At 46.5% G+C, this 69950-nt stretch overlaps 3 protein-coding genes and 1 non-coding gene across 17 annotated transcripts in view; 1 reads left to right on the forward strand and 3 right to left on the reverse strand.

Annotated features, from left to right (window-relative positions):
* Positions 1-14366: 14366 nt before the first annotated feature.
* On the reverse strand, positions 14367-35105 carry RBM23 (RNA binding motif protein 23). Of its 7 annotated transcripts, XM_074393219.1 has the most exons (15): positions 34345-35103; positions 28638-28713; positions 26886-26998; positions 26604-26714; positions 25951-25998; positions 22716-22886; positions 22135-22188; positions 21872-21989; positions 21626-21778; positions 21097-21234; positions 19202-19267; positions 16193-16388; positions 15680-15799; positions 15515-15584; positions 14367-15434 (listed from the first exon to the last, which is right to left on the reverse strand). In XM_074393219.1, the coding sequence occupies exons 2-15, from the start codon at positions 28701-28703 to the stop codon at positions 15431-15433; spliced, it is 1428 nt and encodes a 475-aa protein (XP_074249320.1). In that variant the 5' UTR covers positions 28704-28713; positions 34345-35103; the 3' UTR covers positions 14367-15430. The 7 variants fall into 7 exon arrangements, with proteins under 7 accessions (XP_074249320.1, XP_039324950.1, XP_039324952.1 ...); XM_039469016.2 differs by lacking the exon at positions 26604-26714 and having other exon boundaries at positions 34345-34711; XM_074393220.1 differs by lacking the exon at positions 14367-15434 and having other exon boundaries at positions 15511-15584; positions 34345-35105.
* A 344-nt stretch (positions 35106-35449) lies between these two features.
* Positions 35450-45678, reverse strand: PRMT5 (protein arginine methyltransferase 5). 6 transcript variants are annotated; one of them, XM_010335059.3, is made up of 18 exons: positions 45529-45678; positions 44781-44899; positions 44403-44488; positions 43474-43608; positions 42668-42780; positions 42470-42519; positions 41773-41936; positions 40222-40383; positions 39983-40060; positions 39830-39888; positions 39621-39743; positions 39359-39534; positions 38411-38520; positions 37782-37875; positions 37489-37605; positions 37222-37286; positions 36340-36408; positions 35450-36084 (listed from the first exon to the last, which is right to left on the reverse strand). In XM_010335059.3, exons 1-18 carry the CDS (start codon positions 45636-45638, stop codon positions 35842-35844), a joined length of 2073 nt encoding a protein of 690 aa, XP_010333361.1. In that variant the 5' UTR covers positions 45639-45678; the 3' UTR covers positions 35450-35841. The 6 variants fall into 6 exon arrangements, 5 of the variants coding, with proteins under 5 accessions (XP_010333361.1, XP_010333362.1, XP_074249319.1 ...); XM_010335060.3 differs by having other exon boundaries at positions 45444-45615; XR_744375.3 differs by having other exon boundaries at positions 36001-36084; positions 36193-36408; positions 45529-45675.
* Positions 45679-45998: 320 nt separating this feature from the next.
* Positions 45999-46071, forward strand: TRNAR-ACG (transfer RNA arginine (anticodon ACG)). The gene has a single exon. It is a non-coding gene; the product is annotated as a tRNA-Arg (tRNA).
* A 17608-nt stretch (positions 46072-63679) lies between these two features.
* HAUS4 (HAUS augmin like complex subunit 4) overlaps positions 63680-69950 on the reverse strand; it is an 11705-nt gene continuing 5434 nt past the window's right edge. For all 3 annotated transcript variants that reach the window (XM_039469369.2, XM_010335058.3, XM_003924328.4), the window contains exons 6-10: positions 68859-68955; positions 65599-65744; positions 65332-65462; positions 64927-64995; positions 63680-64154 (exon numbers count right to left, since the gene is read on the reverse strand). In XM_039469369.2, coding sequence (XP_039325303.1) covers positions 63971-64154; positions 64927-64995; positions 65332-65462; positions 65599-65744; positions 68859-68955 — 627 coding nt within the window. In that variant the 3' untranslated portion in view covers positions 63680-63970. The remainder of the gene's footprint in view (positions 64155-64926; positions 64996-65331; positions 65463-65598; positions 65745-68858; positions 68956-69950) is intronic.

The raw sequence follows: 69950 nt of genomic DNA on the forward strand, positions 1-69950 counted from the left end.
CCTATCCACCATGGAGGCCCATCAGCTCGGGCGTGATGGGGTCCGCCTGCACCTCCTCTGGCAGGGCCCCACAGCCCCAGCTGTCACCTGCAAAGCCCGTGTGAGTACTGAAGCTGTCACTGCCTCCCCTGGGGACGCCCACGCCTGCTGCTGCCTGAGCCATAAGTTTGAACAAAGGGAGCAGAGACAGCAGCTCCTCTCACCACCCCTAGACATATAATAGAGCTACCTGAGCACCTGAGGGCCAGCCTCTGCTCCACCCCACACAGCCTCCCAGAACTTGATGGATAGAGGGTTGCAATACCTCCTGAGTCCTTGCAGCTGGGGAGGAGCCAAGGGGACCAGCCCAGCATGGGTAGTTATAATAAGATGAATAATGGCACTATCCTTAGGACTTTATTCACTTTATCTGTTAATTCCTTAAAGACTATATAAGGTCCAGTCTGGGAAACATGGTGAGAGCCAGTTTCTACAAAAAATATAAACATTGGCCAGGCATGATGGCTCACATCTGTAATCCCAGCACTGCTGAGGCAGCAGGACCATTTGAGCTCAGGAGTTTGAAACCAGCCCAGGCAACATGGTGAGACCTTGTCTTTACAAAAAATTAGCCGGGCGTGGTGTCATTCGGGTAATCCCAGCTACCTGGGAGGCTGGGCTGGGAAGATCACTTGAGCCAGGAGGTTAAGGCTGCAGTAAGCTGTGACTGCACCACTGCACCGCAGCATGGGCAACAGAGCAAGACCTTGTCTCAAAAAAACAAAAACAAAAACAAAAACCCAGCACACTTGTAGTTCTAACTACTTGGGAAGTGGGAGAATTGCTTAAGCCTAGGAGTTCAAGGCTGAAGTGAGCTGGAATCACTGCATTGCAGGCTTGGTGACAGAACAAGAACTTGTCTAAAAAAAAAAAAAAAAAAAAAAATATATATATATATATATATATATATATATATATATATATATATATCCGGGTGCAGTGGCTCATGCCTGTAATCCCAGCACTTTGGGAGGCCAAGGCGGGTGGATCACCTGAGGTCAGGAGTTCGAGACCAGCCTGGCCAACATGGTGAAACCCCATCTCTACTAAAAATACAAAAAAATTAGCTGGGCATGGTGGTGTGTGTCTGTAGTCCCAGCAACTCAGGAGGCTGAGGCAGGAGAATTGCTTGAATCCAAGAGGTGAAGGTTGCAGTGAACCAAGATCACACCTTTGCACTCCAGCCTGGGTGACAGAGTGAGACTCCATCTCAAAAAGAAAAAGGCTATCTAAGGTATTACTACCTATTTAACAGTAGAAGAGGAAATAAGAGTGTAAGTAACTTGCCTGAGGTTACCCAGTAAGCAACAGAGTTGGGATTCCATGTCTGCTTGATATATTTTTTTTTTCTCGAGACGGAGTCTTGCTCTCGTCGCCCAGGCTGGAGTGCAATGGCGCGATCTTGGCTCACTGTAACTTCTGCCTCCTGGGTTCATGTGATTCTCCTGCCTAAGCCTCCCAAGTAGCTGGGATTACAGGCACCCGCCACCACTCCAGGCTGATTTTTTGTATTTTTAGTAGAGATGGGGTTTCACCATGTTAACCAGGCTGGTCTTGAACTGCTGACTTCAGGTGATCCATCCGCCTTGGCCTCCCAAAGTGCTGGGGTTACAGTCGTGTGCCACAGCACCTGGCTCTGCTTGATACTTAATGGTGATTTTATTTTATTTATTTTTGAGACAGAGTCTCGTACTGTCAACCAGGTTGTAGTGCAGTGGCATGATCTTGGCTCACTGCAATCTCCACCTCCTGGGTTCAAGCAATTCTCCTGCCTCAGCCTCCCGAGTGGCTGGGACTACAGGCATGCGCCACCACGCCCAGTTAATTTTTTTGTATTTTTGGTAGAGATGGTCTCCATCTCCTGACCTTGTGATCCGCCTGCCTCGGCCTCCCAAAGTGCTGGGATTACAGGACTGAGCCACCGCACCTGGCCCCTTAATGGTGATTTTATCCGGCTTTGCATCTAAGGCTCCCTTTCCAATAAGGATGGGGAGAAGAGAAAGAGGGGTCAGCAGACAAGAGGCAGGGACACAATGGGCAGGGCCATGTGCAGTGGCTATGGTGAAAGGTCCAGAGAAATTACATGCCTGTAGTGGAGTAAGCAACTTCTAAATTCTGAGGAACATGAACAGAGGCAACTCAAATTTTAAAATGCAGGAAAACACACTGGGCCCATGAAGGGACCAGATGGCTGTACAGTTGGGTTGAAACCTCAGGGACATGAAGAGGAGGGGTAAGAGATGAGCATGGAAAAGAAGGTTTGGAGTCCCACTATAAAGGACCTTAAATGCCAGGAAAAAGAGTTTGTGGCCAGCTCTGTAGACAGCGAGTCACTGCAGGTCTCTGAATGTGGAAATGACATGATTAGGATTGTCCTTTCGTAAGAGGAGGCTAGGAGAGGTGTGTGTAGACTGGAGCTGCAGAGGCAAGTCCTGAGGAGCTGAGTTTAGGGACTAGTAACAGTAATACATAATAGAATATAATGAAAGACCATCCTGAGGGGGATGGCAGTGTGAAAGAAAAGGAGGCATGGGTTTGAGGGTCAGAATCAATGGGACTTGGCAACTCAGTGGATGGGTATAAAGAGAGGAAAAAGTTGTAGGTGGTTGGAGGATGGTGAGGAACTTGGAGTAGGGGGCAGAGGAGGTAATGGGAGAAAGGCGCTCCATTTTGGAGACACAGAATTTGAGATGCTAGAAGAACATCTATATAGAGTTTCAGCAGCTCTGTGGACAGCTGAATCTGAAATTCAGAACAAGTTGGGGCAAGAGAAACAGATAATGAGAATAATCACCATAGAGATAGTAGAAGAACAAGGGGAAAAGGTTGTGGCCTGTGCATATGCTTAGTTTAATGCAATTGGCTCACCCCCATCTCCACCTCCCAGGTTCAAGTGATTCTCCTGCCTCAGCCTCCGGAGTAGCTGGGATTACAGGCATGTGCCACCATGCCTGGCCAATTCTGTATTTTTAGTAGAGATGGGGTTTCTCCACATTGGCCAGGGCAGTCTTGAACTCCCAGCCTCAGGTGATCCACTCGCCTTGGCCTCCCAGAATGTTGGGATTACAAACATGAGCAATACACCTGGCCTTGGAACTTTTAACTATGTCATATAGCACCTGTTCAAAAATGAAACAAAATCATTTAAAACAAAGCCTAGGGCTGGGTGGAGTGGCTCACGCTTGTAATCCCAGCACTTTGGGAGGCCGAGGCGGGTGGATCACAAGGTCAAGAGATCGAGACCATCCTGGTCAACATGGTGAAACCCCATCTCTACTAAAAATACAAAAAATTAGCTGGGCATGGTGGCGCGTGCCTGTAATCCCAGGTACGCAGGAGGCTGAGGCAGGAGAATTGCCAGAACCCAGGAGGCGGAGGTTGCGGTGAGCCGAGATTGCGCCATTGCACTCCAGCCTGGGTAACAAGAGCGAAACTCCGTCTCAAAAAAAAAAAAAAAAGAAGCCTCAGAGGTCCAGAGAAAAAAGAGGGAACAAGGAGATCCTCGGGATATATAGATGGAGAAGGTGGAGAAGCAGCTGCCAAAAAGGTAGTGGGAGAACGAGGATTGAGCCTGTTGTGACTACTGTCAGAGGTGGGAGTTTCTAGAAGGAGAGGATCACTAATGGTCAGATGTAGCCTGAGAAAAAGATGAGGAGCAAGAAAGGCCCAGTGCCTTTCATGTGGCAGAAGCTTAAAACATGTACTTCGTGTATGGAAGACAATGACAGCAAGACTCCCCCATGAGGGGAGCCACACACAACGAACCTCCCTCCCCCAACTCAGCCAGTCCCATCAGCCCGACCCATCTGTGTTCCCTCCAGACGCCTACAGGGAATAGCTCAGAACAGACGGAAGCTGAAGCCCGGCTCCCGCCAAACTTGGGAGAAGTGAGGCCTTCTCTGAGATCCAGGCCATTCTCTTTCTCTGATCAAGGGAAAGTAGAGCCACTGATCTGGGCTGAGTGAGAGGTCAGCAGAGGGGCACTGGGACCTAAGCTGCTATGCCAGGTAAGGTCCCTTCTGCCCTCATGCATCTCTTAACCACTGCTATTTTGTCTTGGAGCCCGTGTTCCCTTACCAGCCCCTGCCCAGCCCCTACTACTTCCACTCCCCTTTGCCCACAAGACCCCCTCATTGGCCCAGAGCATAGACTGTGTGTGCTTTCCCTTGAGGGCCAGAGGAGCAGATAGTCCTGCATCTGGAAATCTCTCCACTCTGGGCCTCTGCCTACAGATGAGCCTTTAGGCCGTGCTGTATCTGACCCCCTTCTAGGGAGAGACTGGAGCAGGGGCCCCCGAAAGGCGGCCAAGTCATGCACAGAAGTCCTCTGGGTTAAACTCTTACTCCCAGGAAGTTCACACACACACATCTTTTTATTAAAATCTAACATAGTTTCAATCCGTATCAGTCTAAGTAAATTTTTCCTGGACACTTTAATCTTTCATCCACAAATGCAAGAAGATATTTTGTTCCTCTCAAGGACTCAACATCTGCAATTTGCCAATCACTGGGCTGGTCCCAATGGGAAAAACAAATACATATAAGATACAATCTCTGCCCCTCGAATAGCTTACAATTAAGCTGGGGAGATGGACCAGGTAGTACAGCACAAAACAGGTAAAACAGTAGCAAACAGTATCATATTCTATGTAACTGGGGGCTACCTCACGTGCTCCAGGAACTCTGAATGGAAGAAACAGTAAATTTGGAAGACATATTTTAGAAACTGGGCCTTGCAGGATATGTAGGCTATAGATAGAGGAGAGAAAGAAGGAAAAGCATTCTTTGTGGTCAGATTAAATGAGCAACTGCACAGAGGAGAAACAGCAGGCAGCCCACCACATGAGGAAAAGGCACTTTCTATAAAGAAGGCAGCAAAATTTGGGTGGCTGGTGCAGTCGTCAAGGGACACAAACATGACAAAAGCATACTGCTTCTCAGGCCTTTATCATCTTGGTGACTCTCTGATGGAAATGCTCAAGGTCCCTTTTCGTGTATTTGAATATTGAAATCAAGTTTCCACAGCTTAATGGCCTTGAAAACTCCAGATGTGAATGCAAATTCAGTAAGCCCTTGAATGTTTTTCAGTTAGCGCTCAGGATGTTTCCTGGATGGGGGTCTGTGGATGAAGTCACTCTTAACCTCTGGGGTTTTCTGAACTTCAGCTATGCTATCCCAACTCAAAAATGAAGAATACCTACCTTGTAGGGAAGTCATTACAACTAAATAAAAGAGCAAAGATCTTTGTAATTTCTCAAGCATTATACAGAGGAGCAGTGGAGGTAGTAGTGCCTTTTGCATCCTATGTCCTGGCCCCTTATTTAGGCATCAAAGCAGCTTGCTAAACTCTCAGGGCACACCACCATTTGGAGATACAAATTTAAGTTACAGTCTACAGGGTCCAACATGCCTCCCATAAGGACTCACCCCTTTGTTGGGTTTTGTTGTTTGGTGGAGAGTTGGGGGAAAAGATTGGCAACTGAAGCTCCATGATGGTATTTTAGTGCACGATTTTCCATTTTTGTGTTCAAATTATAACTTGACTTTAAGCACAGGACCTGTGCTGATTTGAAATACTTACTCAGGTCGGGTACAGTGGCTCACGCCTGTAATCCCAGCACTTTGGGAGGCCAGGTGGGTGGACTGAGGTCAGGACTTCGAGATCAACCTGACCAACATGGTGAAACCCTATCTTAACTAAAACAATTACAAAAATTCGCCAGGTGTGATGGTGGTTACCTGTAATTCCAGCTACTCAGGAGGCTGAGGTGGGAGAATTGCCTGAACCCAGGAGGCAGAGGTTGCAGTGAGTGGAGATCACACCTTTGCATTCCAGCCTAGGCGACAGCGGGAAACTCTATCTTAAAAAAATAAATAAATAAGGCAGGGCACAGTGGCGCACACCTGTAATCCCAGCATTTTGGAAGGCTGAGGCAGGTGGATCACCTGAGGTTGGGAGTTCAAGACCAGCCTGGCCAACATGGAGAAACCCCATTTCTACTAAAAATACAAAATTAGCCATGTGGTGGCGCATGCCTGTAATTCAAGCTACTTGGGAGGCTGAGGCAGGAGAATGGCTTGAACCCGGGAGGCAGAGATTGTGGTGAACTGAGATCGCGCCATTGCACTCCAGCCTGGGCAACAAGAGTGAGACTGTCTAAATATTCAGAAAGTGCCAGTGTAGGGCTAGGCTCTGGATACCGACAAAGGACGGGTGCTACGGGAATGCTTGGGGGATGCTACGAGGGATGCTACAGAAAGGGTGGTAACAGAGGGTGCTCTCAGCTAGTTGTGGCTCACACCTATAATCCTAGCACTTTGGGAGGCCAAGGTGGGAGGATCACCTGAGGTCAGGAGTTTGAGAACAGCCGGGCAACATAGCAAGACCCCATCTCTACAAAAAATACAAAAGTTAGCTGGGTGTAGTGGCACATGCCTCTAGTGCCAGCTAATCAAGAGGATCATTTGAACTCAGGAGGTTGAGGTTGCAGTGAGCTGTGATGGCACCACTGCACTCCAGCATGGGCAACAGAGCCAGACCCTGTCTTAAAACAAAACAAAACAGAGTGCCCTGGTATTTTTCCCCTGCCAGACAAAGTTAAGGGTGCTAGGTACCTTGAAGGTACCAGTGAGGGGGGCTCATTTTGATTTTTCAAAACCATCTGGTTTAAATCTAACTATATGGACAGAGCCTCAAGCATAAACAGATTGGGCTAGTGGGATTTGTTTACCTGAAAACTAGGCAGGTTCTATGTGACCCAATACCTTGTGAGCTTGGGACTTTAGCCCAGGAACAATTTACTTATTTAAAAATGAAGATTTATTTTCACCATTACACCACCCTTGGTTCTTCCCATAAACCTTGAGCATTCTCTGAAATTGGGGAGAATGAGGTCAGCTAGAAAATCGAGTGAGTAGGCATCCAAAGGAAGGGGAATACTAGGGACAGTAATAAGCCAAGTTCTACACCTTTCTCAATGAATCTCACATTCCTATGAGATGGGTACTATCATTTTCTTTTTACAGACGAAGAATGAGTTAGAGAAGTGAAGTAACTTACCCCAGCTTATTCAGCTAGTTTGTGAGGGAAGAGGAATCTGAACCACGCTGTATGGTTCCAGTGTGACATCTGGCTACAGGGTGGAGGTCTCCTAGCTTGCTTGTGCTCAGGAGTTGAAAGGAGGTGAATTCTCAGCACCACTAATTCTTTTTTTTTTTTTTTTTTTTGAGACGGAGTTTCGCTCTTGTTACCCAGGCTGGAGTGCAATGGCGCGATCTCGGCTCGGTGCGATCTCGGCTCACCGCAACCTCCGCCTCCTGGGTTCAGGCAATTCTCCTGCCTCAGCCTCCTGAGTAGCTGGGATTACAGGCACGCGCCACCATGCCCAGCTAATTTTTTGTATTTTTAGTAGAGACGGGGTTTCACCATGTTGACCAGGATGGTCTCGATCTCTCGACCTCGTGATCCACCCGCCTTGGCCTCCCAAAGTGCTGGGATTACAGGCTTGAGCCACCGCGCCCGGCTAGCACCACTAATTCTAAACAAGCAGGCTTCCTGGTGCCTGAAGGCTGACTGAAACTCTCATCCTTTCTGGAACATTGGCAAGTCTGACAAGCCTCCGATTTCCAAGGTCACTGTTTCCCCTTTCTGCAATCTGGCAATGACTGGCTCCTTTCCAGTCTTCAGGCACCTCACCCATCTACCCATTGCTCTCAAAAATAACTGCTTAATGGCTTTCCAGCAACTCCAGCCAACTCCTTAAGGGCTCTCGAGATCAGATCATCTGAACAACTAAGAGACTTCATCCAACTTTTTGAAGTGATATTTGATCAGCTCTTTCCTTGCCTCCACCTTCCCACATGATCTAAGTTGGCCGGTCTGCCTCACCTCACTTTCAGAGTGGTCTCAACCAAGAGCACACTGGAGAGCAAACCGGTCCTGGATATAAAGTGTAAAAGTTAGGAGAGAGGGGAAAGGAAGTCTGAAGCTAGAAGATTCAGATATGCAGCTTCTCAGACTAGAATTCCTTTTCTGCATCCAGCTCGTGACTATTCCCTTTACCTGGTTGCCATGGAAACATCAGTCTGGTGGATGGCAAGCAGTACTTTAGAAAGAAAGTATCACAGGCTACCATGGTAACATAAAGAGTAAAGCTGCAACTTCTCTCTTGGTGGAGTGAGGAAGGAATGGATGAGGCTACTGGGAAAAGCAGCCTAGAAGGGACAGCCTTTGGAAAGCCTGGTGCTGACATTTAACACAGAGAGCATTAATTCAATTCCACAGACATTTAATATGTGCAAAACAAAGCAATCATGAGAAAGACATCTAAGGCTGGCCTCATCAGGCTATAACCATCCAGTAACATAGTTTTCAATAAAATAAATTTCATTGTAATTATTTATTTACTAAATAAAAGCAGAGTAAGATGACCCACAAGAGGACAAAGAATACTGAAAAGAATTAACTCCAACTAGAAAAGCTTCAGGGTTTTTTTTTTTTTTTTTTTTTTGAGATGGGGTCTCGTACTGTCACCTAGGCTGGAGTGCAGTGGCACAATCTCAGCTCACTGCAACCTCCACCTCCTAGGTTCAAGTGATTTGCCTGCCTCGGCCTCCTGAGTAGCTGGGATTACAGGCACCTGCCACCACACCCAGCTAATTTTTTGTATTTTTTAGTAGAGACAGGGTTTCACCATGTTGGCCAGGCTGGTCTTTTAACTCCTAACCTTGTGATTTGCCCACCTCAGCCTCCCAAAGTGCTTGGATTACAGGCCTGAGCCACCACACCAGGCCTAAATTGCTTTTTTTTTTTTTTTGAGACGGAGTTTCACTCTTGTTACCCAGGCTGGAGTGCAATGGCGCAATCTTGGCTCACCGCAACCTCCACCTCCTGGGTTCAAGCAATTCTCCTGCCTCAGCCTCCCAAGTAGCTGGGATTACAAGCACGCGCCACCATGCCCAGCTAATTTTTTTTTTTTTTGTATTTTTAGCAGAGATGGGGTTTCACCATGTTGACCAGGATGGTCTCGATCTCTTGACCTCGTGATCGACCTGCCTCAGCCTCCCAAAGTGCTGGGATTACAGGCTTGAGCCACCGCGCCCGGCCTGCTTTTTCTTTTTTTGAGATGAAGTCTCAGTCTGTTGCCTGGGCTGGAGTGCAGTGGCATGATCTCAGCTCACTGCAACCTCCACCTCTCAGGTTCAAGTGATTCTTCCGCCTCAGCCTCCTCAGTAGCTAGGAGTACAAGTGCAAGCCACCATGCCTGGTTAGTTAGGGTCTTAAAGGACAGGACTTTGATCAGGAGGAGGAGGAAGGGAAGAGAGAACAAGATAAGCAAAGACGTGGCAGTGGAAAAATTCTGAGTCTGCTGAGAGCTATGGGAGCAGGGATAGGAAAAGTGACACTTCCTCGCTGACTCCAAGGCCTTGTCTTCCACGGTGGTGCTGAGAGACAGGTAAGGTTAAGATTAAGGAATCTGGCCGGGCGCGGTGGCTCAAGCCTGTAATCCCAGCACTTTGGGAGGCCGAGGCGGGTGGATCATGAGGTCGAGAGATCGAGACCATCCTGGTCAACAAGGTGAAACCCCGTCTCTACTAAAAATACAAAAAATTAGCTGGGCATGGTGGTGTGTGCCTGTAATCCCAGCTACTCAGGAGGCTGAGACAGGAGAATTGCTTGAACCCAGGAGGCGGAGGTTGCGGTGAGCCGAGATCGCGCCATTGCACTCCAGCCTGGGTAACAAGAGTGAAACTCCGTCTCAAAAAAAAAAAAAAAAAAAGATTAAGGAATCTGAAGACAGAGTACTTGGATTAGAATCCCTAACTTGCGCCGGGCGCGGTGGCTCAAGCCTGTAATCCCAGCACTTTGGGAGGCCGAGGCGGGTGGATCACGAGGTCAAGAGATCGAGACCATCCTGGTCAACATGGTGAAACCCCGTCTCTACTAAAAATACAAAAAATTAGTTGGGCATGGTGGCGCGTGCCTGTAATCCCAGCTACTCAGGAGGCTGAGGCAGGAGAATTGCCTGAACCCTGGAGGTGGAGGCTGCGGTGAGCCGAGATTGCGCCATTGCACTCCAGCGTGGGTAACAATAGCGAAACTCCATCTCCAAAAAAAAAAAAAAAAAAAAAAAAGAATCCCTAACTTGCTAACTTTGTGCTCATGGGGAACATTATTTAACCTTTTTGGATATATTTCCTTGTTTACAAAGTAAAGATAAAAAAGAAATCCACTTTTTTGAGAGTAGTTGTGAAGATTAGGTGACTTAATACATATAAAATGATTAGAGTGCCTAACCTACAAGCCTTGCATAAATGTTAACAAGTACCATTACGCCACCTCCTATCACCTCATCTTTCAGAGTCTCTTCACTGTCCAAGTGTTGCTGCCTGATTTTCACTAAAGCCTTTCCATTACAGGGAAAAGAGGGACTGTGATATAATTCCATCCTTCAAGTTTTTACTCACTTCCCTTCATTACATGCTCCAGGACTAAAGGTCAAGCCTCTTCTTCTACTGGTAACTCCTATTTGGGAGTTGTTCAGAGTCTCAGGAAGTAAGCAGAATTCCTGTCAAGAGCACAGCAGTTTAAAGAACAGCAAAGAAATGCCACCACCTTCGAGAATATAGAAGCATATATAGACTATAAGCCAAAAATCAGGTGAGAATCTTTTTTAGAACTCAGGACTGGTGGAGAAATTTAACTATGCTGGCAAAGGATCTGGGTCACAAAGTCACCCCTATCTTCCCCCTCCCTCGCCACCATGTGCAGGTAGATGTTGAGGGAAGTTTCTTTTACCTTAAGCTGGGCCCAGAATCTGTTCACTGCCTGCTTCTCTCCACTCTAACCACCTCCTATGGAGGGCTGAATAACAAGAAGGCACTGAGTCAGCCAAGTACAGTGGCTCACGCCTGTAATCCCAGCACTTTGGGAGGCCGAGGTGAGCAGATCACCTGATGTCGGGAGTTTAAAACCAGCCTGACCAACATGGAGAAACCCCGTCTCTACTAGGAATACAAAATTAGCTGGGTATGGTGGTGCATACCTGTAATCACAGCTAATTGGGAGGCTGAAGCAGGAGAATTGCTTGAACCTGGGAGGCAGAGGTTGCGGTGAGCCAAGATTGCGCCATTGCACTCCAGCCTGAACAACAAGAGCAAAACTCTGTCTCGAAAAAAAAGAAGGCACTGAGTCACAAACACCGACACCAACTGTCACTCACTAGATACCATCACCTTATATGGAGTAAGACTGGAAATTGTCTTAGATATTTCCTTACTTCTGATACTGTCTCTCTCCCAGAAAGAGGCTGTGTGAGGAACTAATTACAAGGAAGAACTGAGGTGGAGGGATCCAAGTGTAGGAAGGCTAAAGTAGCTAGCGATGGAAACCTAGGGAAACCAAGCAAAAGAGGGCAAGGAGGCAAGGCCTGTGGATATTTACAGTAGTCTGAAGGAGTCCAAGCTAGCTGTGAAAAGACCCAGTTCATGGCCTCAGGATGACTAACAAAAATGGTACCCACTGCACTTCTCAAAATGCATTAGAAGCCAAATCAATAACTGTAGGGGTACTGGGTCATGCCAGCAGCTTCTACCTAAAAATAGCACTTCCTCCTTCCCTTCCCCTAAGGTCCAGAAAGCAAACAAGGATAAGACAGGGGAAGGGATGGGGGTGGTAGCCAGGAGAACAGCAACAGCAGGTGAGATCCAGGCCTGGAAGAATCAAATGCTGTGGTTTGAATGTGTCTTCCAGAAGTTCACACTGGAAATTTTACTCCCAATGCAACAATAGTATTGAAGATGGGGCTTAAGACAAGGTGACTGGGTCACAAGGACAGAGCCCTCATGAATGGATTAATGTCACTATCACAGGAGCAGGTTATCATGAAAGAGCTGTTATAAAGCGAGTTTTGCCCCTGGTCCCCTTTGTCTTATGTGCTCGTTTATACCTTGCGCCCTTCTGCCATGGGATGACCCTCACCAGATACAGGAACCATGCTCTTGAAATTCCCAGCCTCCAGTACTGAGAAATACACTTCTTTATAAATTACTCAGTCTGTGGTATTGTTACAGAAGCAGTAAACAGACTTAGGAGCTAGAGTCCCACTGGCCTTTTCCGACTCAAGCAGTTTTCAAGTACTTAAATGATTTTGTGTTAAAAGCAACCCCAGAGGCTAATATCACTGGCTTAGAAGTCTGAGAGCTGACAAATTAAAATCTAACAGCAATTATACATATTTTTAGCAGAAGAAATTCTTAGCATTTTGTTGCCATAGAGATCAAAAAAGGAGGCCCACAGAGCCCTGCCCCTAAATTCCGTCCTTCTCCTTTCATTTGGTCCCTAAGCAGGGTGAGAAAACCTCTCCCCCACCCACTTATTTTAAGGCAGTGGTAGGTACACTTTCCCTTTCACAGAGGTATTTCTGGAATACTCAGTTCCCTAGAATTCACTGGTCCCAGGCCTGTGTTATCCCAGGCAGAGCCATATGGAAAGCAAGGGTTGAAGGGACCGACAGGAATAGTAGACATCAGGTCAGGGGAACCCTGCTGTTATAAAAGACCCAAATCCCTTTGCATACTGGACTGGGACTGCTACTACAAAGAGGGTCAAAGGTAAGTACAAAGGCCAATAAAGTAAGAATGCTGAGCTTAGGAGCCTCCTCTGGTACTTAAGCTCTTCAAGATCACAACCTACCTCCCCCAATACCCAAGGAAAAAAGTACAGAATGTAGTACTGTCATAGTGCCACCTGCTGGAAAAGTAAGATCTGTCCGTAAGCACAGAGAAGGAGCCCGTTAAGTCTAAAGCTGTCCAGTGGGTAGGTTGGGATGGAGATAGTAAAGATGTCGATAGATGGAGAAGACAACCATGGGATCAAGAGTGTAATGTGGATACAGAATAGGAAACCCATTCCGTGAGTTTTCATTTTTCTTTTTTTGAGATGGAGTCGTGCTCTGTCACCAGGCTGGAGTGATCTTGGCTCACTGCAACCTCCACCTCCCGGGTTCAAGTGATTCTCCTGTCTCAGCCTCCTGAGTAGCTGGTATTACAGGCGTCCACCACCACACCCAGCTAATTTTTGCATTTTTAGTAGAGATAGGATTTCTTATTTATTTTTTAGACGGAGTTTCGCTCGTTACCCAGGCTGGAGTGCAATGGTGCGATCTCAGCTCACCACAACCTCCGCCTCCTGGGTTCAAGCAATTCTCCTGCCTCAGCCTCCTGAGTAGCTGGGATTACAGGCACGTGCGACCATGCCCAGCTAATTTTTTTTGTATTTTTAGTAGGGACAGGGTTTCACCATGTTGACCTGGATGGTCTCGATCTCTTGACCTCGTGATCCACCTGCCTCGGCCTCCCAAAGTGCTGAGATTACAGGTGTGAGCCACCGTGCCTGGCCCAGGATTTTTTTTTTTTTTTTTGAGACGGAGTTTTGCTCTTGTTACCCAGGCTGGAGTGCAATGGCGCGATCTCGGCTCACCGCAACCTCCGCCTCCTGGGTTCAGGCAATTCTCCTGCCTCAGCCTCCTGAGTAGCTGGGATTACAGGCACGCGCCACCATGCCCAGCTAATTTTTTGTATTTTTAGTAGAGAAGGGGTTTCACCGTGTTGACCAGGATGATCTCGATCTCTCGACCTCGTGATCCAACCGCCTTGGCCTCCCAAAGTGCTGGGATTACAGGCTTGAGCCACCGCCGCACCCAGCCCCAAGGATTAAAAAAAAAAAAAAAAAAAAAAAGCCGGGCACGGTGGCTCAAGCCTGTAATCCCAGCACTTTGGGAGGCCGAGGCGGGTGGATCACGAGGTTGACAGATCGAGACCATCCTGGTCAACACGGTGAAACCCCGTCTCTACTAAAAATACAAAAAAATTAGCTGGGCATGTTGGCGCATGCCTGTAATCCCAGCTACTCAGGAGGCTGAGGCAGGAGAATTGCCTGAACCCAGGAGGCGGAGGTTGCGGTGAGCCGAGATCGCGCCATTGCACTCCAGCCTGGGTAACGAGCAAAACTCCGTCTCAAAAAAAAAAAAAAAAAAAAAAAAAAAGATGGGGTTTCACCATGTTGGTCAGGCTGGCCTTGAACTCCCAACCTCAGGTGATCCGCCCACCTTGGCCTCCAAAGTGCTTGGATTACAGACGTGAGCCACCATGCCGAGATAGGATTTCACCATGTTGGCCAGGATGGTCTCGATCTCCTGACCTCATGATCTGCCCACCTTGGCCTCCCAAAGTGCTGGGATTACAGGCGTGAGCCACCATGCCCAGCTGAGTTTTCATTTTTCTTTCTAAAGATGGTTAAATAAAATAAATAAAAGAAAGAAAACACAATGGTGTTACTAATCTTTTATAATCCCTAGAAACATCATGGTTTGGGCTCATAAGAAGTTGTCAGACACACACACAACAGAGACCACACACAAATGGGAAACAGCCTACATAAGGAGGCGGCTTGCCTTTTGTAGAAAGTTTTTATACATATACACACACACACACACACACACACACACACACACATATATATATTTATGTACACAGACACAAGGGGATAAAATCCAGTGAGAAGGGCTCACACATGCCCAGGTAGGAAATGGGAGCAGCTTTAACTGCCAGGGTTGAGGCCACAGTAGAGGCACACAGGAAGTAGTAGAGAGTAGCAGCCTCCCTCCATCCTCCCACCCTGGGCCAAAGGGAGGACCTTCGAGGAAGGACAAGTATTCAAAGGAAGATGGAAGACACGAAAGGTACACTCCACCTCTTACTAAATTCCTGAAAGCCCCTAAATGCCTGGCAGGATAGATCACCCCCATGCCTCCTAGCAAGATGCTTAGTCTACAGTACGTCTGGCCTCAAGCCGGCCTCAAGGTCTGAGGGTGGCTTCTCAATGCACAAATGCATGCTATCTTGTAGGGCGCTTGTAGCAGAAAAGAGCACCTTCAAGGCTCACCCCACAAACTCAGTCGTCTTGATTCAGAGGTTCTAAGGGTTTTCCTTGACAGACTGAAGGATAAAGGTACAGGAAAAGGAGAGAGGTCAGTGCCTTCAGTTAATGCCCTATGGTCTTCCCAGTGGGGGAGGAACTGAGGAATCACTAAGGTGTAGGAAAGGGCAAGAAGGTCATCTCAGAGACAATACACATGGAGAAACAGGTACTCAATGCAGGTGTAGATTCTGCTTTCTTCAACTGGGCGTTTTGCTCAGCAGAGTCCATTTCCAGTGGGGCCGTGAGCAGGAGCTCTTCTTGCTGTCTTAAGGGTGGCCCCAATTCCCTCAGAGACAATGTCCATGGCCTCAGGATGGCTTGGTCCATAAAATGGAGAGATGGGGCCATGGAAGAGGAGATGTGAAGTAGCAGGACCCAGAGGCACAGGGAGGCAGTCTGCTGTGCCACCGATTTACCTGTGGAAAGAAGAGGTAAATGGGAAGCCAAAGGAAAGAGAAACATCAAACACTAGAATGAGCTAGGTCCTGAGACTCACATGGTCTGAGGGGTAAAGAGGCTGGAGAGCTGGAAGCACTGGGAGGCAAGGTTCAGGGCTGGACTCAGAGCTAAAACAAAGAGAGGCAGTGTGATTAAGCAAGCACAGTGTACTCTTTCTTTCCAGATCCCAAATCTTCCCTTCCTTTCCCAAGACCAAGACTACCAGTCAGAGCTGCTGGGTTCAGGGCGCCCAAGGGAACTGCTCCATTCAGTTGTAAGGTAGCAGCTTGGGCGGCGGCAGCAGCAGCAGCAGCAGTGGTAGTTGGCAGTTGGATTCCAGAGCCTAAAAGGAAAGTAAAAGGTGGAATTAGACCCCAAACCTTAATCTAAAATTCAACCCCATACTCTTTTTTTTGAGACGGAGTTTCGCTCTTGTTACCCAGGCTGGAGTGCAATGGCGCGATCTCGGCTCACCCCAACCTCCGCCTCCTGGGTTCAGGTAATTCTCCTGCCTCAGTCTCCTGAGTAGCTGGGATTACAGGCACGCGCCACCATGCCCAGCTAATGTTTTGTATTTTTAGTAGGTACGGGGTTTCACCATGTTGACCAGGATGGTTTCGATCTCTTGACCTCGTGATCCACCCGCCTCGGCCTCCCAAAGTGCTGGGATTACAGGCTAGAGCCACCGCGCCTGGACCCTCAACCCCATATTCTTCACCTTGTGGAGATATTCTACCTTCTGCCAGTTTGGCCATAAGCTGCAAACGTCCACCTGCTGATCCCAGATCCAGCTCCTGGTCCCCATCAGGGAAAGTGATGTCTGTGCCACCATCCAGTCGCTCAGTCACATGGCCAACCCTCATAGGTCGACCAGCAAGCTCAAAGCCATTCAACTGTTCCAGGGCCCGCCGGGCACACTCAGAGTCAGAGAACTATGAGAAACCCAGGCCATGTTAGTCACCTCCTCACCAAAAACATGCTCTCAAAGCCCCAGTTAACACTCCTTAGTCCTACTCTCCCAGGAAAACTGTATACTCACTGAGGTACAGTACAACTTTTCTTTCCCAGAAAATATGACTCATATCCATCACCTCAAAATGGTTGTCTGAAAAGGACCTTTTCTGGCAGACTCAATAGCAGTCACTTTTCAATCTTCCAGCTCCATTAAGAATCTAACAATAAGGCCGGGCGCGGTGGCTCAAGCCTGTAATCCCAGCACTTTGGGAGGCCGAGGCGGGTGGATCACGAGGTCGAGAGATCGAGACCATCCAGGTCAACATGGTGAAACCCCGTCTCTACTAAAAATACAAAAAAGTAGCTGGGCATGGTGGCACATGCCTGTAATCCGAGCTACTCAGGAGGCTGAGGCAGGAGAATTGCCTGAACCCAGGAGGCGGAGGTTGTGGTGAGCTGAGATCGCGCCATTGCACTCCAGCCTGGGTAACAAGAGCCAAACTCCATCTCAAAAAAAGAAAAAAGAATCTAACAATAGGCCGAGTATGGTGGCTCATGCCTGTAATCCCAGCACTTTGGGAGGCCAAGATGGGCAGACCACCTGAAGTCAGGAGTTCAAGACCAGCCTGGGCACCATGGTGAAACCCCTGTCTCTACTAAAAATACAAAATTAGCTGGGTGTGGTGGTACATGCCTGTGATCCCAGATACTTGGGAAGCTGAGGCAGGAGAATCACTTGAACCCAGGAGGCAGAGGTTGCGGTGAGCCGAGATCACGCTATTGCACTCCAGCCTGAGCAACAAGAGCGAAACTGCATTTCAAAAAAAAAAAAAAAAGCAAAAAACTCTAACAATGCAAAAGCTTATTTATTTTTTGAGATGGAGTCTTGCTCTATCACCAGGCTACAGTACAGTGGCTCAATCGCAATCTCAGCTCACTGCAACCTCTGCCTCCCAGGTTCAAGCAATTCCCCTGCCTCAGCCTCCCAAGTAACTGGAACTACAGGTGCGTGCCACCATAGCCGGCTAATTTTGTGTGTGTGTTTTAGTAGAGAAGGGGTTTCACCACGTTGGCCAGAATGGTCTTGATCTCCCGACCTTGTGATCCGCCCACCTCGGCCTCCCAAAGTGCTGGGATTACAGGTGTGAGCCACTGTGCCCAGCCTGCAAAAGTCTATTACTGCAGGAAACCTAGCCTAACAGGTTATTTCAAAAATGGGTATATCAAATGGAAGACAGGCTGAGAGCCAAGGCTAGTGGGCTTTTAATTCAGTTTTGTTTTTTGTTTTTTGTTTTTTTTTCTTGAGATGGAGTTTCGCTTTTGTTACCCAGGCTGGAGTGCAATGGCGCGATCTCGGCTCACCGCAACCTCCGCCTCCTGGGTTCAAGCAATTCTCCTGCCTCAGCCTCCTGAGTAGATGGGATTACAGGCACGCACCACCATGCCCAGCTAATTTTTTGTATTTTTTGGTAGAGACGGGGTTTCACCATGTTGACCAGGATGGTCTCGATCTCTCGACCTCGTGATCCACCCCTCGGCCTCCCAAAGTGCTGGGATTACAGGCTTGAGCCACCGCGCCCGGCTAATTCAGTTCTTTGTACTAATAAGTTTGAGTTCTTAGTCAAGTACTATGAATCTGAAATTCCTAATTCCAGGCTTAGAAAGGAACACACCCTAGTGCTGAGACAAGGCAGCATGCACACCCTCACATACACACCAGAGGTGCTGATTAAGTGTTCTGCTGACCTGAAGGCCTTTACTCTCTAGTCCCTTTTATCAGCAGTACCCAGCAACACCTTGGTATAAACGATTCCCAGTCTGCTATTTGTATAAGTGTCAAGGTTGTTGACCTAAAAGGCAACAACACAAGGGCAAAAATGCCGCACAGAAGCCTTTCTGTATCTCAGTCACACAGAGAGCTAGAAAAGGTTACAAAGGTTACTCACCACCAAAGAATTGTCAACACCACAGCTAGCTCTCTTTAGCTAGCTAACAGTATTACCTGCCTAGGGCTTGGCATGTGGTACTGACAGTTCCTAGGCAGGTGCTACACATGGCTTGCCTTTACTGGCTACTAGTGAGGTGAGTAATTCCAATGGCAGAATACAACCTAATGCCCCTCTGCCTGTGGGTAACAGTGGGGGTGTATGCTGCCTGGATTAAACCCAGAAGATACAGGTTCTATCAGACTTTGTGGCTGGCAGCCAGTTCTCAGCCTGGAGTCACATGGGGCTTGAAGAACCAGTTATAGGAATTGGAAATAATTTTGTTGGAATGTCAGTAAAAGGTGAAACTTGCCCATAATTAGGTAGCCTCACTATTCTCCCCACAGTGCTTGCTATGTTAATAACTGATCCTTCTCAATGCAGAAATTGCTTCAAGTGGGGTAGCACCAGAGGGGAATATAATTTCCTATTACTACCCCTGTTATGAGAAACATCAATTCTATAAAGCATGTCTTTAAAAGCCCATACCTAACCTCCCTTATGCCCCCAACCTTTTAGCTGCAGTCTGGTTACTATTACCCAAAGAGCCAAGGTGCAGCACAAGGGAAGCTGCTTGAACTCCTGGACACCCTCATACCAGGGCCACTGACAGAGTGTAGGAGCAAAGCCAAAAATCTCAAGCAATGCTCTCATCTCAAGGAGTAGAAGGCTAGTCCAAGCTTCAGGCACCAGGGTTTATGAGTCGTTTAGACAGTTCCTAAAGGAGGAGGATGAAGCTAAGCTGCAAAATCAGACAAGTGGACAAACCCAAAGTAAATAAAAAATTAAAAAGACTAGAGACTCACCGTGATGAAACCATAACCTTTAGAGCGGCCTGTATCTGAGTCCTTCATCAGGACAATATTATCAATCTGTAGTAGAACAGTAAGAAATTATTAGTAAACTTTTGACTAGCCCATACACCTTCAATCTTTCCTACTCAGATTGCTTTTTTTTTTTTTTTTGAAACAGAGTCTCACTCTGTTGCCCAGGCTGCAGTGTAGTGGTGCGATCATTAATTTTTGTATTTTTAGTAGAGATGAGGTTTTACCATGTTGCATGTTGGCCAGGCTGGTCTCATACTTCCGGCCTCAAATGATCCACCAGGCTCAGCTTCCCAAAGTTCAGGAATTACAGGTGTGAGCCATCACGATCTGCCAATATTTCTAACTTTCTACCCAACAAATTATCTCTCTTTTTTTTTTCACAAATTACATCTCTATTTATTTATTTTTTGTGGCAGGGTCTCACTCTGTTGCCCAAAATGGAAGGCAGTGGCACAATCATGGCTCACTGCAGCCTTGATCTCTAACGCTCAAGCAATCCTCCTGCCTTAGCCTCCCAAGTAGCTCAGACTACAGGCATAGGCCACCACACCCAGCTAATTTTCTATTTGTAGAGACAAGGTTTTGCTATATTGCCCAGGCTGCTATCAAACGCTTAGGCTCAAGTGATCCTCCTGCCTCAGCCTCCCAAAGTGTTGTAATTATAGATTAAGCTACAGTACCTGGCCCAAATCTTCTTTTCAAAAGAAACAGCAGGGCGTGGTGGCTAATCCCTGTAATCCTAGCACTTTGGAAAGCTGAGGCGGGCAGGCAACATGGCAAAACCTCATTCCTACAAAAAATACAAAAATTAGCTGGGCATGGTGGTGCACACCTACAGTCCCAGCTACTTTACTGGAATTAGGAGTTCTAGATTCCAGAACTAAAATTTACTAGGTAGGAGGGTCACTTGAGCCTGGGAGGTCAAGGCTGTAGCAGCCTTGGGGGAAAAAAAAAAGGCCACCTTTTACCAAAACATTTCTACCGACTAATGCTTTTTTTTGCCCCACCCCCACCCCCCTGAGACAAGGTCTCACTCTGTCACCCAGGATGGAGTGCAGTGGCATGGTCTTAGTTTACTGCAGCCTCAACCTCCCTGAGCTCAGAGGATCCTCCCACCTCAGCCTCCCAAGTAACTGAGACTACATGCACATGCCACCATGCCCAGTTAATTTTTTGTAATCCTTGTAGGGACAGGGTTTTGCCATGTTACCCAGGCTGCTCTCAAACTCCTGGGTTCAAGCAATCCACCTGCCTTGGCCTCCCAAAGTGCTGGGATTACAGGTATGAGCCCCTGTATTCCATTTCTTAATTAGTAATCTTTTTTTTTTTTTTTTTTGAGACAGAGTTTCGCTCTTGTTACCCAGGCTGGAGTGCAATGGCGCGATCTCGGCTCACTGCAACCTCCGCCTCCTGGGTTCAGGCAATTCTCCTGCCTCAGCCTCCTGAGTAGCTGGGATTACAGGCACGCGCCACCATGCCCAGCTAATTTTTTGTATTTTTAGTAGAGACGGGGTTTCACCATGTTGACCAGGATGGTCTCGATCTCTCGACCTTGTGATCCACCCGCCTCGGCCTCCCAAAGTGCTGGGATTACAGGCTTGAGCCACCGCGCCCAGCCTTAATTAGTAATCTTAATCTTACCTACTAATCTTTCTTAATCGGGCCTATTATTTGATATCATTATGTCTAACTTATTTGTCTACCGAGCACATGAACAGAGATGGGGGCCAAACTTTCACAGCATAGATTCGTATGTCCATCATGATGTACACAGCAGGTTAATCCTGGCCAGGCAGAACAGAGAAGCACACTCAAACACTCACCCTCCCCACTTCTTCCAATTCCCTTCAGAGGTTTTTCTCACTTCTACTCACTTTACCAAAGGGTTCAAAGATGCCTCGGAGCATGTCTTCAGTGATATTGAAGTGCAGGGAACCCACGTAGAGGCGCATTGGTCCACCAGTGCCCTTTTGCAGGTTGTTGGCCATGGCTGCCAGTCGGTTTTTCTCTGCCTGGGGAAGGAGGAAATGATGGGTCGCATCCCACATTCCCTCTCCTCTTAAAATCTTTTTTTTTTTTTTTGAGATGGAGTTTCGCCCTTGTTACCCAGGCTGGAGTGCAATGGTGCGATCTCGGCTCACTGCAACCTCCGCCTCCTGGCTCAGACAATTCTCCTGCCTCAGCCTCCTGAGTAGCTGGGATTACAGGCACGTGCCACCATGCCCAGCTAATTTTTTGCACTTTTAGTGGAGACGGGGTTTCACCATGTTGACCAGGATGGTCTCGATCTGTCGACCTCGTGATCCACCCGCCTCGGCCTCCCAAAGTGCTGGGATTACAGGCTTGAGCCACCGCGCCCGGCTCTCCTCTTAAAATCTTATGGCTGTTTCTCAGCCTGCTCACCTGTGAAGCCTGTACAATGATAGGCACTCCCAGCAACCGTTGTCCAGTTAGCCCAATGGCCAGTGGCACAGACTGGATTTCACAGAATTCCACATAGGCAATGCCCTTAGAACGGCGTGAGTTCCGATCTGAGATGATACGTACGTCACGAACCTATCCAGGACACAAAAGAAATCCTGAGTTGGGCATAAAGGGAGCTAAAATGAAAATAAGCTACTCAGAAGAAAACTAAGGTGGGAGGATTACCTTGCCTACAGCAGAGAAAAAGTCCTCCAGGTCTCGAGGCCTAATGCGGGCAGCTAACTGCATACAGAAAACGGTGCGGGCATCACGCTCCTCAGGACTCAGATTATCAATTGGCTCCCTAAAGATTGAAATGTGTTGAGACCAGCCCTCCCAGTACCTGGTCACTAGCTAACCCTTAGGTACTACACATTCCTGTAATTTGGCTCAAATAACGTTTTATTCATAATTCACAATCCCTAAAAAAGTATTCATTATCAACTCACCTGACTGGGCTCTTCTCTCTGAAATGAGGACTCTTACTGTGTCCATACCTATGGCTAAAGAATAGAGAAAAACAAGAGTTGAAACCTTACACTCATTGGTCCATTGCTGGGTCTTCCATGGTGAGAAAACCAGATCCCAGCACTTTTTTTTTTTTTTGAGACAGGGTTTCCACTGTCACCCAGGCTGGAGTGTAATGGTACCATCTCAGGTCATTGCAGTCTCTGCCTCTGCAATCCTCTCACCTCATCCTCCTTATGTAGCTGGGATTATAGGCACACACAACCACATCTAGCTAATTTTTGCATCTTTTTGTAGAGGCAAGGTTTCACTATGTTGCCCTGGCTGTTCTTGAACTCCTGGGCCCGAGTGATCTTCTGGCCTCAGCCTTCCAAAGTGCTGGGATTACAGGCATGAGCCACTGCAGCCAACAGTAAAATTTTAATGCCAACGCTTTCTGTGCCTGAGTATCCTGTCAATCACAATGTGTTATAATAAGCTCCCTCAAACAGGGTTCAGAGTACATTTGTTGTTTTATCCAGATGACTATACAAAGGTGAATCTTATTCACAAAAAGTGATACCCAGTGGGAAGTGGAGGACTCCTGTAGCGCACACGATCCTCACGACGATGGTCCCGACTTCGTGACTCACTATGTCGACGATCCCAGCTACGGCTACGGTGACGATGCTGCCGATCTCGACTTCGACTCTGACTGTTTCTCCGTCTATGCTGATCCCGGTCTCGACTACGACTACAGATGGCAACAACTCCAGTCATACCCACATCATGTTTAGGCAACAACCAAGTGCATATACAACAGCGGTCTCATAAGATCATAATGGTGCCAAAAAAGTTCCTACAACCTAGTGATATTACAGATGCTGTAATGTCGTAAAGCATACGTATTCCTTATGTGTTTGTGGTGATGCTGGTGTAAACAAAACTATTACCTATTGCACTTCCAGTTGTTTAAAAGTATAGCACATCTGATTATGGACAAAGTGGATCTCATGAAGACAAAGTAGACTACTGTTTACTGAAGATCAGGAAGGATAGGGAAATGGGGGGTGTGGGTGGAATAAACAGAAGTAGATTCATGGGTATAAATATATGATTTAATAGAAAAAAGGGCTGGGCACAGTGGCTCATACCTGTAATCCCAACACTTTGGGAGGCCAAGGTGGGTAGATCATGAGGTCAGGAGTTTGAGACCAGCCTGGCCAATATGGTGAAACTCTGTCTCTACTAAAAATACAAAAATTAGCCAGGCATGGTAGCATATGCCTGTAGTCTCAGCTACTCGGGAGGCCCAGGCAGAACCTCCACCTCCTGGGTTCATCGCTTGAACCCAGGAGGTGGAGGCTGCAGTGAGCCAAGATTATGCCACTGTACTCCAGCCTGGGGAACAGAGTAAGACTCTGCCTCAAAAAAAAAAAAAAAAAAAAAAAGAAAAAAGAAAAAAAAAGACCCAGGGCTGGGCATGGTGGCTCACACCTGTAATCCCAGCACTGGGGCGGGCAGATCACCTGAGGTCAGGAGTTCAAGACCAGCATGACCAACATGGAAACTACTAAAAATACAAAATTAGCCGGGTGTGGCAGAACATGCCTGTAATCCCAGCTACTTGGGAGGCTGAGGCAGGAGAGTTGCTTGAACTCAGGGGGTAGAGGTTGTAGTGAGCCGAGGTTGTGCTATTGCACCCCAGTCTGGGCAACAAGAGCAAAACTCCACCTCAAACAAAAACAAAAAAAAAGAAAATTAGCCAGGCGCGGTGGCTCACGCCTGTAATCCCAGCACTTTGGGAGGCCGAGGCGGGTGGATCACAAGGTCAAGAGATCAAGACCATCCTGGTCAACATGGTGAAACCCCGTCTCTACTAAAAATACAAAAAATTAGCTGGGCATAGTGGCGCGTGCCTGTAATCCCAGCTACTCAGGAGGCTGAGGCAGGAGAATTGCCTGAACCCAGGAGGCGGAGATTGCGGTGAGCCGAGATCGCGCCATTGCACTCCAGCCTGGGTAACAAGAGCGAAACTCCGTCTCAAAAAAAAAAAAAAAAAAAAAAAGAAAATTAGCTGAGTGTGATGGTGCACACCTGTAGTCCTAGCTACTCAGGAGGCTGAGGCAGAAGAAACACTTGAACCCAGGAGGTGGAAGTTGCAGTAAGCCAAGATTGCACCACTGTACTCCAGCCTGGGTGACAGAGCAAGACTCTGTCTCAAAAAAAAAAAGAAAGAAAAGAAAAAATAAGACCCAATGTTCGACAGGTCAGTAGGGTGACTACAGTGTAAAATAATCTATTACACATTTCAAAATAGCTAGTAGAAAATAATTTGAATGTTTCCTAACATAATGAAAAGACAAATGTTGGTCCGGTCGTGGAGGTTCACGACTGTAATTCCAGCACTTTGGGAAGAGACAGGTGGATCACCTGAGGTCAGGAGTTCGAGACCAGCCTGACCCACACAGAGAAACCACGTCTCTATTAAAAATACAAAATTAGCTGGGCATGGCAGCGCATGCCTGTAATCCCAGCTACTAGGGAGGTTGAGGCAGGAGAATCGATTGAACCCAGGAGGCAAGAGGTTGTGGTGAGCCAAGATTGCGATCATGCCATCGCAGTCTAGTCTGGGCAACAAGAGCAAAAACTCTATATCAAAAAAACCCCCAAAAAACAAATATTTAAGATGAAGGATATCCCAAATACACGGATTTGATCTTTACAAATTATATGTATTAAATTTTACACACACCAGGAACTATATACATCTATTATGCATCAATTAAAAATAAAACAATTATGTACAGTATATACTTTACAATAATGATGTTATTAAAGTATTTACTATACTTGTTATCAACATTCTAGAATGTATTACTTCTACTTTAAAAAAAAAAAGTTAACTATAAAACGGCCTTAGGCAGATCCTTCAGGAGGTGCTCTAAAAGAAAGCACTGTGACGGCAGAGTACAACTCCATGCGTATTAATGCCCTTGAAGACCTTCTAATGGGACAAGATGTGGAGGTGAAGGACTCTCTGTAGGCCTAGTCTCATGTGTCTTTGTGTCTTAGTTTTCAATAATAATGTTTAAAAAGTAAAAGACTAAAAAAAAATTTTTTTTTTTTTTGAGACGGAGTTTCGCTCTTGTTACCCAGGCTGGAGTGCAATCGCGCGATCTTGGCTTACCGCAACTTCCGCCTCCTGGGTTCAAGCAATTCTCCTGCCTCAGCCTCCTGAGTAGCTGGGACTACAGGCACGCGCCACCATGCCCAGCTAATGTTTTGTATTTTTAGTAGAGACGGGGTTTCACCATGTTGACCAAGATGGTCTCGATCTCTTGACCTCGTGATCCACCCGCCTTGGCCTCCCAAAGTGCTGGGATTACAGGCTTGAGCCACCGCGCCTGGCCTTAAAAAATTTTTTTAAATAGAAAAAAGCTTACAGAATTAAGGACATAAAGACAATTTGTACAGCTGTACAATGCGTTTGTGTTTGCAGCTAAATGTTTTTTTTTTTTTTGAGACAGGTTTTCAATCTGTTGCCCAGGCTGGAGTTTAGTGCTACAATCTCAGCTCACTGCAACCTTGAATTCCTGGGCTCAAGCAATCCTCCAGCCTCAGCTTCCCAAGTAACTGGGAGTACAAATATGCACCACGACACCTGGCTAATTTTTTTTATTTTTTGTAGAGACAGTATCTTGCTATGTTGCCCAGACTGGTTTTGAACTCTTGGCCTCAAGTGATCCTCCCACCTTGGCTTCCAAAGTGCTAGGATTAAAGATGTGAGCCACAGTGCCTGGCCCAGAATTACTGACCTGCGCTTTCTATCCCTGCTTCTACTATGGCTCCGACTCCTCTTCTTCCTGTGAAAGAGAGTATATATATATTTTTAATTATGAGACAGAGTCTCACTCTGTCAAGCAGTGGTGCAATCTTGGCTCACAGCAACCTCTGCCTCCCAGATTCAAGTGATCCTCATGCCTTGGCCTCCCAAGTAGCTGGGATTACAGGCATGTACCATCATGCCCAGCTAATTTTTTGTATTTTTAGTAGAGACAGGTGTCCAGGCTCATCTTGAACTCCTGGCCTCAAGTGATCCACCTGCCTCAGTCTCCCAAAGTGCTGGGATTATAAGTGTGAGCACCGCACCCAGTGAGGAATGTAAGTTCTTAAAGAGGTTTCATTATCACTGCCAAAGAGTAAGAATTACAGCAAGGCCAGAATGAAATAGAAAGCATGAAAAGACCAAAGCTCAGAAGATGATCCAGCAGGTTCACAGCAATTACACAATACCAACTTACAGCCCTGAAAGCTGCCAGGCATCTGAAGAGGCCATTTTCCCCCCAAAGCCAAGCAAAACCTGGTGTTTCCAAATCAGGGGTCCTCTTGCCTTTTTTTAGAGACAGAAGGGGTTTCAACATGTTAGTCAGGCTGGTCTTGAACTCCTGACTTCAGGTGATCCACCCACCTTGGCCTCCCAAAGTGCTTGGATTCCAGGCATGAGCCACCACACCCAGCCTCTCTTGTTGTTTTATTCAAATGAAGCATATTGATTCTAGGACTGATACACAAATCTACACTGGAAAGTGAAGACCAGATCATTACATCAAGTCATCATTATTCTCATGACCCAGTAGAGCCATTATTAAAAGTCAACAATCTTAAGACTCCCTATTCTGGTTATTTCTCCAATGGACACCACTGTTCCCCTTCCCCAAATTGCCAACCCATTTCTTCCTCCCACACTCACTTGCTTGTCTCCCTGATGGTGCTGCTTCCACTGGTCCCATTGCCACTGTTGCTGGTGCTGCTGGTGGTATTGCTAGGATAATTCTTTTTGACTTCTTTCCTTTGTTGCTCATCCTGAGGCATTCACCAGGAAAATGTCACAAGGTATAAACAAGGTGGCAGACACACAGATTCCATCGGACAAAGGGAACAAAGGTGGACAAGGAAGAAATGAAAGCTCTTGATTATCTAGATTTTGAGCACCTCTATTTCCTAACAAAGGGAATAAGAAAGGAAACAAAAAAGCTACATAAAAGGAAGACATCAGCATGACAGATTCTGATGTCAAACTTCAGCTAACACCTGTTCCACTGACATTTCCCAGGAGAGTTACAAATTGGTGCTAGGCGGGGGCAGTGGTTCATGCCTATAATCCCAGTACTTTTAGAGGCTGAGGCTGGTGGATCAATTGAGGCCAGAAGTTTGAGACCAACCTGGCCAACATGGTGAAACCCCATCTCTACTAAAAATACAAAAATTAGCCAGGCTTGGTGGCACACGCCTGTAGTCCCATAGTCCCAGCTACTCGGGAGGCTGAGGCAGTAGAATAATTTGAATCTTGGAGACAAAGGTTGCAGTAACTGGGATTGCACCACTGCACCCCAGCATGGGCAACCTAGAAACAGGAGGAAAGGGGAGAGAGGGAAAAGCAAGCAAGCAAGCAAGAATGTTAGTGTTAGGTGGGCCAGGTGCAGTGGCTCATGCCTGTAATCCCAGCACTTTGGGAGGTCAAAGCAGGTAGATTGCTTGAGCCCAGGAGTTCAAGACCAGCGTAGGTAACACGGCAAGACCCTGGCTCTATAAAAAATATATTAAAAAAGAAATTGGACCACGTGTGGTGGCTCACACCTGTAATTCCAGCACTTTGGGAGGCCGAGGTGGGCAGATCATGAGCTCAGGAGATCAAGACCACCATGGCTAACATGGCGAAACCCTGTCTCTACTAAAAATACAAAAATTAGCTGGGTGTGGTGGCGCATGCCTGGGAGCTACTCAGGAGGCTGAGGTACAAGAATCGCTTGAGGCCGTGCGCGGTGGCTCAAGCCTGTAATTCCAGCACTTTGGGAGGCCGAGGCGGGTAAATCACGAGGTCGAGAGATCAAGACCATCCTGGTCAACATGGTGAAACCCCGTCTCTACTAAAAATACAAAAAATTAGCTGGGCATGGTGGCGCGTGCTTGTAATCCCAGCTACTCAGGAGGCTGAGGCAGGAGAATTGCCTGAACCCAGGAGGCGGAGGTTGCGGTGAGCCGAGATCGCGCCATTGCACTCCAACCTGGGTAACAAGAGCGAAACTCCATCTCAAAAAAAAAAAAAAAAAAAAAAAAGAATCGCTTGAATCTAGGAGGCAGAAGTTGCAGTGAGCCGGGAATGCGCCACTGCACTACAGCCTGGCAACAAATCAAAAAAAAAAAAGAGATTGGTGCTAGGTCTGAGATACAGTGACTTTCTACTCTGTCACTTCATTTTGAGCAAAGCACAGATGGCCAATAACAAACATTATGTGCCCAACCCAACCCTGGTTTCTGAGGCCCTCTTAAAAGTATGGCTCTTAACTATAGTCTTCAGCAAAGTATACTATGTCTTTTATGATTATTCTAAACAATAAACAAGCAGGGAAAGAGTATTCATAAATGTTGTAAGTTGAAAGTGATGATCCACAACTACTCTTTCTTATTAACCCAATTCCAGGAGTGAGGTGGAAAATATTACCTCTTCTTTTTTATAGGGAGCTTCCAGCATGGCCTCAATCACTATATCAAAGTCATCGGATGCCATTCTATCAGATCTGAGGAGAGGATATTAATATGTAAGAACCTGTTTTATATTTTTCCTCCCTTTCCAGCATCACACATTTCCTTTCCCCTCCAAGAAAGAGACTTCAGGTTATATACATTTCAGTTCTGTTTCTTCAACTGCAAAGGGACCTTACCAGATGTCACTTACTCTAGGTTTATTTTTACACTCTACAGATCTGAACTAGTTCTGCTTTGTGGCTTAGAATAGTGAAGGATAGGCCAGGCAAGGTGGCTCACACCTGTAATCCCAGCACTTTGGGAGGCCAAAAAAAAAGAAGAAAAAAGAAAAAAAATAAACAAATATAGGCACATTATTTCCAATAAAAGGGTAAAGACGTAAGACAAAAAATCAGAAGTCAAAGCAACACCAAAATGCGGATTTGCCCTAAGGTATTTCTCTCCACCCACCCCAAACACCAATAATTAGGGCTTTATCCCTAAGCATTTTCTATCCAATATCAACTATAGTTTAGGTAACTCAGAAATATGAGGATTAAGACAGGCTCGACCAATCACATTTTGAAACCTTTCTGTCTGACAGGCAAGGTGAAACTTGCCTCCCCCAAGCTTTCACATCTAGCAACTGCCTTTCCCCAGGCTGTCCACCACTAGTTTGTCAAATAGAAAAATAGAACATATCAAAGAAAACCAATAGGATAAATTATTCAAAAGTTATTGGTCTGAAATTATCAACCCATACAACATGGATGAATCTCAAAATAATTACGGAGAGTGAAAGAAACTAGCCCTGCCCGCCAAAAAAAAAAGTATACAATGAACAATTCCATTTATATAAAATTCTAAAAAATGCAAACTAACCTATACTCACAGAAGGCAGATTAATGGTTGCTTAGGGATAGGAGTGAGGGGAAGGGCTGGGAAAAAAAGAATTTTAAAAGGACACAAGAAAAACTTTGGGGCCAGGAGTTGTGGTTCACCCCTGCAATCCCAGCACGGTGGGAGGCTGAGGCAGGTAGATCACCTGAGGTCAGGAGTTCAAGACCAACCTGACTAATATGGTGAAACCTCATCTTTACTAAAAATACAAAAATTAGCCAGGCGTGGTGGCACATGCCTGTAATCCCAGCTACTTGGGAGACTGAGACAAGAGAACTGCTTGAACCCCCGAGGAGGAGATGGCAGTGAACCGAGATCGTGCCACTGCACTCCAGCACTCCAGGCTGGGTGACAGACCAAGACTTCGTCTCAAAAAAAAAAAAAAAAAATTAGCCAGGTGTGGTGGCAAGTGCCTGTAATCCTAGCTACTCGGGAGGCCTGCAAAGGCCAAGATCATGCCATTGCACTCCAGCCTGGGTGACATAGCAAGACCCTGTCTCAAAAAAATAAAAACAGGCCGGGTGCAGTGGCTCACACCTGTTATCCCAGCACTTTGGGAGGCTGAGGTGGGCAGATCACCTGAGGTTGGGAGTTCGAGACCAGCGTGACCATCATGGAGAAATCCCGTTTCTACTAAAAATACAAAATTAGCTGGGTGTGGTGGCACATGTCTGTAATCCCAGCTACTCGGGAGGCTGAGGCAGGAGAATTGCTTCAACCCATGAGGCAGAGGTTAAGGTGAGCTGAGATGGTGCCATTGCACTCCAGCCTGGGTAACAAGAGCGAAACTCCATCACAAAAAAAAACACAAAAAAACCCCAAAACTTTGGGAGTGATGGTTTGATGGGTGTTTATCAAAACCCAACTAAGTGCACATATTAATGTATAGTTTTAGTGTATGTGCTGCCAAAGTGAGCACAATATATACAGTTTTATTGTGTGCTCATTAAATGTACCTCAATCATGATGTTAAAAAAAAAAAGCTGAGAGCGGTGGCTCACACCTATAATCCCAGCATTTTGGGAGGCCGAGGCGGGTGGATCACGAGGTCAAGAGATCAAGACCATCCTGGTCAACATGGTGAAACTCCGTCTCTACTAAAAACACAAAAAATTAGCTGGACATGGTGGCGCGTGACTGTAGTCCCAGCTACTCAGGAGGCTGAGGCAGAATTGCTTGAACCCAGGAGGCGGAGGTTGCAGTGAGCCGAGATGGCGCCACTGCACTGCAGCCTGGGTAACAAGCGTGAAACTCCGTCTCAAAAAGAAAAAAAAAGAAAAAAAACAAGCTGGGTGCAGTAATCCTGTAATCCCACCACTTTGGAGGCCAAGGCAGGCGGATGACCCAGGAGTTCGAGACCAGCCTGGCCAGCATGGTGAAACTCCGTCTCTACTAAAAATACAAAAAATTAGCCAAGCATGGTGGCGTGTGCCTGTAATCCCACCTACTTAGGAGGCTAAGGCAGGAGAACCGCTTGAACCTGAGAGGTGGAGGTTGCAGTGAGCCAAGATCGCACCACTGAATTCCAGCCTTGGCAAAAGAGCAAGACTCCGTCTCAAAACACACACACACACACACACACACACACACACCCACCCCAAGGAATGTCTATGCAAGGAAGCTATCATAATCAGACTTTTTCATAACTGTAAGAACTTTGTTGGCCAGGCACAGTGGCTCACACCTGTAATCCCAGCACTTTGGGAGGGTGAGCCAGGTGGATTACCTGAGGTCAGGCAGGAGCTTGAGACCAGCCTGACCAATATGGTGAAACCCTGTCTCTATTAAAAATACAAAAATTAGCTGGGCATGGTGGCAGGTGTCTATAGTTCCAGCTACTCAGAAGACTGAGACAGGAGAATCACTTGAACCTGGGAGGTGGAGGTTGCAGTGAGCAGAGATCACACCACTGCACTCCAGCCTGGGCGGCAGGGTGAGACCCTGTCTCAAAAAAAAAAAAAAAAAAAAAAAAGAAGAGCTTTGTCCTCTTTAAAGCAGCTAATGCCCTGTGCAACAATGCAGCCCTGGTTGCTCTAAGAGTCCATATCCTGCGGCCCCCTGAGGCCATTTATCCGGCCCCCCGCCGCACTTCAAGAAGGGGCACCTCTTTCATTGGTGGTCAGTGAGAGGAGCACAGTATGTGGCGGCCCTCCAACGGTCTGAGGGACAGTGAACTGGCCCCCTGTGTAAAAAGATTGGGGACACCTGATTTATATTATCTACAACTGCTAGGTACTATGCTAAGTATGTTATAAAGAGATAAGATTTTTTTTTTTTTCCCCCAAAGACGGGGTTTCACCATGTTGGTCGGGCTAGTCTTGAACTCCCAATCTCAGGTGATCCGCCCACCTTGGCCTCCAATGTGCTTGGATTACAGACGCGAGCCACTATGCCCGGCCCAAGAGATAAGATTTCTTAGAGAAAAATTAACTGGAGCAAAATTTTAGGGTTAAAATGGAAATCAAGCCAAAATCAAATAAATCAGTATACATAAAAACCAGTGAACTCAATTTCTTTTTTTGAACTCAATTTCTGTCACCTAGGCTGGATGGAGTGCATTGGCACAATCTCAGCTTACTGCAACCTCCGCCTCCCAGGTTCAAGTGATTCTCTTGCCTCAGCTTCCCAAGTAGCTGAGATTACAGGTGCCCGCCACCATAACCAGCTGATTTTTATATTTAGAGATGGGGTTTCACCATGTCTCCAAACTGGTCTCCAACTTCTGACCTCAGGTGATCCATCCACCTCGGCCTCCCAAAGGGCTGGAATGACAGGCATGATTCACTGCGCCAGACTTCAATTTATTATAACAGCTTTATATTTATTTTGCAATCGAAGATAACAAATGCTGCAGAAAGAGAATGTGATTCATACACAAATTTTTTAAAACTAAGGTTTTTTGAACTGCTCAAAGTCATACACAGCTCAAGTGCTGGGCAGAGCGGGTGGCCCATGACTGCAATCCCACCGCTTTGGGAGGCTAAGGCTGAAGAATGGTTTGAGGCCAGGAGGTCTAAATAAACAACATAGTGAGGCCTCATTTAAAAAAAATACAAAAATTAACTGGGCATGGTGGCATGTGCCTGTAGTCCCAAAGACTTGGGAGCCTAAAATGGGAGGATTGCTTGAACCCAGGAGGTTGAGGCTACAGTGAACTGTGATCATGCCACCGCAATCCAGCAAAATTTCAAAAAGAGAAAAGGTCACACAGCTCAAATCGAGGCACTAATTTTTTATTTTTATTTTGAGACAGGGTTTCACTCTGTTGCCCAGGCTGGAGTATAGTGCTGCAAATCTCGGCTCACTGCAACCTCTGCCTCTCTAGCTCAAGCCAGTTGCTTACCTCAGCCTCCCGAGGAGCTGAGACCACAGGTGTGCACTACCATGTCCGGCTAACTTTTCACATTTTTGGGTTGTTCTGTAGAGACACAGTCTCACTATGTTGCCCAGGTTGGTCTCGAATTCCTGGACTCAAGAGATCCAACCACCTTAGCCTCCCAAAGTGGTGGGATTACAGACATGAGCCACCACATCTGGCCAGAGAAGCTAATTCTTGTTCAGAAAGGTTTTCTGACTCCAAATCTAACGTTATATCCATTCTATCAGGTTGCTTCTCATATGTTTTGTTTTGTCTTTTTTTTTTTTTTGAGACGGAGTTTCCCTCTTGTTACCCAGGCTGGAATGCAATGGCGTGATCTCGGCTCACCGCAACCTCCGCCTCCTGGGTTCAGGCAATTCTCCTGCCTCAGCCTCCTGAGCAGCTGGGATTACAGGCACGCACCACCATGCCCAGCTAATGTTTTGTATTTTTAGTAGAGACGGGGTTTCACCATGTTGACCAGGATGGTCTCGATCTCTTGACCTCGTGATCCACCCGCCTCGGCCTCCCAAAGTGCTGGGATTACAGGCTTGAGCCACCGCGCCCGGCTTGCTTCTCATATGCTAATTAACTTTAAAGGAAAAAAAAAAAAGTACACAGTATACCAATATATCTACTTTTAAATATATATTCACTGAACATAAATGTTCTTCTGATAGGTTTATCAAAACAATCAGCTTCATTAGCCAAACCTCACTGTGAGTCTTCTATATCTTTGGCATGTACAATGTATACTTAAAAGTATTAAAAACCAGACTAATATATACTATCTAATTCACTGTGGAAAAACGGTTCTAAAAAGAAAAGTTTTTCATACGCAGCTGTTTCTTTCAGTCATTTTGGCTGCCAAGTCTATACAAATTTTGTGTTATAAACTGTTTTTCACAATCTGCCTTTTCCCCTCCAAATGAAATGCTTGATTTCCAGAAACGCTCATTGAGTGCTAATGCAGGGTAGGGACCACTTAACACACACACTAAAACTTTCACTTAAGTTTACAAGCCTCTACAAATGAACTTCTTTGAACCAAGTTTTCACTTGGTTTCACAGAAGAGTGGTGCAAGTAGCTGAAAACGGATGATGCGTGTGGTCTCAGGCCACGAGGGTCGATGTTCCCTCTCCAGTGTGGGCAACCCTAAGTGTCACGGCTGCAGGGACCCGGAAAGAAAAATCACAGGATCCTAGAAACCGCATCTTTATCCGTACAGGATACAGCCACGAGGATGCCCACCTCTAAAGTCGTGCCAACGGGCTACATTTTAAGTAGCTAACACTTCCAAGTAAAAACAAGCCTAAATCTGTTCATGACGCCATTTTCTGCCCGTGACGTCAGGGGGAGGCGCCGTGCAGCTGCGTCACGCATTAGTGACGTCTGATGGGGGAACAGGGTTTCGGGGTTTCTCACCAGTTCCGGGTCCCCGCAGCGATGTCCCGGTTCTCTCCGTTCCTTTGGATATGTTGCGGGGAGTGAAGCTCGTATATTTTCTAGAGTCTAGGCAAGAAAATCAGCAGGGCAGATACAGCTACTCCTCTTCCAGCAAAATGGCGGCAACTCCACGGTCTTCCAGAACCTTCCCCAATCTGCGCATGCGCCAAAACACCCCGGCGTTGGCAGTAACCTCACTGGTTTCGCGGCAACCGTCCGAAGTACAGGTTCTCATTGGCTAAAGCCCTAAGTACGGGTGGAGCAAACTCAAACGCGTCTTAGCAACCACCGAATTCCCGTTGATTGGCTAACCTCAGACTTCAGGAAAGGGAAGCGTCCTTTGGTAGCCGCCCATCACTCATTGGTTAAATGACTTGCGGAGGGCGGGGAAAACGGGATGGGGAACGGGAGTGTTAAGAAGCCACCGACCGCACTCTCCCGGCGCTAGTGCAGACTAGACCAATGCGATGGGCGTAGCCAACGAAGAAGGACAATTGGCATCCTTGACTACCCCTGCTCTCATTTGCCGAAGAAGTCACGTCGGTCTTCCCGGTTAAACTTTGTAGAGAATAGCGGCGTTTGCTTCACGTTCAGATCCTAAACTCCAGATCCCCGTTCAGAGCTGGCTACCTACAAACCCTCCCGACCACCTCTCCTGAGCTGGGTGCTTGGGACCTAGGAAAAGCAGGTCTTGCCACAGACTTGTCTTCGTCCACACTCTGCCCTATCGTCAAGGCCTGGTCCCACAGGTCACAACTTCCGTTCAAATCAGTGCCCCCCACCCACCCCCAATTTCCCACTGCAAGGGTAAATTTGAAAGTTTTTCAGGCGATTCCTTGGATGTAGCAGTACTCTGAGCTCTCTCACTGGAAAGAAGGAACTGATGTCCACCCCCACCTTCGAAGGTCCTCTAGGAGCCCCTAGACACTTCAGTGGTCTACTGTAGCTACTAAAAATGTAGCTGGTTGTAACACGGGGAGAGCCAGAGTCCGAGGACCTGATTTCCAATTCTGACTTGGCTAACATCACATCACTACCCATTTCAAATTCTCCCTCTGTAAAATGGAAAATTGGATTAGATCTCTTAGGACTTCAAACAGTAACTGTGGTTTTATTTAAAAAAAAATAATAATAATAAATAGGTAGCTTCTTGCTGGAGATTCCTGGATGGATCCCAGTCTTCCCAAGAGGTAACAAAGGAGAGGTAACCAGTTGCCAGTGCAGTAGCTCAAGAATACAGAAGAGAAGCTGGCTTCATTCCCTATTCCATCTTTCTCCAAGGTGGCAAACTCTATGCCTCCTCCCGAGAGAAAAGCCTAACCACAGGTTCTAATGGACAAGAGCTTACTGTAGCTAGTCAGAAAGGCCTATATTCAGGAGTCCAAGAGTAATTGCTCAGTTTCCTAAGTAGAGAATACGGCTAGTCCCCTTTGGGTCTTGGATAGGTTAAGAGCACAGATTTGAACATGCCTGGGCCTAAGTGAGGTGTGGGAAAATAGCAGCAGGGGGCAGCAGCGTAGTGCAGGAAAGGGCTATAACTTTATTTCTATTTCCTCTTACACAAAACCATCGAAACAAGAACAGAGAAGGGCTGAAATTCTGTTCAAATCCCATGTTCTCAGGGATATTCCAGGGAGCTCTCGAGGCTGTGCGTAGCTTCAAATCCAACACTAATTCCTCACCCCCTGGCCTGAGGTCTTCAGATTGGTGGCTTGAGCCCTGCAATTAATTATAATCCCTTGCCCACCTTGATGTAAGGCAGGAAAGCAGATTGAAACGCTTCTCTCTGACGGGCAAGGGGAATCACAGCCCATAGCTGTACTGCACCTTCTGTGCTACAGGAGCAGAACCTGAAGCTGCTTCCAAGGCTCTGGACACTTGCACGGAGGGCTAGAGGCCAATGGTATACGAGCGGCCTGTGGGGTTGTGAATAGCAGAACAAACTGGTGCTGTCACAGCCCACTCATACCACACCTTCTTGGAACTGCTGCATCGCCAGAAACGCACACAGATGGTCTGGCCTTCACGTACCGTTATGGGCTGCTGTAAGAAGAAAGACAGGGAGGGTCAGGGTGGAGCTAATAAATATGTGGCAATGTATTAAGGTAGGTGTGAAGATAAAATGATAAACATGACAGACTGTCCCAACCCTCATGAAAGTTATTTGAAGTTTATCAGAATACTGAACAATAAGACACTGAACAAATAATCAAAAGTGTGGTGAGTGCTGGAACACGTACACAGTGCTAGAAAAACACCTATGAAAGGGAACACTAACCTAGTCTAGGAAGTCAGAGAAAGTTTATCTTACAATAGAAATGTTTAAAGGAGACCTAGAAGATAGTTAATTGTGTGAAGAGACAAGCAAAGAACTTTACAGACAAAAGAAAGGCATGAAAGCCTGAGGTAGGAAAGATCAGCTATTAGAAGAACCAAAAGAAGGTCCATAAGGCTGAAGCAATGTAAGCAAGGGGACAGTAGCTGCAAAGGCAGGCAAATAGTAGATCACATCAAGTCTTACAATCACTGTTCCGGACTTTTACTTTTATCCTAAAGACAATGGGAAGGCAATGAAGGGTTTTAAGCAAAAAAGAGCATTACGATCAAATTTGAGTTTTTAAAAGATGACTCTTGCTCAAAGTAAAGAAGAGATAGAAGAGTAGCCGGAGTAGATGCGGAGAAGCCAGGCAGAATGCCACTCCAAATAATCCCAACAATTATCGCTGGGATCCAAGAGCATATGAAATCAGAAGAACATGAGTCATAGTCAACTATCTTCCTGGGAGAAGGAAAGAAGCACAACACCAAAGGCAAAAGTTACTCCTTAACCTACAGAGTCTTAAAAGCAGTTCCTACCTTAATAGGGAAGAGGATAGGAAACCATGAGAACATCCCAGGAGAGTGAGTCTCTGGACGGATACCTGTGTGGACAAAACAATGAAAAAATAGAGGTCTCTATGGCTGTGCCTTTTGCCTATGTTGAAGAGGGTCTCTTCTCTGATCACACAAAGATCTCCATTCACTGAGTACTGGGCTCCCCATAAATCTAAATGACACATGTACATATAAGCTGCCCAGGCAGCGCACCCTCATACTCTGCCATCCACTGCCAAAGACACTCACTCAGAGTGATGTCCTGATAAAGCACAGTCTCAAAGTAGCCTGCAAAGCCATGCAGGACTGTGTTCACCTCCACAGGAAACTCCAAGGTACAATAGCGGTTGTTGTCAATCACAGGATCTGTCAGGAAAGAATTATGTGGCTGACAGGGCCAGAAGCTCTAGACAACTTGGTAAAGCATGAACAAGACCCAAGAAGGAAGCATAGATAAGGCAGACTAAGGACAGCAAGGGAAGAAAGGAGGAAGGAAGAAGCCCACACCCCTCCAGTCAGAGGACAGCCATAAAAGAACCTACCTCTGTTGGGATGGCTGAAGGTGAAACAGGGCTGGGGTGCAGACAGCTGGTGAAAGTTGTGCAGCCGTACCACGTAAGGCATCTCAAACTGTGCCTGTCAGAGAGAAAGAGACAGAGTGTGTGTTGGGGAAGACAGACAAAAGATACCTTCTTCCCCAAGGATTAAAAAAACTTTTACTTTAGCACTTCCCTGATCCCTAACTTCTCCTTTGCCTTTTCTTTCTTTTTTTTTTTTTGAGACGGAGTTTTGCTATTGTTACCCAGGCTGGAGTGCAATGGCGCGATCTTGGCTCACCACAATCTCCGCCTCCTGGGTTCAGGCAATTAATTCTCCTGCCTCAGCCTCCTCCTGAGTAGCTGGGATTACAGGCACGCGCCACCACGCCCAGCTAGTTTTTTGTATTTTTAGTAGAGACGGGGTTTCACCATGTTGACCAGGATGGTCTCGATCTCTTGACCTCGTGATCCACCCGCCTCGGCCTCCCAAAGTGCTGGGATTACAGGCTTGAGCCACCACGCCCGGCCTCCTTTGCCTTTTCATCCCCAGCAGAGAAAAACAATTGATGCAAATACAGAAAAAATAAGAGGACTAAAGAGTACCGCTCTTTCCAGAGAGAGTGGTTCTTTACCTCAGGGTCACGGTCCTTCTCCCTACAGGCTCGGACCTCATTGTACAGTTTGGAGGAGGAGATGGGAGCCAGGAAGGAAGTGTACGCTCCGGGGATGCTCACACCATCATCTGCATAGCAGGAAACTCAAATTAGTTCCAGAGGGAGGGAAATGGTATGTCTGTACTAACCGAAGGATCAAACCTCCCATGTCAAACTGACCAATGTTGGCATGGGCATGGAAGAAAGGCAAAGGCATGTTGTCACATTACTAAGCCAGCCTGCTTCTAGCTACTGTCAGGAAGGATTCTACTTTTAGGTTAATTTACAGAGTCACAGATTAAAACTGAAAGAACCCAAGAGTCTAAACTGGTGGTCCTTAACTTTTGTGGGGTCACAAAGTCCCACAGAAGTTCCTGATGAAAGCTAAGCTCAGGATATATATGTCAGCTCAAGGAGTCCACTCCCCTCAATTTTTTTTATTTTGAGACAAGAGTCTCGCTCTGTTGCCGAGGCTGGAGTGCAGGGGCACTATCTCGGCTCACTGCAACCTTCTCCAGGGTTCAAGAGATTCTTGTGCCTCAACCTCCCAAGTAGCTGGGATTACAGGCACATACCACCACACCTGGCTAATTTTTTTATTTTTAGTAGAGATAGGGTTTTGCCATGTTGCCCAAGCTGGTCTCGAACTCCTGACCTCAAGTGATCCATCCACCTTGGCCTCCCAAAGTGCTGGGATTACAGGTGTGAGCCACCATGCTTGGCCCACTCCCCTCATTTTACAAATATGAACACTAAGGTTTAGAGAGATGGTTTCATTTGCTAAGGGCAGAGGCAGTGGAACAGTAGCTCTCAAACTCATATGATCTGACCCAGGTCCAACCCACTTTCCCCTAAACTCTCTACCCTCCTTCCATGTTGCTGCCTCACCCATCATCACCCTCCACATATACCCCAACCTGGGGGCACCTTTTAGGAAGTGCTGGGCTCCATCCAGGCATTCAGGCGACAACTCATTGTCAGCAAATGAGCCCAGAAGTTCACTGACAATGATGTCTGCTTTCTCTGGAGCCACCCATTCCCTCATGTCTGATGAGACTACGGTCACCTGGCTTCCCCATTCTTCAAACTGCCAGTTCTCTAGCCTGAAACAAAGATAACAAGGTGAGGAGAGATGTTAAGGAAACTTGGCAATGGAGACTAACTTCCCAGCAAGCAGGTTGCTACTCACGTCACCACGGCATTTGGGTTTTTCTCCACAGCGTACAGCTTTATCCGCCGGTCAGCCTGCTTGGCTGCCCGCAGGGAAGCGTTCACCAGGGGACCCCGTCCTGCTCCCAGCACCATCAATACCCTAAGAAAGAAAGGGGAAGAGTCAAACAGACTTGGCATATACAGATGTAGGTACGCAAGTCCCTGGGATTGAGGGGAAGCACTCACTGGACATTGCTATCCTTCTCCTCTTCTGGTACTCGGTCTAGCAGACATTTATAGATGGCCTGGAGGAAGGAGAGAAGATCCCATGGCTGTAATCCCATCCTCCCCGGGTCACGCTGCCCCTGTGCTTTCCTCACCCTGGGCACCACACAGTACCTGCTGGTACTGAGAGTATTTGATGGGGTCCTTTTCAAACACTTCATATGTCTGAGATTCCAGATTGTCCATCAGTGGCTGATAAATGAGGAAAAGGACATCGTTTCTGGCAAAGGACAATGTACTAAAATATCAAAAACTTCACACTGCTTTCTGAGCTTTAGTAAGATTTGGAGGTGTCTACTCTCAAGACACATTTTCCACCCCACCTTCCTCCTCTCAGTGCACTCCAGGCCCACCTGAAGCGGAGACTGCAGATAGTCTTCATAGCCCTTAGCGAAGAGTTCATAGGCATTAGGTGGAGGACGGTTTTGGCTTAAGTATTCCAAGTATTGGAGGTAGGAGCAGAACTCCTTCTCTGAGTGGTGGTTGGTGCCTGTGATGATGAACTGCACCTCCAACTGTAAGAAAAGTCAGACCATCAGACACAGCCCCAAACCAAGATTCTGGAATATTATGGTACATGGCCAAAGATCCCTGGTGTAAAATAAGGCCCAGGGCAACTTTTCTTTTTTTGCCCCCCAAAACCGAGTCTCGCTATGTTGCCCAGGCTGGAGCGCAATGGTGTGATCTCGGCTCACTGCAACTTCCACCTCCCGGGTTCGAGCAATTCTCCTGCCTCAGCCTCCTAAATACCTGGGACTATAGGCCTGTGCCACCAGGCCCGGCTAATTTTTGTATTTTTAGTAGAGACGTGGTTTCACCATGTTGGCCAGGCTGGTCTAAAACTCCTGACCTCAGGTGGCTACTTGCCTCAGCCTCCCAAAGTGCTGGGATTAGAGGCATGAGCCACTGCGCCCAACACAGACCAACAGTTCTCTAGCATCTGTCCCAATACCAACAAAGGCTTCATGCTGGGTGGCGCGGTGGCTCACGCCTGTAATCCCAACACTTTGGGAGGTCGAGGCAGGTGGATCATTTGAGGTCAGTTCAAGACCAACCTGACCAACATGGTGAAACCCGTCTCTAAGAAAAATGCAAAAATTAGCCGAGATTACACCTGTAATCCTAGCTACTCAGGAGGCTAAAGTGGGAGAATTGCTTAAGCGTGGGAGGCAGAGGTTCCGGTGAGCAGAGATCATGCCGCTGCACTCCAGTCTGGGTGACAGAGTAAGACCCTATCTCAAAAAAAAAAAAAAAAAAAAAAAAAAAAAAGAAAGAAAAGAAAAAAAGAAAAACCCCTCTTATGCCATAAATTATCATCAACACTCAAAGAGCCCCATGGATCCTTGCTGTAATTTCCTAAATGAAACCTTCTGCAAAGTTCTCATAAGGTCTGCTTCCTTTTGACATGTTCCTAGGGCTACTACTGTCATTTGTCTTTTGTTCTCAAGACACCCAACTTCACTGAAATTGCTACCCAGAAACCAGAGTCATATTCAGGGTGGGCATGGTGGCTCATGCCTGTAATCCCAGCATTTTGGGAGGCCAGGGTGGGTGGATCACCTGAGGTCAGGAGTTCAAAACCAGCCTGACCAACATGGTGAAACCCTGTCTCTACTAAAAATACCAAAATGAGCCAAGCGTGGTGGCAGGCGCCTGTAATCCCAGCTACTCAGGAGGCTGAGGCAGGAGAATCATTTGAACCCAGGAGGCAGAGGATATAGGTGAGCCAAGATCGCGCCATTGCACTCCAGACTGGGCAACAAGATGGAAACTGCAACACACACACACACACACACACACACACACACACGCACAATCAGCCTCACAGGAAAAAAACAATCGTACACAGGTGAATAAGGCAAGGTGTATAGCTGGACCACCTTTAGAACCCTTCTACCACTCACCTTAAGGAGCCGGAAGATGAGCCTCTGGTGCATCTTAGAAAGAACAGGAAATCCCTTCTTATTGGTCAGGAAAATGCTGGTGGGGAGAATGGCTGCTTTGATGGGCTCCCCAAGCCAGCGATCAATGACATGATTAGATGGGAGGTCAGCCCCAATTTCAAGAGCTACATGAGTGAGGCAAAAGAAAAACTGTCAACCACTGCCAGTCAAGACGCTCTTCGTTGCTCCTTTGTGCAAAATCTGTTTACTTCTTTAAGAGAAAGGCAGTCTGAGATAGTGGGAAAGTAGCAAAATTGTATGCTATACACAAAATTCCTAATTCTTTTTTTTTTTTTTTTTTTTTTTTTTTTGAGACGGAGTTTCGCTCGTTACCCAGGTTGGAGTGCAATGGCGCGATCTCGGCTCACCGCAACCTCCGCCTCCTGGGTTCAGGCAATTCTCCTGCCTCAGCCTCTTAAGTAGCTGGGATTACAGGCACACGCCACCATGCCCAGCTAATTTTTTGCACCTTTAGTAGAGACGGGGTTTCACCATGTTGACCAGGATGGTCTTGATCTCTCGACCTCGTGATCCACCCGCCTCGGCCTCCCAAAGTGCTGGGATTACAAGCTTGAGCCACCGCGCCCGGCCCAAAATTCCTAATTCTTATTCACAGGACAGAGAAGTGACACCCATCCCAGGATCCTCATGGACTCACCTACTGCAATCCTCTTGCTGTAGTCACACAAAGTCCGGAAGTTGTGCCACCTGTTCAGAGTCCAATACAGAAAAGTACAGTCAACTACATATGGCCAACCTATCACCATAGCTCAAGGAGACCTCCCTACAGGTTCCGCTCTGTACTTCCCCTCACCCTATCCCTTGCACCCTGGTATAGCAGCAAACAGAGACATACCACATCCATGTCTTCTCCTCCCCACTGTACTCCTGTGTGTGTGTAATTGGTGCATTCTCAATTATATCATCTCTCAGGTCTTCTGGTGCCACCAATGGTACCCGCATCCAGAACTGCACATAAACATTCACCCTTTTAGAACTCTCTTTTGAACTGATTGGGTCCAGAGTTTCCCTCAATTAAAAAAATCTTCATCCAGACCTCGTTAATCCCTTTATATGCTTTTCCCAATTTGTGATTTTGTAAATGAATGTGTACCTTAGTATAGATCCTTATGTAAATATCTGCCTTGTCTCATGTAAGTTTCTAAAATAATTACATGCTCTGAAACTCTCTTCATACCACTTTTAGATGGGGCAGGGCAACCTCACCTTTTTTTGGGGGACAAAGTCTGGCTCTGTCACCCAGACTGGAGTGCAATGGTACAATTTCAGCTCACTGTAACTTCCGCCTCACAGGTTCAAGTCATCCTCCCACTTCAGCCTCCCAAGTAGCTGGGACGACAGGTGCGTGACACCACACCTGGCTAATTTGCGTTGTGTTGTGTGTGTGTGTGTGTGTGTGTGTGTGTTTTTGTAGAGACAGGGTTTCACTATGTTGCCCAGGCTGGTCTTGAACTCCTGAGCTCAGCAATCTGCCCATCTCAGCCTCCCAAGTGGGATTACAGGCATGAGCCACTATGCCTGGCAATACTTATATTTAAATTCTGCCAAACACAACCTTCACTGAATTGCTAGGCACAAAAAGGCACTTAACACAATCTGACTACCATGATATGCAGCAGGAAAAGAGCCTCTCAGCTATACCATGGAAGAGTGGTGGCCAGTGTGGATGTGGTTGGTCAAAACTCTGGCCAGGTTGGTGTTATCTTCCTGATTAAGGGGCAGCAGGAAAGCTGGAAGACCCAAATATGCACCAAAATTCAGCTCCTGTAACATGGCCTGAAATGGAGATAAAGAGGAAAAGGTTGAGCTAACAAGCAAATAGCTTTCTTTTCTTTCTTTCTTTTTGAGACAAAGTTTCACTCTGTCACCCAGGCTGGAGTGCAGTGGCACAATCTCGATTCACTGCAGCCTTGATCTCCCCAAGCTCAATTCATCCTCCTACCTCAGCCTCCTGAGTAGCTGGGACCACAGGCATGCACCACCATGCCTGGCTAAGTTTTTTTTTTTTTTTTTTTTTTTTGAGACGGAGTTTCGCTCTTGTTACCCAGGCTGGAGTGCAATGGCGCGATCTCGGCTCACCGCAACCTCCGCCTCCTGGTTTCAGGCAATTCTCCTGCCTCAGCCTCCTGAGTAGCTGGGATTACAGGCACGCACTACCATGCCCAGCTAATTTTTTTGTATTTTTAGTAGAGACGGGGTTTCACCATGTTGACCGGGATGGTCTCGATCTCTTGACCTTGTGATCCACCCGCCTCGGCCTCCCAAAGTGCTGGGATTACAGGCTTGAGCCACCGCGCCCGGCCCAGTTTTGTATTTTTTATAGATATGGAGTTTCACTATGCTGCCCAGGCTGGTCTCAAAGTCCTGAGCTCCAGTGATCCTATAGCCTCAGCCTCCCATAGTGCTAGGATTATAGATGTGCATCACTGCTCCTGGCCTAATAGCTTTAATTTCATTGTTTCAATTGATTTACCAAGTTATTGGGGATGGGAGGGGGCCACTCTCCCCACCCAGCTTGGTTACAGACCTAATCTTTAGAAAGATCTAGCAAAGAAGTCAAACAGTCTTACCGCCTCGGAGTTCCTGCGGATCTTCTCCACTTTTGAGTCTGGACGAATCCATGGAGAAAGCTTTCCCACAATTAGCGTATTCCAGTCTGTACTCCCCCACCCAAGAAAGACAAATACTGAATAAGGTTCAGCACTTTACTTGTTCAATTTTTAGTTTTTAGTAGGAACTCAAGAGTAGAAATGAGAGACAAAGGTTTTTTTTCTACATAGATGCGGGATAGCCTGGTGCAGAATAGAGAAGGAAGGAGAAAACAAGTTATCTATATCCCAGGGACTAACAAATATATCCAAGTTAGAAAAGGAGGAGAATGAGGGCCCCGATAAAGCAGAAGTTGTTATTGCCTCTAATAATTAAGGGGCATATGGGATGGTCCCTACCCCTTCCTGACAGCAGTAGGTCTGATCGTGTCTGGGGGCCAGGCCGATTCTTAGCAGGTTCCTGAATGAACTCCCTCTTGAAACGCGGATGGAAGACAGGCATGCAGAGGAAATCAAACCTACAACCGCGACAGACCCAGAATCATGTAAAGAGAGCAGCAGTGCCAGAGAGCCAAGCAACTGGATTTAGGCTATCTTGATTTTCCACAGCCCATTCAGCTGCCATCAGTTCACCCCACTAGGCTGCTGAGTTTAGACCACCTTGGGGGATATCACTTCTGCTGTACTGTGCCTCAATTTCTCCCCAAAACACAGCCATGGAAAATTTAAGGAGAAAACGATGGAAATCCACAAGCAGAATTTTTTTCTCAAGTGTCACTGTCTTTCCAAGATCCTCACATCCTGATTTGTCCCAGTTCCGCCCACGCCTCCCCCGTCAAAATTAGCCTCTTCTCTCCCTTGCCCCCTAAAACCTCCTCCCACTCCCAGACAATAATCGCGACCTCCAGGGCCCTTTTGAGTTTACTCGACAACTCCCCCAACTTTTGGACTCAGTGACCGCAGGCCCCTCATAAGTTCTTTTCCTCACTTTCCTGGGTCCGAGGATCCTCCCCTCCAAAGAGTAATAGTCTCTCCCGCCCTCATCCTAGCCGACCCCCTCACCCCTGCTTCTCCGGGATGACTAGTTTGCCCTTCTCCGTCCCCGAGTTCGGACCCAGCATTCCGCTCGTGGAGATCCGGCCCTCACCCCTGCTTGGCCACAGCCCCTAGTGTGTCAGCTATTTCGGGGACGCAATTCAGGTCCCTCCCGCTGGACACGCGGCTCCCACCAGCACCCCCGACCGCCATCGCCGCCATCTTTTTCCTCGCGCTGTCCACGCCGGGATTCCTTGATACTAGTAGCCAATCACAAAGCCGAACCAGAGCCTCCCTCCCCCACTCAGAAGGCGGGACAAGTCGCCTTAACAACCAGAGCGTCTGCCACCGCTCCTGAAAGGGAGAGAAGGAGAGTGGCTTTTCCCGCCAATCCGCGGGCTGCACAGTGGCGTACGGCGTGGCTCCTGCAGATCCACCAATCTCAGGGTCTGGTTCCTGATAAACTTCAATCTCCCAGAATGCTTAGTGCAGCTCCCCAATACAGCTGGGAAACTACACCTCCCATCAAACCCTGCAGTATAACCGTGAAGTAACAGCATGGAGACCAACGCAAGCATCCCGGGGCCAGTGGCGCAATGGATAACGCGTCTGACTACGGATCAGAAGATTCCAGGTTCGACTCCTGGCTGGCTCGGTGGGACTACCCTTCATTTTGCTACCTGAGCATTTTCTAATTTCCCTTTCATATCTCAGGTTGAAGCTTTTTAAAAATTATCTTCACTCTTTCATTTTCAGGTCCTAGGTTGGCTGGGTTCCGCTGTCATCTAATGTCACGTTTTCCCGTAACTACCTTCAGAGTTGTTTTTCTTGTGTCAATTGAGAAAACTGGATTAATGGCTGGTGCTATTAAAATGGGCTTTGTCACTTTACAATGCTACATATTAAAATAAACTGGTAATTCAGCTACTACTTCCTAGTGATTCTCTGTTTCAAACACAAAAGGTGTAAATAAACGCCTAAACACACACACACCTCAAGATGGAGAAAAGGAATTCACCGTAAAGAATTTCAGTGGGCAGCAGTCATGAAATTGCCAGGCGTGGAGGCCCGAGAGAATCTACATTTTCCCATGTCAGTAGCTGCTAGAGAGATTGAAAGGAAGGAAGCAAGGAAAGGCATAGGGAGGGAAATGGGAACTCCTGAAGGCAGAGGGCTCACTGGTGTTGAGGGCCTGGCAGCAAGGATGAAGAAGAGAACACGATACAAGAGTCCGGCCCCACGCAGGCGCCGCTGGCAGAACTTAGGGAAGAAAAGACAGGGGTGATGCCTAAGATTTCGTCTATGCAGTGGGCTAGAAATGAGAGAAGCAGGTTTAGGAAGTCAAGGTTTGGGTTTGGTCATGCTGAATTAAACGTCTAGGGGGCGCTGTGTAATAGAAAGTTGGATGAATAGTGATCTGAACCAGATGAGATGGAGGTCGCCAGAAGAAAGGAACTGAAGCCATGAGATTTGAGATCACCATCGCTCGTGGGGGACAGAGCCATAGGAAATACGGAAAGGCTGTGGGATAGGATAAGTTCTGGGGAACCCTGGATGCAATGCAAGTGCTTCAAAAGAATGAAAGTCGGAAAACCAAAGAACTAAAAAAATGCACCGTGAAACCTGAAGGGGTTGGAGGTGCTTTTGTCCACGATTATCATTACTATTACTATTACCAGCAGACTTTTTTCTGTTCCAGGATCCCATGTATCATATGACATTTCGTTGCTATGTCTCCTTAGGCTCCTCTTGGCTATGTTACTTTCTCAGATGGTCCTTGTTTTTGATGACCTTGGTAATTTTGAGGAGTACTGCTTAGGTATATTGTAGGATGCCCCGCTACTGGAATTTGTCTGTTTTTCTCATGAGTAGACTGGGGTTGTGTTTTGGGAAGGAAGATCACAGAGTTAAAGTGCTATTTTTGCCAGGTGCGGTGGCTCATGCCCATAATCCTAACACTTTGGGAGGCCGAGGCAGGTGGATCACCTGAGGTCAGAAATTCAAGACCAGCCTGGCCAACATGGTGAAAACCCGTCTCTACTAAAAATACAAAAATGAGCTGGGCTTGGTGGGGTTTGCCTGTAATACCAGCTACTTGGAGGCTGAGGCAGGAGAATCACTTGAACGAGGGAAGCAGAGGCTGCAGCGAGCAGAGATCACACCACTGCACTCCAGCCTGGGCAACAGAGTGCGACTCTGCCTCAAAAAAAAAAAAAAAAAAAAAAAAAAGTGCTATTTTAATCACATCATATCAAGCGTACATACTATCAACATGATTTATGATTTGATGTTGATATTGATCATCTGGCAAGAAGTTTATCCAGCTTCACCACTGTTAAGTGATTCTCTCCCACCCTCTCTCTGGCCCCAACTTTCCATACTGTATTTCATTGGAAAGAAGTCACTATGCTCCCCCTCCTTAGAATTGGGAGTATCTACAGAATTTATTTGGAATTCTTCCCTCCAGGTCTTTTCAGTAAGTGGTTGTTCTCAGCGAGTGGGTGAGTACTCCACCAGCATTTTATGTGTATTATATTTTATTTTATTTTGAGATGGAGTCTTGCTCTATAGCCCAGGCTGGAGTGCAGTGACACAATCTCGGCTCACTGCAACCTCCACTTCCTGGGTACAAGTAATTCTCCTGCCTCAGCCTCCCGAGTAGTTGGCATCACTGTGCAACACCACACACAGCTAATTTTTGTTTTTTTTTTTGTTTTTTTGTTTTTTTTAGACGGAGTTTCGCTCTTGTTACCCAGGCTGGAGTGCAATGGCGCAATCTCGGCTCACCACAACCTCCGCCTCCTGGGTTCAGGCAATTCTCCTGCCTCAGCCTTCTGAGTAGCTGGGATTACAGGCACGCGCCACCATGCCCAGCTAATTTTTTGTATTTTTAGTAGAGATGGGGTTTCATCATGTTGGCCAGGCTGGTTGCAAACTCCTGACCTCAGGTGATCCATCTCAGCCTCCCAAAGCATTGGGATTAAAGGCGTGAGCCATGACGCCCAGCCTCCACCAGCATTTTAAGAGGTAAAAGAAAGAGTTGTTGGCTGGGCACGGTGGCTCAAGCCTGTAATCCCAGCACTTTGGGAGTCCGAGGCAGGTGGATCACGAGGTCAAGAGATTGAGACCATCCTGGTCAACATGGTGAAACCCCGTCTCTACTAAAAATACAAAAAGTTAGCTGGGCATGGTGGCGCGTGCCTGTAATCCGAGCTACTCAGGAGGCTGAGGCAGGAGAATTGCCTGAACCCAAGAGGCGGAGGTTGTGGTGAGCCGAGATCACGCCATTGCACTCCAGCCTGGGTAATAAGAGCAAAACTCTGTCTCAAAAAAAAGAAAAAAAAAAAAAAAAAAGAAAGAGTTGTTGAGGAGGTCTGCTTGTTCTCTGCCCTACCTGTGCCCAACTAAACTCTACATTCACAGAAGACTTATTAGATGCTTTCTTCTTTAGAAGCTAATTGTCTAGATTGTGGACTATCTGTGCTCCTGGCATCTCACTCCTGATGTCAAGCTGGTAGCTGATGTTGGTTGCTAACTAAACTATCATGGGTGAAAGGGAGAGAAGACAATCTATGAAACAATAATGTCAGTTCTGCCATCAGCTAAAATAATTTTCTAGAGGATTCATGTACAAAGAGCATAGAATTTCTGACTGCAGTAAGTTTACATGGGCTGACTTTCTTTGTTCTGTGTTGTCTTTGTCTTTTCATTCCAAATGGCCTCAGCATTGTGGCTAGCATCATGCTGAACACTTCTCAGTAATTCCATACCACGTTGCTCTCCACTTTTCCTATAGCATTTTCCTGTGCCATAAAACACAGCATGTTGGCTGGGCGTGGTGACTCACACATGTAATCCCACCACTTTGGGAGGCCAAAGCAGGCAGATTACGAGGTTAGGAGATCGAGACCGTCCTGGCTAACATGGGGAAACCCTGTCTTTACTAAAAATACAAGAAATTAGCCAGGTGTGGTGGTGGTGAGCATCTGTAATCCCAGCTAATGGGGAGGCTGAGGCAGGAGAATTGCTTGAACCCGGGAGGCGGAGGTTGCAGTGAGCCGAGATCAAACCACTGCACTCCAGCCTGAGTGACACAGTGAGACTCCATCTCAAAAACACCACCAACACAGTGTGTAACCGTAGGTCTGTCTACATGAGTTGTAGAGAAGCAGGAAGGGAAGGAATGAAAAGTAGAGCAGTGTGAACACATCCTGTCTCTAGGCATTAAGTCAAAGTTGAAGTCTACCTTATGCTATGCTTTGCTCTGCTCTGCATACTGAGCTTTTGGGACCAGAAGTATGTGAATTACTGTAATACTATGGGACTTTTGCCTCGGCTGAGGTGAATGAAGATAGGGAAATGGTGGGACAGAAGGGCAAATATGCTGGGTGAGAAATAATGTTACTTTCTCCAACAGGCGCCAATGACCAACAGGCTGGAACACTGGAGACTTTCTGGAAAGGGGTACCCACCCTCAGATAATGCTGCCACCTATCCCCCCACTCCAGCATTCCTCACTTTCAGGCCCAATTCTTCCACCTTATCTTGTTTTTTTGTCCTTGTTTAAACACCTCTAGCCCATTGGAAAACACTTTTCATCTTCGTCCCCTCCTCCCTCAGCGCTTGCTTCCCTCCCCAGGCCCACCTTCACTCACCTCTGTGCCTGCCCAGCCAGCCACACTCTTCAACACCAAAATAATGGCCCATTTGACCCTCCTACTGCTCCAGATTGCTTCTTCACAATCAAGGCTGTCCTCCAGCTATAAAAGTGGCAGAGTTACTGAGGCAAAATAATCTGTGCCGATTTGCATTATCTTTTTTGTCATCTCTATTATACAGTGTTTATCTGTCAAAATGAATAGAAAGCAGGAACTGTTCTGAACACAGAAAAAGATGGAAAACTACCCAATTTATTTATGAAGACTGAACACATCTAATATCAAAACCTGTCAGAAATTATACCCCCAAAAAGCTATACAGCCTCACTTATGGATATAAATGTAAGATTCCTAAAATATTTAGGATTAATAAATAAAACTTAACAGTATGTTAACACAGTAATTATATAAACCTAATTTATATTAACCACCTAGGGTTTATCCCAATAACTAACACAAAGGTATTAGGAAATTTCTTTATAGAATAGATAAAAAATAAACCAAACAAAAAATATTTGATGGTTGTTAATTGTCAAAGAAGAGAATACAGTAAGCTAACTGCATTTTCTGTAAATATTCTTTTTTATTTTTTTGAGAAGGAGTCTCACTTTGTCACCCAGGCTGGAGTGCAGTGGCATGATCTCGGCTCACTGCAACCTCCACCTCCCAGGTTCAAGTGATTCTCCTGCCTCAGCCTCCCAAGTAGCTAGGACTTCAGGCATGTGCCACCATGCCCGGCTAATTTTTTTTTTTTTTGTATTTTTAATAGAGACAGGGTTTCACCATATTGGCAGGGCTGCTCTCGAACTCCTAACCTGGTGATCCACCAGCCTTGGCCGCTCAAAGTGCTGAGATTATAGGCCTAAGCCACCATGCCCAGCCATAAATATTCTTAACAGTTTTAATATTCATTATATATGTGTATATCTAAAATCAACAAGTTATATAAATATGAAATGAGCTGCCCTGCATGGTTGCAAGTGCCTGTAGTCCCAGCTACTCAGAAGGCTGAGAAGGGAGGATTCCTTGAGCCCAGGAGCTTGAGGTCAGTCTGAGCAACATAGCGTTTTTTTTTTTTTTTAAAAAAAAAAAAAAAGGCTGGGTGCAATGGCTTACACCTGTAATCCCAACACTTTGGGAGGCCAAGGCAGGTGGATCACAAGGTCAGGAGTTTGAGACCAGGCTGGCAAACCTGGCAAAACCCTGCATCTACTAAAAATACAAAAAAAAATAAGCCAGGTGTGGTGGCACGCTCTTGTAGTCCCAGCTACTTGGGAGGCTGAGGCAGGAGAATTGCTTTAACCCAGGAGGCGGAGGTTATGGTGAGCCAAGATTGCGCCATTGCACTCCAGCCTGGGTAACAAAAAAAAAAAAAAAAAAAAAAGAAAGGAAAGAAATAAACAAGGATATCTCATTACTGAATTATTTAATATTATTCCAAAAAATCCAATATAATAAGATGGGAAATAGAAAAAGAAGGGTTACAACCTTTAGGAAGGGAGAAATATATTTATCATTATTTGTAGATGCTATTATTGTATACCTAGAAAAATCCATAAGAATGAATTTGAAAATGATGAGAATACTAGAATGCAGAGAAGTCACTTGATGCAAGATAAATATAAAATAAATCTGTAGCTTCTCATATACAAAGAATAACCAGCAAGAAGACATTACTGATTTTTTAAAATCCCAATATGATCGTTAAGACATCTGCTAAACCAGATAGCAAGAGGTTTAAGCCCTGTTCATCCATTTACTAGCACTGTGAACCTAACCCACCTGACCTCAGTTTTCTCATCCACAAAATAGGAATGTAAATAATAGCTCTTCAAGAGTCATTATGAGGATTAAGGTAGTTAACATAGTAAAGCATTTAGAAGCTACGCTGCACATACTAAGCATTCAATATATATTGGCTAATGTGATTATTATTTTCTCCATTCACAGTGGTAACAGTAATACTACTATAAAATATTTATCTTGGCTGGGCACGGTGGTGGCTCACGCCTGTAATCCTAGCACTTTGGGAGGCTGAGGCAGGCAGATCATGAGGTCAGGAGATCAAGATCATCCTGGCCAAGATGGTGAAACCCCATCTCTAAAAAAAAAAAAATTAATTAATTAGCCGGGCGCAGTGGCTCAAGCCTGTAATCCCAGCACTTTGGGAGGCTGAGGCGGGTGGATCACGAGGTCAAGAGATCGAGACCATCCTGGTCAACAGGGTGAAACCCCGTCTCTACTAAAGATACAAAAAATTAGCTGGGCATGGTGGCACGTGCCTGTAATCCCAGCTACTCAGGAGGCTGAGGCAGGAGAATTGCCTGAGCCCAGGAGGCGGAGGTTGCGGTGAGCCGAGATCGCGCCATTGCACTCCAGCCTGGGTAACAAGAGCGAAACTCCGTCTCAAAAAAAAAAAAAATTAATTAATTAATTAAATAAAAATAAAATAAAATATTTATCTTTACTGAAAAATGTTAGAAACTGACATAAAGAAAATTATAGAAGGCCAGACGCTAGGGCTCACACCTGTAATCCCAGCACTTTGGGAGGCCAAGGCAGGAGAATCACAAAGTCAAGAGATTAAGACCATCCTGGCCAACATGGTGAAACCCCATCTCTACTAAAAATACAAAAATTAGCTGGGCATGGTGGCATATGCCATAATCTCAGCTACTTGGGAGGCTGAGGCAGAAGAATCGCTTGAACCCAGGAGGTAGAGGTTGCAACTCATGTAGACAGACCCATGGTTACACGCTGGGTTTTTTTTGTTGTTGTTGTTTTTTGAGGTGAAGTCTATCACCCAGGTTAGAGTGCAATGGCTGGATCTTGGCTCACCACAACCTCCACCTCCCGGGTTCAAGTGATTCTCCTGACTCAGCCTCCTGAGTAGCTGGGATTACAGACACTCACCACCACACCTGGCTAATGTCTTGTATTTTTAGTAGAGACACGGTTCCACCGTGTTAGCCAGGATGGTCTCGATCTCCTGACCTTGTGATCTGCCTGCCTCGGCCTCCCAAAGTGCTGGGATTACTCTTACTCATGCAATAAACTTGCACAGGTACACACTGAGCCTAAAATAAAAGTTGGAAAAAAAAAAAAAAAAGTTGGGAAAAAAAAAAAAAAAAGGACTGTAGCATTACTTCTGCTTGTTTTCAGCCTGCTGGCCTACCCTATAGATTTTAGACTTGCCAGCTCCCGTAATCACATGAGCCAATTCTTTAAAATAAATCATATATACATATATCTAGGTTCTCTTTCTCTGGAGAACCCTGACCTTGCTCTTTTTTTTTTTTTTTTTTTTTTTTTTTTTTTGAGATAGAGTCTCAGGCTGGAGTGCAGTGGCACGATCTCGGCTCACTACAACCACCATCTCCTGGGTTCAAGCAATTCTCCTGCCTCAGCCTCCCAAGTAGCTGGGACTATAGGCGCGCACAACTATGCCTGGCTAATTTTTGTATTTTTAGTAGAGACAGGGTTTCACCATATGGGCCACGCTGGTCTCGAACTCCTGACCTCAGGTGATCTGCCCACCTCAGCCTCCCAAAGTGCTGCTATTACAGGCATGAGCCACCGTAACCGGCCAATCCTGTTCTTTAGATAACCCTTTTCTAAGCCCTAGGCAAGTCATTTGCTTTTGGTTACACATTCTTTTTTCAGCCAGGCTTGGCACATTTAGGACTCTCTAAACTTCAGTTGTTTTTTCGTGAGACCAGAACTTAGCCACTTTGGCTGGACCTCAGCAACTCAAATACAAACCATCTTTTTTTTTTTTTTTTTTTTTTTTTTGAGACGGAGTTTCACTCTTGTTACCCAGGCTGGAGTGCGATGGCACGATCTCGGCTCACCGCAACCTCCGCCTCCTGGGTTCAAGCGATTCTCCTGCCTCAGCCTCCCTAGTAGCTGGGACTACAGGCGTGCGCCACCATGCCCAGCTAATTTTTGTATTTTTAGTAGAGACGGGGTTTCACCATGTTGACCAGGATGGTCTCGATCTCTCGACCTCGTGATCCACCCGCCTCGGCCTCCCAAAGTGCTGGGATTACAGATGTGAGCCACCGCGCCCGGCCTCAAACCATCTTTTAAGTTAAATTATTTCTACATATTGTTAATCTAGCCTATTGTAAATTCACTCATACTTTTGCTGTCTCAAGGTATAAGGAAACCTGTTAGTTCCTTTAACAAAACCTAGTCCAGCCAGGTCCTTCAAGATGGATAAGATGGAGAGATTCTTTTTTTTTTTTTTTGAGCCAGAGTCTTGCTCTGTCACCCAGGCTGGAGTGCAGTGGCGCCATCTTGCCTCGCTGCACCACCTCCTGGGTTCAAGCTATTCCCATAGTTCAGTGTCCCAGTTACAGGTGCGCACCATCATACCTAGCTAATTTCGTATTTTTAGCAGAGACCTTGTTTCACCAGGTTAGCCAGGCTGGTCTCGAACTCCTGACCTGAAGTGATCTGCCTGCTTCAGCCTCCCAAAGTGCTGGGATTATAGGGATGAGTTACCACATCCAGCCAATATGGAGAGATTCTTTTTGGGTTGAGGGGCAACACAGGGTGGCTGGACCCAGGAGCACCCTTCTCTTTTGAAGATGCCCAAGCTGGCCCTTAGGGGGCACTGGGTCTCCGGTTCATGGTGGCTGAGGAAGAATGCACTCACTCCCCAGGATACCTCCATGTTCACCTTTCATGGAGAATATTCAGGGAACAGATTTTGTTTATCCAAGAGTCCCAGAGATCTTATTCCAAGTTCTGGAGGTGATTTCCTTTGTCTCTCATCACAAGGGAAGAATCAATAAGATTTGTCAGACATGGTAAGATGCAAGTAAAAATGTTCAATTGTGAAAGAATGAAGGGAAGCAGTAAACGCAAATCTTTTCTTAGCAGTGTGAGGGAAAGAGGGCAGCTAAGATGCAAGATGCTAACCCTCAGCTGTCGCTTTCATGCAGCGCCTTCTACTTGTCCTACGAGGCCCTTTCCCATCTATGCCACAAAAGAGAGCAGCATGTAGGAAGGGCACCTCCAGCAAATCTTGTACCTCCAGTGGATGTGCAGAATGAATGGACCAAGAGAAACAACTGTAGTGCTCCCTCAGGCCACACTGGACATGTCTTTTGTTCCTTTTCCCCTACAAAGAAATTGTTTTGAAAGATTTATTTCTACCAGGCTACACTCATAAGCTCAATCAATAGTTTATTTTTTCTGGCTGGGCACAGTAGCTCATGCCTGTAATCCCAACACTTTGGGAGGCCAAGGCAGGTGGATCACCTGAAGTCAGGAGTCCAAGACCAGCTTGGCCAACGTGGCAAAACCCCATCTCTACTAAAAATACAAAAATTAGCTAGATGTGGTGGCATGCGCCTATAATCCCAGCTACTTGGGAGGCTGAGGCAGAATAGTTTGAAGCTGGGAAGCAGAAGTTGCAGTGAGCTGAGATCATGCCACTGCACTCCAGCCTGGGCAACAGAGTGAGATTTTGTCTCAAGAAAAAAAAAACAAAAGGTTTATTTTTTCCACAAAATAAGTAATTTACTGAATTAATATGCTGATTTACTATAATATCAGCAGAAAGCAAAGGCACCTGAGCAAGACATATGTGCAGTGATATCCAATGAAACATTTTTGTAATAGGGCAAGAGGGAAATAATCTTAATATCATAAAGGGAATTGTTAAATGATAATACAACCATAGTCTAATAATATTAGCTAAATTTTTTTTTTTTTTTTTTTTTTTTGAGACGGAGTTTCGCTCTTGTTACCCAGGCTGGAGTGCAATGGCGGGATCTCGGCTCACCGCAACCTCCGCCTCCTGGGTTCAGGCAATTCTCCTGCCTCAGCCTCCTGAGTAGCTGGGATTACAGGCACGCGCCACCACGCCCAGCTAATTTTTTGTATTTTTAGTAGAGACGGGGTTTCACCATGTTGACCAGGATGGTCTCGATCTCTCGACCTCGTGATCCACCCGCCTCGGCCTCCCAAAGTGCTGGGATTACAGGCTTGAGCCACCGCGCCCGGCTCAATTTTTTGTATTTTCAGTAGAGACGGGGTTTCACCATGTTGACCTGGATGGTCTCGATCTCTCGACCTCGTGATCCACCCGCCTCGGCCTCCCAAAGTGCTGGGATTACAGGCTTGAGCCACCGCGCCTGGCCAATATTAGCTAAATTTTTAAAACTTTTTCTTTATTTAATTTTTAGAGAAAAGGTCTTAGCCGGGCGCGGTGGCTCAAGCCTGTAATCCCAGCACTTTGGGAGGCCGAGGCGGGTGGATCACGAGGTCGAGAGATCGAGACCATCCTGGTCAACATGGTGAAACCCCGTCTCTACTAAAAATACAAAAAATTAGCTGGGCGTGGTGGCGCGTGCCTGTAATTCCAGCTACTCAGGAGGCTGAGGCAGGAGAATTGCTTGAACCCAGGAGGCGGAGGTTGCGGTGAGCCGAGATTGCGCCATTGCACTCCAGCCTGGGTGACAAGAGCGAAACTCCGTCTCAAAAAAAAAAAAGAAAAGGTCTTGCTTTGTCACCTGGGCTGGAGTACATTGGCACAATCATAGTTCACTGAAGCCTCTAACTCCTAGGCTCAAGTGATCCTCCCATCTCAGCCTCCTGAGTAGCTATGGCTATCAGAGCACCACCATGCCCAGCTAATATTAGCTAATATTTATGTGTATATGGTTGTATATTTATAAAAACAGATCTGACACACAGTGATCTATATACCAAATCTCTCTGGTTACTCTGGGGAGGTAGGTCGGGGTAATAGGGTGATTGTGTGGGGATATCTGAGGGTGTGTGGTACAATCTTTTACTTTTTCCTGTATATAACTCTGCTTTGAGAATTTTTTCTTTTTTTTGAGATGGAGTCTCACTCTGTTGCCCAGGCTGGAGTGCAATGGTGCAGTCTTGCCTCACTGTAACCTCTGCCTCCCAGGTTCAAGTGATTCTCCTGCCTAAAGCCTCCTGAGTAGCTGGGATTACAGGTACCCGCCATCATGTCCAGCTAATTTTTGTATTTTTAGTAGAAATGGAATTTCACCATGTTGGCTAGGCTGGTCTTGAACTCCTGACCTTGTGATCCACCCATCTTGACCTCCCAAAGTGCTGGATTACAGGCGCGAGTCACCACACCCAGCCTGTTTTGAGTATTTTTACAAAGCATGTGTTTTAGTTTTAAAGCCAATAAATATTTTTTTAAAAAAATAGTTTGTGCAAGGCTGGGCATGATGGCTCATGCCTATAATCCCAGAACTTTGGGAGGCGAAGGTGGGCAGATCACCTGAGGTTGGGAGTTTGAGACCAGCCTGACCCCATCTCTACTAAAAATACAAAATTAGCCGGGTGCAGTGGTGCATGCTTGTAATCCCAGCTACTCAGGAGGCTGAGGCAGAAGAATCGCTTGAACCCGGGAGGTGGAGGTTGCGGTGAGCCAAGATCGCGCCATTGCACTCCAGCCTGGGCAACAGGGGCAAAAGTCCATTTCAAAAAAAAAAAAAGTTTGTGTAGAACTGTTGCAAGGTAATATTCCATTTTCTTTTCTATTTTATTTTGTTTTTAGGTTTGTTTGTTTGTTTTTTAGAGACGGGGTTTCACTATGTTGGCCAGGCTGGTCTCGAACTCCTGACCTCGGGTATCTGCCTGCCTCAGCCTCCCAAAGTGCTGGGATTACAGGCGTGAGCCACTGCACCCAGCCCCATTTTATTTTTATTTTTTTTATTTTTTTTTTTTTTTTTTTTTGAGGCGGAGTTTCGCTCTTGTTACCCAGACTGGAGTGCAATGGCGCGATCTCGGCTCACCGCAACCTCCGCCTCCTGGGTTCAGGCAATTCTCCTGCCTCAGCCTCCTGAGTAGCTGGGATTACAGGCACGCGCCACGATGCCCAGCTAATTTTTTGTAATTTTAGTAGAGACGGGGTTTCACCGTGTCGACCAGGATGGTCTCGATCTCTCGACCTTGTGATCCACCCGCCTCGGCCTCCCAAAGTGCTGGGATTACAGGCTTGAGCCACCGCGCCCGGCTTTATTTTTATTTTTTTAATTTATTTTTTTCGAGACAGTCTCAGTCTGTAGCCCAAGCTAGAGTGCAATGCCCAGTCTCAGCTCACTGCAACCCCTACCTCCGGGGCTCAAACAATTCTTTTTTTTTTTTTTTTGAGACGGAGTTTTCGCTCTTGTTACCCAGGCTGGAGTGCAATGGCACGATCTCGGCTCACCGCAACCTCCGCCTCCTGGGTTCAGGCAATTCTCCTGCCTCAGCCTCCTGAGTAGCTGGGATTACAGGCACGTGCCACCATGCCCAGCTAATTTTTTGTATTTTTAGTAGAGACGGGGTTTCACCATGTTGACCAGGATGGTCTCGCTCTCTCGACCTTGTGATCCACACGCCTCGGCCTCCCAAAGTGCTGGGATTACAAGCTTGAGCCACCGCGCCCGGCCGGCTCAAACAATTCTTATGCCTCAGCCTCCCAAGTAGTTGGGACTATAGGTGCACATCACCACACTCAGCTAATTTTTTGTACTTTAGTAGAGACAGGGTTTCACCATATTGTCCAGGGTGGTCTCAAACTCCAGGGCTCAGGCGATCTGCCTGCCTTGGCCTCCCAAAATGCTGGGATTACAAGCATAAGCCACTGCACCCAGCCCATTTTCTTTAGGTTTAGGCTTTTTGGAAATACAAGAAATAGCTCACTGTCCATCCCCATGCCATTTAGAGAGCCAGAGTGAGGACCACTGCCTTGGAACTCATTTTGCTTTCTCAGGCAGCTCGAAATTGAAATATTTCTCAAACTCCAGCTTTCCAGATTCTCTACTAAAGCCATAGGATATTTGTATCAAATTCTGTTCACTTTACATGAAAGCTTTCCTTGGTACATAATTTGCCCATTCTTGCTTTTTTTGTTGTTGTTTTTTTTTTTTTGAGACGGAGTTTCGCTCTTGTTACCCAGGCTGGAGTGCAATGGCACGATCTCGGCTCACCGCAACCTCCACCTCCTGGGTTCAGGCAATTCTCCTGTCTCAGCCTCCTGAGTAGCTGGGATTACAGGCACGCACCACCATGCCCAGCTAACTTTTTGTATTTTTAGTAGAGACGGGGTTTCACGTTGTTGACCAGGATGGTCTTGATCTCTTGACCTGGTGATCCACCCGCCTCGGCCTCCCAAAGTGCTAGGATTACAGGCTTGAGCCACCGAGCCTGGCCCGATTTGCCCATTCTTAACTCTGCCTTCCCACACGGCTTCTTTCCTTTTCTCTCTTTGTTTTGTCCATAATTCTATTCCTTATTTTTTTTCTTTTTGAGGCAGAATCTTGCTCTGCCACTCAGGCTGGAGTACAGTGGCATGAAGCTCACTATAACCTCAACCTCCCAGGCTCAAGCAATCCTCCCACCTCAGCCTCCTGAGTAGTTGGAAATACAGGCACATACCACTATGCACAGCTAATTTAAAAATTTTTTCTTTTGTAGGCCGGGCACGGTGGCTCAAGCCTATAATCCCAGCACTTTGGGAGGCCGAGGCGGGTGGATCACGAGGTCAAGAGATCGAGACCATCCCGGTCAACATGGTGAAACCCCGTCTCTACTAAAAATACAAAAAAAAAAAAAAAAAAGAGCTGGGCATGGTGGCGCGTGCCTGTAATCCCAGCTACTCAGAAGGCTGAGGCAGGAGAATTGCCTGAACCCAGGAGGCGGAGGTTGTGGTGAGCCGAGATCGCGCCATTGCACTCCAGCCTGGGCAACAAGAGCGAAACTCCGTCTCAAAAAAAAAAAAAAAATGTTTCTTTTGTAAAGATGGGTTCTCCCTATGCTTCCCGGGCTGGTCTCAAACTCCTGGACTCAAGCAATCCTCCTTCCTTGGGATTCTGAAGTGCTAGGATTACAGGTGAGACACTATACCTAGCCCTCAAATTCTATTCTTTTTTTTTTTTTTTTTTTAAAGACGGTGTTTCACCATATTGGTCAGGCTGGTCTCGAACTCCTGACCTCAGGTGATCCACCCGTCTCAGCCTCCCAAAGTGCTAGGATTACAGGCGTGAGCCACCGCACCCGGCTTCAAATTCTATTCTTGATTCACTTCTGGTTTACAACCACATATATTTGTACTTTTTGTTACTTTATGTTCTTAAGACTGTTTTGTGTGTCTACTACTGTAGGTTAACATTGAGAACAAGGTTTTTATTCATTTATTTAGAAACAGTCTTACTTTGTCATCAAGGCTGGAGTGCTGCGATCGCTAACTGCAACCTCCCCCTTCCAGGTGCAAGTGATCCTCCCACCTTAGCCTTCTGAGTAGCTGGGACTACAGGCAGGCATCACTACACCTGGCTAATTTTTTAATTTTTAGTAGAGATGGGGTTTTACCATGTTAGCCAGGCTGGTCTTGAACTCCTGGCCTGAAGTGATCCCCCACCTTGGCCTCCCAAAGTGCTGGGATTACAGGTGTGAGTCACTGGGCCCTGTCAAGGTCCTTTTTTTTTTTTTTTTTTTTTTTTTGAGATAGTCTTGCTTTGTCACCCAGGCTGGAGTGCAGTGGTGTGATCTTGGCTTACTGCAACCTCCACCTCTTGGGATCAAGCAATTCTCGTGCCTCGGCCTCCTGAGTAGCTGGGATTACAGGCATGCGCCACCACACCCGACTGATTTTTGTATTTTGTAGTTTTAGTAAAGACAGGGTTTTGCCATGTTGGGTAGGCTGGTTTCAAACTCCTGGCCTCAGATGATCTACTGACCCCAGCCTCCCAAGGTGCTGGAATTACAGGTGTGAGCCACTGTGCCCAGCCTCAAGATCCAGTTTTAAAAGTTATTACCTTTATTATTTCAAATACCAAAACTTAATATGATTCAGGATGATTAGTATACCAAAACTAATTGACTGAGGAAATGCTAAATACTGTAAGTATCAGGAAGAACTATTTTAAGATTTTTGAAGTTCACTTCCAGATGCTACTTACAAAGAGAAAATGGATTTTTATACACTAGAGATACCACTATGTGGTATCTAACAGTTCCTGCCTTAACCAAGCAAGAAAACTCAGCATAATTAATAGTGACAAATTGCAACCTGATGTCTCCAGGGTGATGTAATGTGAAGTATATAATGTCATTTATTAAGTATTCTTTGCAAACCTGTGTAACTGAAATCTAATCAAGTCTGTGGACCTACTTGCAGTTTCCAGGAAATACAGGCTTACAGCACTGTCCAATAGAACTTTCTGTAATAATGTAAATATTCTATATCTGCAATGTCCAATACTGTAACCAGCAGCCTACTGAAAATTTCATTTTTTTGTTTGTTTTTTGGAAGGCAGGGTCTCACTTTGTCACCCAGGCCTCAGTGCAGTGGCATGTTGGACAAAATCTTTAGCTCCTCCATCCTGACAGAAGGAAGAAAGAAATGTCAAGTAGAAGATCCCTGATAGCAGCAGGCTTAGGAATGGACACAGTGACTGCTGATGGTCAAGGTATGAGCTAAACACTGAGAGGATAAACAAGGTCACTCTGAATCTCTGATAATTGCTCTCCAAAAAAAACCAAAAAACAAAAATTGGCCAAGTGCAGTGGCTCACGCCTATAATCCCAGCATTTTGGGAGGCTAAGGCAGGTGGATCGCCTGAGGTCAGGAGTTTGAGACCAACCTGGCCAACATGTCAAAACCCCATCTTTACTAAAACTACAAAAATTAGCCCAATTTGGTGGCACATACCTGTAATCCCAGCTACTCAGGAGGCTGAGGCATGAGAATTGCATGAACCCTAGAGACGGAGGTGGAAGTGAGCCAAGATCGCACCACTGCACTCCAGCCAGGGCGACAGAGCAAGACTCCATCTCAAAAACAAAAAAAAACCCACAAAAATTAGCTGGACATGGTGGCACACACCTGTAGTCCCAGCTACCTCTGGGGCTGAGGTGGAAGGATCATTTGAGCCTGGGAGGTTGAGGCTACAGTTAGCCATGGTTTTTTTGCTTTTGTTTTTGTTTTTAGCCAATTCTCCTTAATAAAGCAGTGTTTATGCCACTACATTCGGGCCACGAAGTGAGACCCTGTTTCAAAAAAAAAAAAAGTTGAGTCGAAGACATTAATTCTTCTTGTAAATCAATCCAGACCATCAAGTAGCAACAAAGTGAGACCCTGTTTCAAAAAAAAAATAGAGGAAAAAAAAGTTGAGTCGAAGACATTCTTTCTGTAAATAAATCTAGACCATCATTTGATATTAGCAGAATGCCCCAAGACAAGTTCCCTGGAAAGTGGTTTCAGAAAACTGAGCAGGCTCTTCTAAATAAAGGTAGAGACCTTCTGCTTCTGCTCTCAGTCCTCCATTTTGACACCAGCCAGGACTCTGCCTTGTTCTAAGCTGACTGCTGAACTTGGTTCCTCAGGAGGATCTCCTCCAAACCTCTGCTCTTAGAAAAAAATGTAGCCCTCAAACTACACTAGAGGCAACCAGGAATACAAGTGGTTTGTGTCCTTTCCTGTAACTGAGGTGGACACTGGCTGCTTCATTTATTTATTTATTTATTTATTTATTTATTTATTTGGAGACGGAGTTTCGCTCTTGTTACCCAGGCTGGAGTGCAATGGCGTGATCTCGGCTCACCGCAACCTCCACCTCCTGGGTTCAAGCAATTCTCCTGCCTCAGCCTCCTGAGTAGCTGGGATTACAGGCACACGCCACCATGCCCAGCTAGTTTTTTGTATTTTTAGTAGAGACGGGGTTTCACCTTGTTGACCAGGATGGTCTCGATCTCTCGACCTTGTGATCCACCTGCCTCGGCCTCCCGAAGTGCTGGGATTACAAGCTTGAGCCACCGCGCCCGGACTATTTATTAATTTTTGAGACAGGGTCTCACTCTGTCACCCAGGCTGAGTGCAGCAGCGCCATCATGGCTCACTGCAGCAGTGCCATCATGGCTCACTGCAGCCTTGACCTCCTGGGTTCAAGTGATCCTCCTGCCACAGCCTCCTGAGTAGCTGGTACTACAGGCACACACTATCACACTGATTAAAAATTTTTTTTCAGCTGGGTGTAGTGGCACACTCCTGTAATCCCAGCTACTCCGGAGCCTGAGGCAGGATAATCACTTGAACTCAGGAGCTGGAGATTGCAGTAAGGTCAAATTGTGCCACTGCACTCCAGCCTGGCAACAGAGCGATACTCCATCTCAAAAAAAAATTTTTTTTCATAGAGACAAAGGTCTTGCTATGTTGCCCAGGCTGGTCTTCAATAGCTGGGCTCAAGTGATTATCTTGCCTTGGCCTCCCAAAGTGCTGGAATTACATGTGTGAGTCACTGCTCCCAGCCTCAGTTGCTTTACTGTAACTCCCACACTGATAACCATAGTGAGAAAATAGCTCCCTACCTGCCTGAGCATCTAGCATTCCTCTGGAGATTATAGTTCTCCAAGAGCATGCCCAAAGTTAATCCACTCTGCTCTCCCAAAATGAAGCCTCTAAAGACTTGATGTAGGCAGACGGGCAATTCTACCTCTTACTCTTTGCATAAGCATCATGTATCTGTCTGTATTTGGATCCACTCAGTTCCCCCTTCCTTACCCACTTAGCCTTCAATGTTCTTTTACCATCTTTGCCCAAGGAAAATGACTAAACTCCTAAGATATAATGTCATAACTTTATTCATTAGATAATCAAATACAATACAGGGCTGACACTGACAAAAAGCTATGAATAAAAATTATATAAATCTACTTGCCAGATTTTCCAGAAGAGGCCCAGTCATTATAAACAAGAAACAGGGAAGGTGCCTAACTGACTAGTGTGTCAAGTAAGCACAAGCATTCCCACATTCCCTTGTAGTGAAGGCAGCCCCAGGTGAAGGTGGTCCTACTAGCAGGAAGATTAGGAGGCAGCAGTTGTGCAGAAGCCACACTTCCTGGCCCTTTCAGAGCTCAACGGTAGGCCTTGTTGAACTCCTGGAGGGCCCACCGCTTGTTCTCAGTTGCCTGTTTGAGTACGGTGTACTCTTTCACCAGCCTGTCAAACTCCTCCCCAAGGACCTCATAGGAGTTCAGGACCTGTCTTGATTTCTCCATGTCCTCCTCCCGTAGGTGGATGGCTCCCTCTAAACGGTCCCTAAGAGCCCGGGCAGAGAAGGCACAATATAAGGATGCTGCTCCTCAGAAAGTAGTAGGCAAAAACGGAAACTTTTTTTTTTGAGACAGAGTATCTGTTGCCCAAGCTGGAGTGCAGTAGTGCAAACTTGGCTCACTGCAGCCTCCACCTCCTGGGTTCAAGTGATTCTCCTGCCTCAATCTCCCAAGTATTTGAGATTACAGGCGTGCGCCACCATGCTCAGCTAATTTTTGTATTTTTTTTTCAAGTTCGTTTTTTTTTTTTGGCAGGGGGACGGAGTCTTGCTCTGTCACCCGGCGAGAGTGCAGTGGCACAATCTTGGCTCACTGCAACCTCTGCCTCCCGGGTTCAAGCGATTCCCCTGCCTCAGCCTCCCGAGTAGCTGGGACTGCAGGCGCCTGCCACCATACCCAACAAATTTTTTGTATTTTAGTAGAGACGGAGTTTCACCATGTTGGCCAAGATGGTCTCGATTTCCTGACCTTGTAATCTGCCCACTTCAGCCTCCCAAAGTGCTGGGATTACAGGCATGAGCCACCATGCCCGGCCTAATTTTTGTATTTTTTAGTAGAGACAGGGTTTCACCATATTAGCCAGGCTGGTCTCGAACTCTGACCTCAAGCAATTCGCCCACCTCAGCCTCCCAAAGTGTTGGGATTACAGGCATGAGCCACCGTGCCCAGCCAAAAATGGGAACATTTTAAAATTAATGAGTTTAGAGAATATGAGAATCACCTGTGAACAGCCGTACCAGACTCTGGGGCGTTCTCACCTAATCAGACGATGAACTTCCACTTTTTCACCACTGTAAGTGTCAGATAAAATCTTCAGTTCCTCCATCCTGACAGAGGAAAGGAAAATGTCAAGTGGAGCAGGGTTGGTAATGGACACAGTGCCTGCTGATGGTCAAGGTGTGGCCTAAGCACTGATAGGATAAACAAGGTCACTCTGACTTCCTGAGCAGTTGATCTCACAATAAAGTGCTATTTCAGAAGGGTGTAAAAGAACAGACTCAAGAATGTTGAAAGCTTCTGGGTAACCCAAAAGCTAATACTGCTATGTGACATTTACTGGATACCCACAAGGTGCTAGGATAAGGGAGAGGAAAGAAATTTAAGGTGAGATAGAGGGCTGGTATGTGAGACAATCTCTTAGATCCACAGGTATCACAGCTCACCTCAGCTTAAGGATCATAGCACTGCACTTGACTTCCAGGTACTGGGCATTGATGCGGTCTAGCTCGGATTGAGTCTTCAGCCGGTGTTCCTGAAGAAGCCTCTGCAGCAAAGTGAGGCAGCGGAGAAGCACCTGAGCCCAAGATGGAGGAGGAAGAGGGCATAAATAAAGACAGCAGAAAGGAGGGTAGATCAGGAAGCTTTGGCTTCCCCAAAAGTACTCCTGAGGTCAGGATAAAGGAAAGGGGCTGTCCCATGCCCTGATAAACCTGGGAGTAGGTGGCATTCTTCTTCTCCAGTAGCACCATCTGCTCCTTCTGCTGGCTCTTGACGTCCTGGCACTGCTGCTGCTCACCCACCAGGACCTCTGCGAGTTTCCAAACCTTTGCTGCCTTCACAGTTTCACTATCAGCATCTAAGGAAAGGGGCAGAGGACTGAGAAAAACCCTAATTGCTACAGCCCCTCTAAAGCCACTTTTCAGTGCCCCCATCTTATATCTAGCCCCACAAATTCTGCCGTATGACACGTTTTCTTCTAATAACCTATTAAAGGCCGGGCATGGTGGCTCACGCCTGTAATTCAAGCACTTTGGTGGCCAAGGCGGGCGATCACCTGAGGTCGGGAGTTCAAGACCAGCCTGACCAACATGGTGAAACCTCATCTATAAAAAATAATAATAATAATAATAATAATAACCTATTAAAAATGGTCCCATTCTGGGCTGGGCGTGGTGGCTCATGCCTGCAATCCTAGTACTTTGGGAGTACTAGGATACTAGTACTAGATACTAGCCCAGGAGTTCAAGACCAGCTTGGGCAACACAGTGAGACCTCGTCCCTGCAAAAAAATTCTAAAATATTAGTCAGGCCTACTATGTGCCTATAGTCCCAGCTACTTGGGAGACTGAGGGGAGAGGAGCACTTGAGCCCAGAAGGTCAAGGCTACAGTGAGCTGTGATTGTGCCACTGCCCTCCAGCCTGGGTGACAGAGTTTGTTTTTGTTTTGTTTTCTTTAAAAAAGGGTCTGGTTCTCGTAATTATTAAATAAATTATCTTCACTCTTACCTTTGATTACAAATTTGGACCTTAATTCTTTTTTCTTTCTTTCTTTTTTTTTTTTTTTTTGAGGCAGAGTCTTGCTCTGTCGCTCAAGCTGGAGTGCAGTGGTGCAATCTCGGCTCACTGCAGCCTCCACCTCTGAGGTTCAAGCAATTCTCCTGCCTCAACCTCCTGAGTAGCTGGGATTACAGGCACGTGCCACCATGCCCAGCTAATATTTGTATTTTTAGCAGAGACAGGGTTTCACCATGTTGGTCAGGCTGGTCTCAAGCTCCTGACCTCAAGTGATCGGCCTGCCTCGGCCTCCCAAAGTGCTGTGATTACAGGCATGAGCCACCACACCCAGCCACCTTAATTCTTAAGTCATAGAAATGGTTTAGGGGGGCCGGGCGCGGTGGCTCAAGCCTGTAATCCCAGCACTTTGGGAGGCCGAGGCGGGTGGATCACGAGGTCGAGAGATCGAGACCATCCTGGTCAACACGGTGAAACCCCGTCTCTACTAAAAATACAAAACACTAGCTGGGCGTGGTGGCGCATGCCTGTAATCCCAGCTACTCAGGAGGCTGAGGCAGGAGAATTGCCTGAGCCCAGGAGGCGGAGGTTGCGGTGAGCCGAGATCGCGCCATTGCACTCCAGCCTGGGTAACAAGAGCGAAACTCCGTCTCAAAAACAAAAACAAACAAACAAAAAAAAAAAAAAAAAAAGAAATGGTTTAGGGAGGCCAGGCAAGGGGGCTCATACCTGTAATCCCAGCACTTTGGGAGGCTTAGGCAGGCAGATCACCTGAGGTCAGGAGTTCAAGACCAGCCTGGACAACATGGTGAAACCCTGTCTCTACTAAAAATACAAAAAAATTAGCTAGTTGTGGTGGCAGACGCCTGTAATCCCAGCTATTCAGGAGGCTGAGGCAGGAGAATTGCTTGAACACAGCAGGCGGAGGTTGCAGTGAGCTGAGATCACACCATCGCACTCTAGCCTGGGCAATAAGAGCAAAACTCTGTCTCAAAAAAAGAAAAAAAGAAATGGTTTAGGGAGGAAAGTTCAGACTCATAAGTGTTTAGCTTTCTTGCTTTTGTAAAAATGATACATATTCAGGGTGGTCAGACTCAAATAAGAAAATCATTACATAGAAGTAAAAGCTGAAATATTAATACTACATCTAGAAACATATTATAAACAGCTTGACATAAATGGCATTATACCCTCCATGTTTATACAGAGAACATACGGTGTTTTATGAGTCTGAACTTTCCTCCCTAAACCATTCTTATCCTCCTGAGAGAACTCATTATTCCCTGCAGCAGAACACTCCCACTTGATATCTTGCTAAATAAAGAGTCCTTACAAAAGTCCTTGTTTTGGCCGGGCGCGATGGCTCACACCTGTAATCTCAGCACTTTAGAAGGCAGAGATGGGTGGATCACCTGAGGTCTGGAGTTCAAGACCAGTGTGACCAACATGGCGAAACCCTAGCTCTACTAAAAATACAAAATTAGCCATGCAGGATGGCTCATGCCTACAATCCAATCCTAGCTACTTGGGAGGCTGAGGCAGGAGAATTGCTTGAACCAAGGAGGCAGAGGTTGCAGTAACCCGAGACTGCACCACTGCACATTACACTCCAGCCTGGGCAACAAGAGAAAAACTCTGTCTCGAAAAAAAAAGTCCTTGTTTTTATTCCACCAGCAAGGAAACAAATAAGCATCTCTGATGGTTCTAAACCTCTGTCCCAAATCTAAAATCAAAACATATTATCTTTTATTTATTTTTTTTACAATTTTTTTTTTTCTTTTTCTCTGAGACGGAGTTTCGCTCTTGTTACCCAGGCTGGAGTGCAATGGCGCGATCTCGGCTCACCGCAACCTCCGTCTCCTGGGTTCAGGCAATTCTCCCGCCTCAGCCTCCTGAGTAGCTGGGATTACAGGCACGCGCCACCATGCCCAGCTAATTTTTTGTATTTTTAGTAGAGACGGGGTTTCACCATGTTGACCAGGATGGTCTCGATCTCTCGACCTTGTGATTCACCCGCCTCGGCCTCCCAAAGTGCTGGGATTACAAGCTTGAGCCACCGCGCCCAGCCACAATTTTTTTTTTAAGAGACAGGGTCCCACTATGTTGCCCAGGCTGGAATGCACTGACTATTCACAGGTGCAATCCCACTACTGATCAGCATGGGAGTTTTGACCTGCTCTGTTTTGACCTGGGCAGGTTCACCCTTCCTTAGGCAACTTGATGGTCCCCTGCTCCCAGGAGGTCACCATATTGATGCCTAACTTAGTGCGGACACCCAATTGGCATAGCACACTACAGCCCAGAACACCTGGGCTCAAGTGATCCTCCCACCTCAGCCTCCCGAGTAGCTGGGACTATAGGCATGCACCACTGCGCCCGGCAAAACTTATTATTCTCAAAAGAGCAGACCAGAAATTCTGAAGGCCAGCTGTAAGCAAAACAGAGAGCTGGCACTCACCTGAATTGGGATCATAGTAGCAGAGCAGAGTGAAACATTTCTTTTTGAGCTGCTCCTCTACTTCTTTCTGTAGCCGAGCCCTCATCCACACAAAATCCTACAGTCATAAAAGCAGAAATGCAAATAGACTGCAAGAACTAGGAAATTCCAGCCAATGGATACATGATGATAACCTCAAAAATAGAGAAAGAAAATGCATGAAGAGACATCAGAGAGACTCATCTTTCACCTATCAAATTAGTGAAGAATAAAATGACTATCAAGACCTCATGTTGGTGGGAAGATGGGGGATCCAGGAGCCCTGAAAATAACTTTCTGCATAGCAGTTTGGCATTAGGTACCAATATTCTATGAGTATGCACTGACTCAGGAATCCCACTTTTAGCACCAACACTACAGAAATAATCATACAAAGGTAAAGACACATATGAACCAGCATGTTCATCTCCATGTGGTTTCTAACAGCAAAAATGTGAAAACAACCTTAATATCCATTAATATAATGGTAAGCAAATTATGCGACATCCATACAGTAGAATCCTAGGAGTGATTTAAACTGATGACATACCAACACTGAGCACTATGTGCCTAGACATTCTGCTAAGAGTGCTATAGAAGGTATCATCTTATTTATATTTATGTATTGACTTGAAAAGAAATCCAAAATATATTAATATATTACATGAAAATAGACAATACTGTTGTCTTTTTTTTTTTTTTTTTTTTTTGAGATAGGGTCTCACTCCGTGCCCATGTACCCAGGCTGGAGTATAGTGGCATGATCACAGCTCACTACGGCCTTGACCTACCACCCTCAAGTGATCCTCCTGCCTCAGCCTCCTGAGTAGCTGGGACTACAGATGTGCACCACCACACCTGGCTAACTTTTTTTGTTGTTGTTAGAGATGACGTCTCACTGTTGCCCAGGCTGGTCTTAAACTTCTGGACTCAAGTGATCCTCCCACCTCAGCCTCCCAAAGTGCTAGGATTACAGGTAGAAGTCACTACATTCGGCCTTAAACTCTCTATATAAGCATGGAGGGTATAATATCATTTATGTCAAGCTGTTTACAATGATATTGTGCTTCTAGA

The sequence above is a fragment of the Saimiri boliviensis genome, chromosome 2 (genome assembly GCF_048565385.1).
Source record: "Saimiri boliviensis isolate mSaiBol1 chromosome 2, mSaiBol1.pri, whole genome shotgun sequence".
In the NCBI taxonomy this organism is placed as follows: domain Eukaryota; kingdom Metazoa; phylum Chordata; class Mammalia; order Primates; family Cebidae; genus Saimiri; species Saimiri boliviensis.

Excerpts from the sequence above, each read along its gene's own strand:
- RBM23 (XM_074393219.1), bottom strand. The coding sequence starts at position 28,703 with ATGGCATCCGATGACTTTGATATAGTGATTGAGGCCATGCTGGAAGCT. Across the intron at positions 22,189-22,715 it reads AGTCCTCCACTTCCCACTGG|CCATAGGTATGGACACAGTA; the intron begins GTATCACTTTTT and ends TCTATTCTTTAG. Across the intron at positions 21,235-21,625 it reads TCATTGTACAGGCTTCACAG|GCAGAGAAAAACCGACTGGC; the intron begins GTGAGCAGGCTG and ends CTCCTTCCCCAG.
- PRMT5 (XM_010335059.3), bottom strand. The coding sequence starts at position 45,638 with ATGGCGGCGATGGCGGTCGGGGGTGCTGGTGGGAGCCGCGTGTCCAGC. Across the intron at positions 44,489-44,780 it reads CCTACTGCTGTCAGGAAGGG|ACTGGAATACGCTAATTGTG; the intron begins GTAGGGACCATC and ends GGGGGAGTACAG. Across the intron at positions 37,287-37,488 it reads TTATCAGGACATCACTCTGA|GTATCCGTCCAGAGACTCAC; the intron begins GTGAGTGTCTTT and ends TTGTCCACACAG.